The 70,057-nt window shown below is 35.1% G+C and overlaps 3 protein-coding genes and 1 non-coding gene across 4 annotated transcripts; 3 read left to right on the top strand and 1 right to left on the bottom strand.

Moving 5' to 3' along the window:
- Positions 1-40,609: 40,609 nt before the first annotated feature.
- On the bottom strand, positions 40,610-42,023 carry LOC108331740 (chalcone synthase 17). The gene has a single exon (XM_017566644.2). It carries the CDS (start codon positions 41,891-41,893, stop codon positions 40,724-40,726), a length of 1,170 nt encoding a protein of 389 aa, XP_017422133.2. The 5' UTR covers positions 41,894-42,023; the 3' UTR covers positions 40,610-40,723.
- A 6,676-nt stretch (positions 42,024-48,699) lies between these two features.
- Positions 48,700-48,783, top strand: TRNAL-CAA (transfer RNA leucine (anticodon CAA)). The gene has a single exon. It is a non-coding gene; the product is annotated as a tRNA-Leu (tRNA).
- Positions 48,784-61,730: 12,947 nt separating this feature from the next.
- On the top strand, positions 61,731-62,223 carry LOC108337805 (uncharacterized). Its single transcript, XM_017574408.2, has one exon. It carries the CDS (start codon positions 61,872-61,874, stop codon positions 62,079-62,081), a length of 210 nt encoding a protein of 69 aa, XP_017429897.1. The 5' UTR covers positions 61,731-61,871; the 3' UTR covers positions 62,082-62,223.
- A 3,427-nt stretch (positions 62,224-65,650) lies between these two features.
- On the top strand, positions 65,651-66,127 carry LOC108337797 (uncharacterized). The gene has a single exon (XM_017574397.2). The coding sequence runs from the start codon at positions 65,748-65,750 to the stop codon at positions 65,958-65,960; it is 213 nt and encodes a 70-aa protein (XP_017429886.1). The 5' UTR covers positions 65,651-65,747; the 3' UTR covers positions 65,961-66,127.
- Positions 66,128-70,057: the final 3,930 nt, after the last annotated feature.

Raw genomic sequence — 70,057 nt, 5'->3', positions numbered from 1 at the left:
TTAAAGACTGCAGGAGAGGGGACATCTTGTTGTTGTTCTTTGTTTATATATGTCTATATTTTGATTAGAGGGTTAGAGAGGTGTTTTATATTGTTGACGTGGATGTCACTATAAAAGCCTTGCTGTAAAAACCTTGATCATTATAGTGCATTTGCTTCCTATGGTTGAAGGACACTGGATGTAGGCTTGGCCGAACCAATATAAAAACTCAGTGTTTGATCTTTCTATCCCTACTCTGTTACATTCAATCGACTTTACATTTTACACATTCGACTATATTTCGCTGCACTACAAAGTATTTTTCCTTGCGTTTCAAGAAAGTTTTTAAAGGCATCTACTTTGCGAAAAAGATTTAAAGAAAACCTTGATCATTATAGTGCATTTGCTTCCTATGGTTGAAGGACACTGGATGTAGGCTTGGCCGAACCAGTATAAAAACTCAGTGTTTGATCTTTCTATCCCTACTCTGTTACATTCAATGGACTTTACATTTTACACATTCGACTATATTTCGCTGCACTACAAAGTATTTTTCCTTGCGTTTCAAGAAAGTTTTTAAAGGCATCTACTTTGCGAAAAAGATTTAAAGAAAACATTATTTTTGTGTTTTACCAATTCACCCCCCTCTTGGTATTGAAACTAAGCCATTCTATTTTTAACAGAAATCCATTTTGAACCTAACTTTAGATGTAATGATGATGGAGAGGTGAAAGAAGGATTTTATATGTGCATGAGAATATTGGTACAAGATTTGGAAGAAAGAAGAAAAAATAAATTTGTACATTGTTGAATTTCATTTTGCTAGAGGACTCTTTGGAATGGAAGATTCAAAGGAATGTAGGAAAGCATTAAACCTTGGGGAATGGTGGGAGATGTTTGGGGAAGGAACTTCAGAGTTTAAAAGATTTGTTATTTGAATTCCAAGCTTGACATGTAGTTTTTCAGGATTCTGAGTGTAATTCAAGCCCATTTGAAATGATAATTTAAATTATTTATAATTTATAATTTTCTTTATTAGGTTTATATCTTTACTAAAAATTTGATATTTTATTTAAGGTTCATACAAAGAAAAGGAATTGTTTGCATCAAACAAAAAAAATGAATGATTTAGTTTATGTGATATATAACTTGAAATTAAAAAGTAGACAAATTCGAAAAATTATTCCTATTCCATTTGAATCAGATGATGAATGGATAACTGAAAAGGAGATGATGTTGTTGAGATTGAGCAAGCTGAAGGTGAAAATGTTCACTTAGATGAAGCAACAACAAATCTAGAAACAACAGATCAAACATAACTTTTAAGGACAATGATGATGCATAACTTTGATTAGGAGAAGAGTTGGATGAAGATGATGACGAAGATGATGACGAAGATGATGATTCCATTATTAAAGGATTAGACATAGACACTTGACATTTCAATTTATGTTTTACAATATTTCTATGAACTTATTTATTTGAAGTTATACAGTTATGTGGACTTATTTGAATTCAGATGTTATTCATATATTTCTTTTAAGTAAAGTAAACTTTTACGAGTTTACAAGTCGAGTTTACTAGGTTCTCATGAGTTTACGTAAACTCTCAAGTTTGACAACTTTGCATAGGACTATTTAAAAGCTACATAACGTTAAGATTACATTTGTAATAATTTGTACTGGGGCTTGACAAGAGTTATCTTAGTGATTTTTAAATGACAAAATGTTGTGTTTAAGTTGTTTAAGAAAGTTTTAAGAAGATCTTTGTTGGACATTAAGATGTGAATATTCACTTCTTAGGAGTTGAGAAATTGAATTCAAGATAAGAAAAGGAATGAATAAAATAATGAAACAAGGTAACACAAAGGAAAACACAAGTTGAAAAATGAAAGCAAAAAATGAAAGAAGAAAAAGAATAGAAGAATAAGAGAGGTAGCACGAAACTTTGTGTGATCAACCATCCAAATATGAGTGGTGGTGCCGCCACTCTAACTTGGGTTTAAGACGAGACAAGAGGAGTTTGAGAACACTCAAAGAAAAGAACTCTCTTAACTCTCTAAAATGGTTGAAGCATAATAACTTTACTCTAAAATGTTAAACCTTTATAAATAAGTGGTGAAAATACCATCTTAAATAGGCAAAGAAAGGGACTTCCTATATATAAAGATGAAGGACTCTCTAGCAAACAAAAATAATATCTTTCTAGAAGTCTAATCATTGGGAGGGGGTGACACTAAGGGATATTCTCCCAATCATCACCAAATCTTCAAAAAGTGCATTCTCTCTCCTCCAAGTGTTTGTGCTACCCAACCTTGTGGTCCCTACTCCCAAATGTTGTCTCTTCTCTACTTCTAAGAGTGTTTTCTTGGCAAAATTAGAGGTGTAGTTAGTACACTTCTTTAGGCTTGACTCCTTCATAGTCGTTCATTCCTCTAGAAGGTGTCAACCTTAAAAAAGGATGAGTCACTAATAAACCTACAAATACAAAAGGTTAGACACTAAACACAAAGGAAAATGCTAAACAAATTCAAAGAAATGGGTGACCAATATGTTTATATTTTAGTCATGCTCCTAGTAATCCTTCTAGGAAGAGCCTCTCTAGTCTCATAAAGAGTCATGGAATCATCATCCTCCCATCTTGGAGATAATGCAACCAAGCATTTGCAACACATATGAAAATGAAAAAGTTCATCAACAATAAAAGTAGGACTGATGTTATAGCTTGAAGGTAAATCTAACTTATAGGCATTGTTATTAATCATCCTCACAATTTGAAAGGGGCCATCTCCTCTTGGGTTGAGCTTTGTCTTCCTTTTATTAGAGAACCTCTCTTTCCTCAAGTGAATCCAAACTCAATTTTCTAATTAGAAAATAACCTCCTTCCTTTCCTTACTCACATGTCACATGGTTTGACTAGTCTTCCTCTTAATATTGGCCTTCTTAGCTTTCTTCACCCATCTTGGTAAGTCCTTGCCTCATGGATTGGGAGAGGGAGGAGATCAAGTGGTGTTAAGTGTAACACCCCTTACGGAGTGCCACTAGAAAATAACAAAATCCAAAATTTTACACTAGTTTTTTTTTTTAAATTAACATCGCGGAACTAAACCATCAAAAGTCTAAGCGTCTTACAACATAAGGTTAAAACCTTACAAATATTAAATTCATTATTCAAAGACATAAAATTACTTTAAAACATGATAAGTCCCCCATAGTTATTCCCATAACTCTCGTCGTGCTACTTCATCTCTTCCTCATCTGCAATGCCATCTACTCCCGTACAAGTACGATCATCGTAGGTTGAACCACAACCACAAAAGGAAAGGGTGAGTAACGAAGAACCTAACATAACATATAATTTCAATATCAAAATATCATAACTTAGATTATCCTAGTCACAACCTTACAATACAACATAATATTCAACTCATAACTCAGATCATCACCACTCAGACTATCAAAGCCACAATATTACAATACATCACAGTATTAAACTCACGACTCAATCATTTATACGAGCTTCTGTTGTTTCCCTGAATTTTGTCGTACCAAACCTGTTTCGCAAAACAGGACGATTCGAGCCGTCTTCCATCGCAACTTCAGACCTATCTCCCTGACTCCTTAAGGAATTACGAGTAAAAACTTCGGTTAGGCGCACCCACCGAGCACTATACTCACACGAGCCGAAGTCATTGGGCGAGACATCCAACCCTCTCTAGTCCCCGCGCACGAGGAAAGGGTGACACTCGAACCTCAGTCTCCGCAGAGACTCAACACACTATCGTATCGCAATACGAACACCATCGATTCGACAAAAAATCTAAGGAAATGACAGAACGCTTGCTCTCACAATTTTACCATCACAACCATCACCATCATATATAAAGTCAACTAAATTCATTGACTAACAAATAATTAAATAACTTAATTTAATTATTTATCCTACTACCGCACCCCTTTGAAATTACTAATTTTACACTTCCATAAACTAGAACAACATTTCTAGTGCACCCCCAGTTTTATTAAATTCCCAACACCAAAGAAAACACCTAATTTCAATACACCCCTTTTTACCCTAAACACACTCCCTTATACATCTAACTCTTCAAGTGGGTCCCAAGGCTATTAAATTACATTTTCTCTCACTTTCAAAGTAGGTCCCACATGGAACCACCCATTTCTCACCAAACTCTCTCTTTCTCTCTCCTTCTCCCTTACTTTTACGTAACTTTGCTTTCATTCTCTCTTTATCTTTTGTTTTTCATTTAACTACACCAAGTCCACCTCACCCCCTTCTTTCACCAAACAAAACCGTGGACCCCACTCCCATTCTTCTACTCCTTTTAATCTATTTTATATATTAAAACTACAACTTTACTCCATGCACCAATTTCATTTACGTAGCAACCCTTCCTCTCACACTCCCCTTTTCTCTTCTCCCTCCTTCATTTAACACTCATGGTCCCACACCCCTTACTCACTCTTTTGTTTTATTCCCACTTCTCTTTGCTTTTTACGTAACCCTTCTTCACACACCTAAACACTACAATTTTCATTTCACTATTCTCTGTTCCATGCTCACGGCCTCACCTCTCTTTACTCACTCTTTTATTTTGTTTATTCCCAACCACATTGACTTCCCTTTTCTTCTCACTCTACATAAAATACAATTCACACCTACACTCTTTACGTAATTTGCAAGCACCAAAACCACCCCTTTTCATTTCTATTTCATCCAAAACCACTTAGATCTTCTCGGCTCCTACAAATGTTAGTCCCCCCCACTCTTCACTTACCTCTTTTTCTTCATTTCCATAACATTCCAAGTCAATCTCCAAGACTCTACTCCATTCCTTTCTTTCTCAACTCCCACCTCAAGACTCTCATTACTTCTCCTTGCCTCTGTTGGGTGATTTGTAATGTGCCCATCTTCACCTTCCACTTCCATTCTTCTCTTTTCATTTTCTTCTTCTACCCAAGACATCAAACTTTCATTCTTCTTCACTGTTTTTCATCAACACATGTACCCCAACTCACCAAACATCTCTTTCACTCCTCTCATTCTCATAACTCATTCTTTCCTCTTCCAACAATGGAAGAGAATTGTCAATACCCTCTTACCCACACTCTTGGTTAAAGAGTGTAGATAAGTGCTCCCAACAATATATAATTCTTACAAGGTAATAAGAACCAAGATATACAAAATATACATGATTTTAAAGTGTACCCATGACACTTTTTCATACACAAACAACACCCCAATACATCCAACATGTATACCCATTACAACAACACCACTTTTTCATAAAATATGAACATGTATAATCCATTAACTACCCCATATAGTAGAAAAACGAAAATGAACATGTGAATACCCATTCTCCATGGAACAACACATGAAACTTAAACCCAAAAGAAGAGTACATGCCTCAACATGTTAACTTTAATCCCAACACACAAGAAGGAAAGCATGCAACAACATTATAATGTTACCTTCTACCCATCATACACTATGTTATATCCCAAGTTAAACCCCTTACCTCAATTCCAAGCTAGCTTCCAAAGGTTCTTAGGTTTCTTTCCTCACTAGACAACAAGCTTCCACTCCTCTTGGTCTCCTACAAGTGACGTCCAAAAACTCCAAGGCTAGGGTGGCTCTTCCTTTCTCTCACCAACTTGGTTGCTCTCCAAAATCTCTTTTCCATTCTCCAAGTTTTAACCTCCCCAAGGTCACTTACAAGCTTCCTAAGTCTAGAAAACATGTGCCCAGAAAACATGTGCCCACTCAAGCAAAGTGGAAAAAAAAGGCAATGACTCAAGCACTCATGCAACATTTCACATGAATGAGGGATTAATGGAAATAAAAGTTCACTCTTGGAATCAAATAATGGAAGCATTAACCTAAAGTGCTTCCCTCAACATCAATAAAATAATATAACATTCACCCTTCTCTTTCATCATTTAATGCATGAAAAACAAAGTGAAACAAGGCTTTGGGAGCCACTTCCACGCTCATCTTAACACTTCAATTTCTATCTTTCTTAACTCATAGTGGGACCCACATGTCAAGGTGGAAATTAAAAAGAGCTAGGAGCCTTTTTGGTTTTAGGCGAGCTTGAACTTGAGACCAAGCACACACACCCTCCCATGCACACTCACATCAACCACTAGACCAGGCTCCATCCGCTGATATAATAGCGCAAACAATTATACTTAAATACTCTTTCAATTTTTTTCGAAATTTACTATGAAACCAATATTAATTTAATTTTCTTCCCTTCCTTAAATATTTCTCAACATTGTTTTTCATCACAATTTATTATATAATACCACAAAATAAAATACTTAAGGTAAGAAATCATTTTATTTATACGGGTCTTACATTAAGGGATTAAACCCATCTTCAACCTTCAAAGGAGAATGGAAAATGGTTGAATGTATCATCCTATTGTATGAAAACTCTGAGTGGAAGGATGTCTTTCCACTCCTTAGGATTTTTATCAAGCATGCACCCCATGATTCTATTTACCACCTCGGTTTGACCATTCGTTTGGGGAGGAGGGGGGGGGGGGGTGGGGGCAAGAGTTTCCCAAAGGGTCCTCCAAAAGTGCTTAAGAGCTAATGTCCATATCACTCACAATTGTCCTAGGGAGGCCATGCAATCTAAGAACTTCTTTAAAGAAGATATTTGCATTGAAGAAAGCATCATCCACTTTGTCACATGGTATGAAATATGCCATCTTGGAAAATCTATCCTATACCATAAAGATAGAATCCCTCTTTCTTTGTCCTTAGGAGCCCTAACACAAAATCCATTGAAATGTCTACCCAAGGCAAAATAGTCATGGGAAGTGGAGTGTAGAGTCCATGAGGATTTGCTCTAAACTTGTCCTTCTTACATGTTATGCAATTCTCTAGTACATCACTACATGCTTACTCATGTGAGGCAAAAATAAGTGTTCTTTCAAGACTTCTAAAGTTTTAGAGGCCTTAAAATGTCCAATTAACCCTATGTTATTTGCCTCTCTTATGAATGAGGATCTTTCGGAACCTTGAGGTACACAAAGCTTTTTACCTTTCAAAACATACTCATTGTGTAGGTAAAATTCTTTATGTCCTCCTAGGTGGAACTCACCATGAATGGTTGAGAAGTCAACATCCTTTGGACACAACTCCTTTATATGACTAAAGCACAAAATTTTGGTCTCAAGAAGGGAGAGCAAAGTGTAGCACCCACTGGGGGCATTACCCACATCTTACTCTTCCTTTGTTGTGTTTGATCACGTAAGGGAATTGTTCTATGAATTCTGTCTACCTAGTATGTGATAACGGTTGAAAATACTGTTATATATGATGTGATTTTGATACTAAATGCACCCTTTTCTACATAGAAACTTGCTTGAAATCATGTTTTTATGTTAAGTTGTGTGAATAAGAGAGTTAGGGTTGAACTTGATGATTTTATGACTAAATTCCCTTGTTTTGGCAAGAAATGAGATCATACGGAAGTAGAGCTGAAGTGCCAAGGAGATGGAGCTCAGAAAGATCTGAAAAAGCACCAGAAAGTAGGAATGCCCGAAGCTTGAGCGGCCTTTTTGGAGCCCTCAGTGCCAAAGCCTATCGCACACCGCCTCGGTGCCCTTTCTAGGGCGCTGAGCGCCACTTTTGCTGAAGAACCACACCTGCTTGCCCTCCGAGTGAAGCTGAGCGCCAGTTTTAGCATCGCAGCACGCCCGGGCGCCCTAAGTGGGGCGTTGAGCGCCAGCGAGATGGGCTTGGGCTTTGTTTCTATTGTGATTCCGCTCTATTTAAAGGACCCAAACACCGTAGGTTTGGTTTCTTTGATAGAGGAGGCGCAATAACACATTCATAACATGATGTATGAATTGCATGAGTGTTGGGAGGTTCCTTACAATTCAGGTTCTGGTATAATTATTCCCAAGAGCATTATTTCTCAGGAATGGGGGTATGAGTCTTGGTCGTCTTAAGCTCCTGATCTTCATAATTAATTATTAGGAATGCTAGGAATCGTATGAACTAGTAATTAAGGATAGGCTTTCTTCACCGAGCAATCGAGTTTTAAGTAATTTAGTGAGTGACGTTGACTTTAATGAAAGAAGAAGAATTCTTATATACATGAGAGTAAACTCGGTGAAATCTAACCCCAACAACATATTCATCTCATAACACAAATCTCATCCGTTCATCGCTGTGCTACTCTTCAATTGATGAAAACTGCATTCATATTTAATTTTCTGTATTGGCATTCTAAACCAATGATTTCGTTCCTTTTAAGTCTTAATTAATCGAGTTATCACACGACTGTTTAGTGTCGAGAGTCTCTTGGGACACGATACTTGGTCTTACCATTTTATATTACTTGTACGATCCGGTACACTTTCTGGTTACTCAATAGTATGTCTCTTACTTAGATTTGCTTAGAAGTTCTCTTTGTCGCCTAAGAAGTTAGCAAAAATCTCAGTTTCCCCTAATGTGTATAGGAAACCAACCAAGGTGTCAATCCATGAAAATGAACATGTTAAGATAAGATCTTCTAGAGACTAGACCGTCTAGAAACTTAGGTTTTGAAGTTTAACAAAAAAATTAAACGAAATATCACTTTAAATGAAATAATGTTTTAAAGAAAAGTGTTTAATAGAAAAATATTTTGGAAAATATTTTCTAGAAGAAAACAAGCTTACAATAACGTTTTTTAGATTATATTGTCTGACAAACAAAGATTTATAAACAATGTCTAATAAAAAAAAACATATTTTCTGATAAAGAAATGAATTATAAAATAACGCGTTCAAACTCATATCGTCTAAACAAACAACGTTTTATAAACAACGTCTTACGAAAAAAAAGTATCTATCTCAATGATAACACTAAAGCTTAAAATATGTTTTATTCAAACAATTTTATTCAAGCAAGTGCCTTACAAGGGTGTGGATTCATCCTCCTTGGACGATTTTCAAAGGGAGAGGCTCTCATTCACTCCCCTTGGATGGTCTTTAAGGGAAATTGCTCTCATTCATCCCCCTTGGGCAAAAGAAGCTTCAAGAACCTTTGGTAGTTCAATGAACCTCCCTTAGATGCTCTTTAAGGGAAAGACTCTCATTCCCTCCCTTAGAGCTCTACCTCTTGTAAATTCATCTTGGAAATAAATGTTAGTGAAACTTTGCTAAATTGCAATCTCACTTAAGCTCGACCTCATCTGATGAGACCTTCAACATAAAGAACCTGGAGTTAAAGTTCTTGAAAGATTAGGTATACAAGATAAATAAAGAGTCATATTAATAACTATGCAGGGATACCCAGCCGACCTTGGCACCATGCTTTAGCTAGTAGAAATACTTGAAGAGATAAGGAGTAGGAGTAAGACCAAGTTGGTTACATAAAATATAGAAGGCTTTTTACGAATGCCCAACTATTTGGATGAAGGTGACTAAGAGCTATAAAGACCAGAAAAAAGAGACAACTTTTGAAGTTAGTTAGGGGGAAAGAAATATCAATCCCCTTACAAAACTCATAGACAAAGACATCTCCCTAAGAGAGAAGGCTAAGGAAGTGAGCTTGTTAGGGAAGAAATTGAAGGGAGCCATGACCTTGATAACCCTCCCCATAGTGCCGAACTAGGAAGCATAGGTTGTGACTTCATCCAAAATCCAAGTATACCTAAGATCTCTTATGGAGGAAATCCTTCATACCTCATGGAACTAGCTCAGGTTGTGCAACCTTCTTCCCCTTCGTCATCTTCTTCTTTTTCCTCTTTGAAGCAATGATGACTACATTAGGGGAAGTGACCATAAGAGAATCAACGACAAGAGACTTTGGTGAAGAAGTCCCACTGTCAAAAAGTGGTTTATAAAACTTAACATCATAACCCTCACCATTGGGGTAATCTCTTTGTCTAATTGAGAGCAACAATGATCAAAACTACAAGAAAAAGGATAAGACATGCCAAAGGGTGGGAGATGAAGCACAAAACATAGAACTTGATCAAAGATGATGAGCAACAAAACTCGAGCAGAGAGGATGGTAGGCTCAAAAGGCAGAAGCTAAGTAAGGAGAAGCAACAATGTATAAGGAAGTCGAAACACTAAAGCGACTTAACCAAACATCATTTCCCTATAAAAAACAAACGTAACCTTTGGCGCTCCTTACTCTTTGAAGCTCAACCCTGGGGATGATTACTAATGAGTCATTATTTTCTACTATTCACTTAGCTTTTCACAGTGAATTATATTAGAGAATTGTATTTAATTCTCAATTATTGTTTCATTTTCACTATTTGGGCTAAATTTAAAGACAAATTCTTATTTTAATTAATTTAAATTATTTGGGCTTAATTATTTCAATCATTATGTGCAGGATAATCACTGTTTGAAAGGTAGAGAAAGAGAGTTTGCACCTCTTGCACAGAACCGAACGACCAGACAAGTCTTGACCGAACGGTTTGTGATAACGGTTCAAAATACCGTTATCTGTGATGTGATTTTGATAATAAATGCACCCTGTTCTACTTAGAAACTGCTTGAAATCATGTTTTTCTGTTAAGTTGTGTGAATAAGAGAGTTAAAGGTTGAACTTGATGATTTTATGACTAAATTCCCTTGTTTTGGCAGGAAATGAGATAATATGGAAGTAGAGCTGAAGTGCCAAGGAGATGGAACTCAGAAATATCTAAGAAAGCACCAGAAAGTAGGAACGCTCGAAGCCTGAGCGCCCTTTTTGGAGCCCTCAACGCCAAAGCCTATCGCACACCGCCTGGGCGCCCTTTTTGGGGCGTTGAGTGCCACTTTTCCTAAAGAACCACGCCTGCTTACCCTCCGAGTGAAGCTGAGTGCCAATTTTAGTATCGCAACACGCCCGAGCACCCTAAGTGGGGCGTTGAGCGCCAGCGAGATGGGCCTGGGCTTAGTTTCTTTTTTGATTCCACTCTATTTGAAGGACAAAAACGCCCTAGGTTTTGTATCTTTGGCAGAGGAGGCGCATCAACACACTCTTCCACTCTCTGAAGGTGGATTTGGATGCGGGCCCTCCATCTTTAACTTTGAGGGTTTTTCTATCTCATTCTTCTCCATTGTACATCTAGTTTCACCATGACAATGGTGAACTAACTTATATTTGTTGTTGGGGGATGATGTAACCTTATGAACTCTCATGTATTTGAATTGATTCTTAATAATATATGCTTCTTTCATTAACTGTTAGGATAATTCTTCTGTGACCAATGTTTGCTTTGTTTAACTCATTCATAGCGTGATGTATGAATTGCATGAGTGTCGGGAGGTTCCTTACTATTCAGGTTCTTGTAGAATTATTCCCAAGAGCAGTATTTCTCAGGGATGAGAGTATGAGTCTTGGTCGTCTTAAGCTCCTGATCTTCAGAATTAATTATTAGGAATGCTAGGAGTCGTATGAACTAGTAATTAAGGATAGACTTTCTTCACCAAGGGATCGGGTTTTAAGTAATTTAGTGAGTGGCATTGACTTTAATGAAAGAAGAAGAATTCTTATATACATGAGAGTAAACTCGGTAAAATCTAACCCCAATAACATATTCATCTCATAACTTAAACATCATCCGTTCATCGTTGTGCTACTCTTCAATTGATCAAAATTGCAATTTAATTTTCTGTATTTGCATTCTAAATCAATGATTTTGTTCCTTTTAAGTCTTAATTAATCGAGTTATCACACGACTGTTTATTGCCGAGAGTCTCTTGGGACACGATACTTGGTCTTACCATTTTATATTACTTGTACGATCCGGTACACTTGCCGGTGACTCAAAAGTCTGACAAAGTGCTTGACCGAAAGAAAGTCTTGATCGAACGCCTTAACTGAACGATCAGCTAAAGCCTACATCGAATGGCCAAACATCACAAAACTGAACGGTTTGTGGACGCAAATAACAAATTGTCGAGCTGCTATGTATCGAACAGTTTGTAGTGTTATACTGAATGGTCACAGAGTGAACCTGCAGAGTAGTACTGAACCCTGAATGACCAAACAGTCTAAGTCCTTAATGACCGAATGGCCTGATGCAGTGATCAGATGCACAGTGTTGGGTCAAACTTTAGGACTTTGGGCCCAATATTAGGTCATTTTGTAGGACAAGACCATTAGAGGGGCTGAATTGTAATTTGGGGTCTATAAACCCAAAATCATATTTCACTTTCTTCTTCTCCGCCACTTTTACGTTTTAGTTCTAGAGCTTCTTCTTTTCCCCCTTTGGGGGAGATTTTAGGTTTGCTTTCCTTTACTTTTCATGTATTGAACTCATTCTCTTTGCAATTTCGTAGTTAAATCTATTTTTGCACTCTTACCTCCTAAGTTTAAAGATCTAGGAAGCTTCACTATTCCATGTACTATACGGAAGTTAGCTGTTGGAAGGGCTTTGATTGATTTGGGAGCTAACATCAACTTAATGTTGCTCTCTATGTTTAAAAAGATTGAAGGTTTGGAACTCAAGCCTACTCGGATGACTCTCCAATTAGCGGATAGATCTCTTAAATACCCTTATGGGGTGGTTGAAGATGTGCTTTTTAAAGTGGACAAATTCTTATTTCTGGTGGATTTCATCATCATGGAAATGGAAGAGGATATTGATGTGTCTCTCATTCTTGGAAGACCTTTTATGAAGACGGCTCAAGTCTTAATTGATGTGGAGAATGGCAAACTCAAGATGAGAGTAAAAGATGAAGAAGTGAATTTTGACGTGTTTGAAGCAATGTCTCATCCAAAAGATCATAAAGCGTGTTTTCATCTTGATGCACTAGATAAAGTATGTATGATTCAGGAGAAGATGGTACGTTGTTCTTCTCTTTTGGAGAAAACGCTCATGGATGCATGTGAAGATTTGAATGAGAAAAAAGAAGAATTGATTAATGAGTGCTTGATTGACTTGGATGCATTGAAATAAATCCCTTTTCATGAGGCGAAAATTGAAGAGATCAATACCAAGGAAAAAGTCAAGGAAAATAAACCGAGATTCAAGATGTTACCTCCACATTTAAAGTATGTTTTCTTATACGAAGGTTGGAATAAACCGGTCATCATCAGTGATTCTTTATCCTCCAAAGAATAAGTAAAGTTGGTGGAAGTATCAAAAGCCAACAAAGGAGCTATTGGATGGTCAATTTCGGATCTCAAAGGCATAAGCCCAACTTATTGCATGCACAAAATATTCATGGAAGATAATTATAAACTAGTTGTGATGGACAAGCACCCGAGAAGATGATGATAGAAGCTGTGCGAACACGATTCAGAGTCCTCGAGGCTTCCTCTAGAGATGAACGCAGCGGAAAATGACAAAAACTCGAAGAAGAACAAGAACAGAAGGTTAAACTCGATAGAAACCCTAGAAATGGAAGGAAACCCAATATGAACCGATTAATCGGTTCAAAATGAAGATTGAATGGTGGAAAAGGTTTGGAACGGATCAAGAGTGATTTTAATCGGCTAAAATAAGAGAAAATGATGACAGATGAAGAAACCCTAGCAGAGAAAATGATATTCGGTGGAAAATGGTGGAAATGAGTGGAAACCCTAGAAGAAGATGAGGAAGTGTGGTGAACGAAGAGAAGATACCTTCGAAGACGTGTATGGAGTGCGGATCTGTGGTTGGAGACAATGGAGCTCTCGAGAGCGAGAATGAGACGCTCTGAGATATGGATGGATGCGCGAGAGAAAGAAATGAGAGGCGCGGTCTGAAGACGTGGCTGAGGCGTTGGAGCGGTGATGTAAGGAGGAGCTGACGCGTGCACGAGGGTGGCAGTGTAGAGTCAGCGTGGAGAATGAGTGAGAAGCACAATGGTTAACGTGGAAAAATGAGAGAACGCAAAAGGTGCTTGGAAGGTGGCTAGAGGGAGTCTTTGGACTCTCTAGCATATGACTTTCAAGAGAGAATTATTTCTGAAAGTCAGAAAATCAAATTCTCATTAATCTCAAAAGTGCAATTACAATAGAGAAGCTGGGTATTTATAGTAACCCATGCTCCTTACAAGCTAACTATGAAAGGTAAAAATACAAAAGAAGGACTACGTCGGGCAGGATTACATCATACCCTCCCTCTTAAAAAAAAAGATTTGTTCTCAAATCTGGCATCGCCTTATGAAGAAGCTCCACACAATCTTGGGAGCAAAGCCATGAAGTGGCCTTATTCCTTTAGATATAGTTTTCTTCCTCCTGGATCAAACAGGAATCTGCAATAAACATCAAATATATTTTCAATTAATATCAATCCAAGAAGGAATTTTTCTATAAAAACAAGGAAATAAGGACTTCTAATATTTTGTTTTATCACATTTGGAATTTCTAGAAGTCCAAATTCACTTTTGTCTTGAGTTATTTCTTTCCTAAGAGATAAGAATAATTCAAGATTTGAATTGTCATATTTTGAAAAAGTTTGCATAGAATATGAGATGACAATTTGTTTGAAAGAGAAGTTAAAAATTGAAAAATAAACAATTACTGGAAAAGAAGTAAAGATTTGGAAACCTTCCCTTTTAGGTTCCATGGTCTTTGAAAGAATAGGATTTGTCATCAGTAACAATTTCTCCTTTTCTTTCTTCTCTCTTTCTTGCCTCTCTCTCTTTTCTTTTTTTCTCTCTTTTTCTTTTCTTTCTTCTTTTCTCTTCTTCTTCTCTCTTCTTCTCTTCTTAATTCCTCTCTTCTTCTCTCTTTTCTTTTCTCGTTTTCTTCTCTCTCTCTTCTCTTCTTCTTTCCTTTCTTCCTCTTCTTTTCTCTCAATCTCTCTTTCTCTTTTCTTATCCTTGATCTCTTTAAGTCTTGCCCCAAATTCTAATTCTCTACGAAGAAACCCATGATCATTTAAACTCTTAAGAAATAATTTTCCATCATCAATGCAATCCCTAATTAGTTCTAGGTTTCTTTTAATGCTTGAAGACACAAACTTTCTTCTCATGCAATCTTTTAAATCATGCCAATCACGTATAGAGGACTTTCTACCTTTCCTAACATGATATTGTCTTTCATCCCACCACTCACTTGCATGCTCTTCTAACTTAGAGAGATATATGCTAAGGACATAATATTCACTATCTCCATAAAACTAAGGATTTATTTTATCAATTTCTTTTTCCCAAGCTAGGTATGTTAATGCACCTATGTCTTTACCAAAGGATGGAAGATTCCTAGCTTGTTTAAACATTTCTTCAACATTATCTAACCTAGAAGACCTATATGAACTTAACAAGACATCTTTGTTTTTAAAAGTTTTCTTTGTGTGAAAGGTATACAAGATTCACACTTAGACAAGTCCCAGGTAAGAGAGGTGAGTCATGAAGACTTCTTAAGTACCAAGTCTTACCTTGCCAGAAATGTCTTAGGTTAGTACTAGTTACCCTTTAAACAAAAATCACCTTTAAAATCAAAGAACACAACTCACAAACAATCACAAACAATTAAGCACAATTAAAAGACTAGACTCTCGGACTCTAATGTGATAAGGCTTAGAATTTAATCCCTTTTAGCCTAAGTCACCCCTAAACGTGAAACACAACGCAAATCAATATTAAAGTCTACTCCTATGGTGAGGCTTGTTGCTTTGTCTAACAAGACACACTCACCTGTCTAGCTATGCTAAAATTAAAGCAAGTAAAATTGCCAAGAGTTTGAAAGAGCACCAAGGACTCTTCCAAATAACTTGGACTTTATAAAAGGCCTTTTATAAAACAAAGCTAAAGCTAACAGTGGGCTAACACAAACCCATTACAAATCAGATTAACAAATCAAATACAAAGAAAAAAAAATCAAAGTTATGCTACGGTCTGCTACGGGCTTGGTCCACTTCATTCAGCTTTGTTGCTCAACTTTGTTGTTGCTGGAATCAATTCTCTTGAATCTCCTTGCCAGTCTCATCCTACAATCAATTGCACAAAATTTCTGTCACTTATAAACCCTTAGCTAAGCAGATTGCACAAAAAGATATAGGGCAGTAAGAACTTCCCTTTCTCTTGGCTGCACAAGCTTTCCAAACTTTCTAGTGAAATTCTGCTGCTGCTCAATTAAACTCGTACACAAATTGAATTCCAATGAAAGCAACTCTGCACAGATAATTCAATCCAATTCAGTAGAGCAACCATCAATGCTATCAATTTCCAACTAAGACAGAAACAGTTAAGCAATCCAGAGGTAAGAAAGTTAAAGAACTCCCCTAATTAAATGGTTGGTCTAGCTTGCTCTAAACTCTATTGAGATTCTGCTGCTGCTTAAAATTCTTGACTCCAAATATTTATCAACTCTACACACAACAACACACCTATTCTACACTTTCTCCCTGCACTGATTCAGTTCAAATCTGCACACAGAAATTACACCAATTCCAGCAAAATACACATAAACATGGATATTAAACCAGATGCAAATGGGTGTAATTCAAGGCTGAAACCAAACTGATTAAACAATCATTCCAAATTAATCAAAACCTGATCAAGCCAATGGACAAAAAGTGATATGATGTAATGCAGAAAATTCAGCTAAGATTACACAATGAATTTAAACAGAATGGAAATTTGCACAAATAAATCTCAGCTGTTTAAGCTCTCAAATCATCACATTGAAATTCTGATATGCACTCATAGGCCAATGTACTCAATCTTCATCAAATTCAAGACCCAACTTCCAACCGGTTGCAACTATTTAAATGCATAAGTAAACAGTTAAAACATAGTTATGTAAAAATTGATTCTCTCATACAAAGTGCCAAGGAAATTAGGCTAAATTAGCCTTACAAAACTCACAACACTCAGGCTTCTCTTTTGAAATTTAAAGCACATAAATGAAAAGGTTTGGAAGGGAGATTCTCCCTTGGAAGTTCAAACTGGAGAATCTTTCAGACCACCACCACCTAAGATGCTACCAAGCACACAAACCTTCTTTCAGATTCCAGAAACCAGAGTGTAACAGCTTCTCAAACAAGAATGGCTAGGCTAAGGCAAAGTGATGGACAATACAGGATAGCCACAACTAATGTAAGCACCAGATAATGAAACTGACAGCACAACAGAGAAACTGACTCAAGACAACTCTAGATCAGATGAATAAAGCAATTAAAAGCTTCAAATTAAGATCAGCAGAATAGATTACACATGTGATAGACAAAACCAGAGTTATCAACCAAGACAAGCAAGAAACAAAGCTTTTGATCACAGTAAGCACAACAAATAGAACCTAAGGAATAGAACTAGAACATATTTTAAAAACAATAAAAATCACTTCAAGTTGAATCATACATGACCAAACAGATTTGCAATTGAAATAGAATAATGCATTGCCAATTGCTCTAAAATGTTCACTCCAATCAATTATATGATGAACCAGAAAAAGGAGCGAAACATTAAGAGTAAAGTTGTGTTGTGAATTGCACTTGCCACTTTGGCTCTTTATGTGGTTCAATCAATACTTCTTTTCTAATTGCTTTTTCTTTTTCAAATCACAAGAACTCGTGCTTTTATACTTTCACTTTCTTTTGCTACAATTCACAACATATAATTTGAGTCTATTCCAATTTAACTTCACAAGATATGAGTCATGAACAATTGATTCAACACAAAGAAAATTACAGAAACTTTGATTTTTATAACAACACCAAATTCAAAACGCAAATGACTTAAGAATATGAATAAACTAGAAGCTTAGTAATGAGCTAATACCAAGCAGAACAAACACACATACTCAAAACATTAACACAAACTTCAAAGAAAAATCAGTTCGGTGTAGCTGGCCAAATGAAAGACCGATGCTGCTGTAAGCATCTTGCACCCATGCTCAATGCAACATTTCATAGCTTAATTGGTGTGCATTTGCTATTCACAAGCAGATTCAACTTTCAGCTCATAGAATTTCAAAATTGCAATACAATTACATGTAATGGTCAGCATCAAAAAACTCAAGACAGCTTCAGATAAATGAAATGACATTAAAACTGCTGTTGAAGTCTGTCATCAAGCTCATTCAATTGAATGTCACTACTTATGATGATGGACAGATCTTACTCAAAGCAAAAACTCAATTGAATCACAGTTAAACTCAGATTTAATTGACAATTAAAACAAAGCAACATGACATAGACAAAATAGAAATGGATTTAGAAATTTAAAAGACTCAAATAAGAAGATTCACCGAATTAAAATGAAATAAGACTCAAGGCACAGGAAACGTAACTTTGAAACCGAAACAGATATGAAGAGATTCAAAACACGAAACACAAACAAGATTCGCAACAACTTATATCAGAAAAAACTAAATCAAGACATTAAAGGGAAAATGATGAACAACACGTAAATGAAGAAAATGCAACAGAGACGCGAAACAGAAACGCGAAACAGAAACTCAGAATCAAGACAAAATCAAATGAAACAAAACTCAAAACAGAAACGATGAACGAAACAAAAATAAAAACAATGACAGAGCGCCCGAGAAGATGACGATAGAAGCTGTGCGAACACGATTCGGAGTCCTCGAGGCTTCCTCTAGAGATGAACGCAGCGGAAAATGACAAAAACTCGAAGAAGAACAAGAACAGAGGGTTAAACTCGATAGAAACCCTAGAAATGGAAGGAAACCCAATATGAACCGATTAATCGGTTCAAAATGAAGATTGAACGGTGGAAAAGGTTTGGAACGGATCAAGAGTGATTTTAATCGGCTAAAATCAGATAAAATGATGACAGATGATGAAACCCTAGCAGAGAAAATGATATTCGGTGGAAAATGGTGGAAATGAGTGGAAGCCCTAGAAGAAGATGAGGAAGTGTGGTGAACAAAGAGAAGATACCTTCGAAGACGTGTATGGAGTGCGGATCTGTGGTTGGAGACAATGGAGCTCTCGAGAGCGAGAATGAGACGCTCTTAGATGTGGATGGATGCGCGAGAGAAAGAAATGAGAGGCGTGGTCTGAAGACGTGGCTGAGGCGTTGGAGCGGTGATGTAAGGAGGAGCTGACGCGTGCACGAGGGTGGCAGTGTAGAGTCAGCGTGGAGGATGAGTGAGAAGCACAATGGTTAACGTGGAAAAATGAGAGAACGCAAAAGGTGCTTGGAAGGTGGCTAGAGGGAGTCTTTGGACTCTCTAGCATATGACTTTCAAGAGAGAATTATTTCTGAAAGTCAGAAAATCAAATTCTCATTAATCTCAAAAGTGCAATTACAATAGAGAAGCTGGGTATTTATAGTAACCCATGCTCCTTACAAGCTAACTATGAAAGGTAAAAATACAAAAGAAGGACTACGTCGGGCAGGATTACACCAAGTTGCGCCCAACCATAAAGAAGACTGAATCCTGTGATGAAAGAGGAGGTTAGAAAAGAATTCTAAAGCTTCTAGAGGCTGATATTATATACCCTATTTCTGATAGTGCTTGGGTAAGCCCAGTACAGGTGGTACCAAAGAAAGGTGGGATGAAAATTATATACAATGAAAAGAATGAGCTCATACCTACTAGGACAATTACTGGGTGGAGGATGTGCATTGACTATAGAAAGTTGAATAAGGCTACAAGGAAGGATCACTTTCCTCTTCCTTTCACGGATCAAATGTTGGAGAGATTGGCTGGACAAGCTTTTTATTGCTTTCTGGATGGTTACTCAGGATACAATCAAATTGTGGTAGATCCAAAAGACCAGGAGAAGACATGATGGAAACCCATTTAGGGATTTTCATTCAAAGGAGAATCAACTCAAGTTAAGGCTAAGAAAGGGAAGTTGAAGAAGAAATTTTAAAGGCTTTCTTGAGTTTCTTTCTCTAAGTCTTATAAGGATTCTCTTCTAATATGTGTATATGTTGTTTTATAGGGTCCAATAAGGCTAGGAGATCATTGATTAACCAGCCAAGAACACCTTTGATCAAAGGAAACAAAAGAACAAAAAGAAGGCAAAATTCTGGATGGCTTCCGGATTGGAAACCAGCTTTCCAAATTGAAAATAGGCAGTAGAATGGCTTCCGGAACAGGTTTTGGCCCAACCAAGACCCTCTAAAGCCCAGCCGCGCGAGAGGCATGTTTCCCATGGGTCTTTCGTGCCTGTTTTGAAGCATGGAACGCATGCATCAACCAGCTAGCTTTTTTGGCTCGAAATGTATTTGATTTTTGGAGGGAAACTTGGTCAGATTAAGGGCTCCTCTTCACCTATAAATAAGAGGGCCAATACCTTGTAAAAATCACTTTTGGATGTAATGAAATGCTGCAGAATTGTTTGCTCAGCCTCTTCTATCCCTTAGTCACCTTTGAATTTCGAACTCAGATACTCTCCTCTAGCTTCCTTCCTTAGTAGGAAGGCCTTCTGAGCTTGGAGGCATCATACACACACCACACCTTCATCCAAACTTTCAGCAAACACCTTTCTAGTCATCTATTTCACTGCACCAAATCTCATTCCGTTGTGCATCTATTTCGGAGCTTCTTCTTGCGTGCTTAATGCTAGGAAAGGGTTCTATCAAGTGGTATCATGAGCTTAGGTCATCCACGCACAAGGAGCTAAGCTATTTCCTCTATTTTCTATTTCATTTATGCATTTTGTTTCAGATTTCTAGCTTTTGTTTTGAATTAATTTTCAGTCTGTTTTGCTATTTCCAGTCACTATTGTTGTGTTTCTATTGTCTAATCATGTTTATCTTTCATTTTAAATGGTGAATCTTCTTTGCTTGAGTCATTTTCAGCCTTATGTTTCAATTTCAAGTTTGTCATAAGTCATGTGCACATTCTGATGCAGTTTTAATTCTGTTTGTTCCAGTATTAATTTGTTCTGTTGTGTTTTTCGGTTTACTTAAGCTTAGAGTGATGGAAAAGCTTTAAATCAACTAAATAAGGCAATGAGAACATGTTCTAGCCTTGGTGATAGAAGCAAAAGCACTAGAAACTAATTCTAGTTTCAAATATGCTCAAGAAATTCAAATTTGGTTTTGAAATTTCAAATTTGTTTCAGTTGGTTTTTCTTTGATTCTGAAGCTTGGTGAACCATTGTTTAGTGTTGTTGAATGTGTCTTAAGGTGTGGCAAACCAGAATAAGTAATGAAATGCAATATGCATAGCTTGGTTGCTCAAAATTCTTAGCAATTCACTGTTTCAGTTTTGAATTCTGGCTTTTCACCGTGCTCAATTTATTTGAATGGTGTAATTTGAGTTTGGTCATGCTAAGCATCTCAATTCTAGCTTAGTTCAGTAGAGTTACATCTTCTTGAGTCATTTTAATTTTTGTCCAACCTTTTGATTCTTTGAAAATTGATTTTGGGTGGTATAATGGTGTAATTTGCTGCATAAATTGACTATAGCAAGGGTGATTTTCGAATCTTGTTATTTCTATGCTTTTGGAAAGCTTGAACAAGTTTAAATTGATGTTTGAAACTTGCTAGCACTGTTCATTTGGTCCTATTTTAGCCTATATGCAGATTAGCCTTTTAAACCATCACTTTTTGAGTTAAAATGGAAGTGGGATGATGATTTTGAGTTGCCAACAGTTTATAAGTTATTTCAGAGTTTGAACACACTAAAAATCATTAATTAAACTTTCTTGAATTGTTAGGTTTGAGTTTAAGACACTTCCATACAGTTTTGGGTATTAAACCACCAAAATCAGTCCACTTTTCTGGTGCAGAATTCCAATTTCAGCCAACATCCTAAAACAGTTCAGAAATAGAGTTTGTGAGGTTTGCACCTAAAGCTAAATAGTCTTGGCCGAGAGGAAAATTTTGGCACTGAAAAATCCATTTTCTCAAATTAAATTGTGCTATCAATTTGGCTTATACAGTTTCTAATTTGAGAAACATTTTAAATGATCAAAATGATTTTGAAACTTGTTGATTGAACTAGTTTTTGACAATTAAAGGTGCAGATTTCAGTTTATCAAAGTGTTCAAAACAGATCTCTTCACACTTTGTTTAAACCAAATTGTTCCTTTTCTTGTGCTAGCTAGTTTATTTTTGTCTGGAGTATATGCTGGCTGTGATTTAACATAACAATGCAGGTCTGTGAATCTTAAAGGAAGATATTCAGTTGTTCAAACAACATAAAATGCAGAACATAATCAGCCTTATGCTGGTGTTCAGTGCTTGGACAATTGATCAACGTTTGTGCAGACGTCATAAGACCTTTGGCTAGGAAACCTGCAGATCATCAAGCCTATATCTGTTTGCATCTCAAGGGTTGAATACAAGTTGTTCCAGTGCATAAACTATATTCTACAATATCCAGTTCAGATCTACAAGGGGTGAATATTGATCAGATGGTGAACTTGCTGTTTGTACAAAAATGTGTTTCAAAACTGCTACAACAGAGGTTTCTTTGAACTGAAAGCCGCAGTGCATCAAGTTAAAACTCTTGGCAGACCTTCCAAGCAATTATGGACAGAACCAAGTCTCCAACACAACAACCTTCATCTTGGACACGTGGCAGACTTCCAATCAGTTATTCATAGTAGGTCCAAGGAGCTGTAAGACCAAAGGAGCAGATTTTAAGCAATGCAACCAAGGGAGCAGCTGAACCAATTTCCAAAAACGGTATGATGGAAGCATCTCCATGATGCGTAGAAGGATGCTTCAAGACGTAGAGAATGGCAGCAGATGGAAGATTACAGTGGATGTCCGAATGCACTCAAGGTGTTTGTGAAATTGTCTCGTGGTGTTTGGATGAATGTTTTGGTAGATTTCTAACTCAATAGGCTTTCCAAAAGGGAAAGGACCTAGAGGAGGTGCAAGATAACAAAGCACAGAGGTGAACTTGAGAGTAACAGCTGAAAATTGGCAGGATTTCTTTACTTCAATTCAAGTTACATTTACAAGTGATGAAGCTCTCTATTTATAGAAGAAGGAGAGCTTCTAAAACGTATTGTGCAAGTTATTATAAAGGTTCACGTGCTGTAAAACAGATGGAAGAAGCTTGGGAAGCAAGCTATAGCTGTCAACTCAGCAAAGCAATTGAAGAATATGGAGTTGCTGAACGTAGTGCAGAGGCCGCTGGGCACCAACCGTCCATTTGTGCTTCTTTGGTTTTCTTACGTGGCAGCCTTCTTGAGTTGCATAGACATGGTTCCTCCCTTTTATTAATATTCTACAAAAAACAATGTAAAAGTATTTAGCAAAGAGAACATTCTAAGACTTTAGAAAAGATTAAGTCCTTTATTCAACTTCCCTTTCTTGGTCTTAGAGTAAAGTTGATACTTCTTTGGATGGTAAGTCCCTAAATGGGTTGCCATCACGATGCATATATGGAGCAGCAGAGTAGTTTAGCTTGATTCTTTTTGAGTTTTGAACTTGTAATATGTTTCCATTTTTAGTTTTCATTTGTTTTCTTGTAAAAGGCCATTAAGACCAAGTGTGTTTGGAAGAGTCCTTGGTGCTCTCTCCAATCTTGGCAATTTTCTTTGCTTGCTTTGATAGTAGACGTGAGTGTGTCTTGTTAGCCAAAGCTACAAGCCTCACCTAGGATTTCCTTTGTTTTATCTTCACGCTTTAGGCTTTTGTTCTATTAGAAGTCCGAAATTAGAACTCTAGGTGTTTTATCTTTCAGTTTGATTGTTTGAGTCCATTTTTAAATTCAATAGTGAATCTTACTTTGAAAATGGTCAAGTAAGTAACCTTAGACATTTTGGCTGGGTAAGACTTGGTATTTAAGCGTCCTTTGGCTCACCTCTCTTACTTGGGAATTATCTCTAGGTAAAATCTTAAACCTTTTCAAACTAAGAATCCACTTTTGAAATTAAAAAGATGTCTGAGGAAATCATGATCACCAAAAGAGAAATAGAAATGAGTGAGCTTAGGAACTTGTTTGCCCAATACATGAAAAATCAAAATGAAGGTGAACAAAAAGAAAGAAGGAAGGATGAAAGGTACAACCAAGCTAGGAAAGATATTCCATTTTTTGGTAAAGACATTAGTGCTTTAACATACTTAGCTTGGGAAAGAAAAATTGATAAAATACATCACTTTCTTGCTAGAGATAGTGAATCCTTTGCTCTTAACATGTATCTTTCTAGATTAAAAGAACATGGAAGTGAGTGGTGGAATCATAGGCAATATAGTGTCAAGAAAGGTAGAAAATCTTCCATTCATGATTGGTATGAACTAAGAGCTTGCATGAGAAGAAATTTTGTTCCTCCTTTAGCCAAGAGAGACCTAGAATTAATGGGACACCTCATTCAAGAGAGAAAAACATTTATGAAAAGTCTAGATGGTTTGTCTAGTAGGGAAATTGAATTTAAAGAAAAACTTGAGAAACTCTTGGATAAGAGAAGAAAAAGAGAGACTAGAAGGAGAGAAGAGGAATTAAGAGAAAAGATAGAAGAAGAAAAAAGAAAGAGAGAAGAAGAGAAGAGAGCAAAAGATGAGAGAAGAAAAGAAGAAGAGAGAAAAGAAGAAGAAGAGAGAAGACAAAAACAAAAGACAGAAAAGGAGCAATTGCTACTGATGGCAAATTCTACTCCTACAATTCAAAGGGAACCAAAAAGGGAAGGTTTCCAATTCTTTAATTCTTCTTCAATTATCTTTAAGTCTTTGAATGATAACTTCTCTTTTAAATTAATTGCCATACCAATTTTCATTATACTACCCTCTTCAAAATATGACAATTTAAATCTTGAGTTATTGTTACCCTTAAGGATACAAGAAACTCAAGATAAAAGAGAAGTGACTAGTGAATTAGGACTTTCAAATTTTCTTAAAACTATAAATCAAAATATAGAAAGTCCCTATTCTAAAGTTACTCCTATAAAAGAATTCTTTCTTGTATTGATACTCATTGGAGATATATTTGATGCTTATTGTAGGTATATTTTTGATCTAGGAGGAAAGCAATCAACCAAAGTTGTACTTCTTTATATCTTCCCAATTTGAGGACAAATCGTTTTTCAAGAGGGAGGGTATGATGGAAACCCATTTAGGGATCTTCATTCAAAGGAGTATCAACTCAAGCTAAGGCTAAGAAAGGGAAGTTGAAGAAGAACTTGTAAAGGCTTTCCTGAGTTTCTTTCTCTAAGTCTTATAAGGATTCTCTTCTAATATGTTTCTATGGTGTTTTGTAGGGTCCAATAAGGCTAGGAGATCATTGATTAACCAGCCAAGAACACCTTTGATCAAAGGAAACAAAAGAAAAAAAAGAAGGCAAAATTCTGGATGACTTCCGGATTGGAAACTAGCTTTCCGAATTGAAAATAGGCAGTAGAATGGCTTCTGGAGCACGTTTTGGCTCAGCCAAAACCCTCTGAAGCCCAATCGCGCGAGAGACATGTTTCCCATGGGTCTTTGCTGACCTATTTTGAAGCATGGCACGCATGCACCAATCAACTAGCTTTTTTGGCTCGAAATGTATTGTATTTTTGGGGGGAAACTTGGTCAGATTAAGGGCTCCTCTTCACCTATAAATAAGAGGGCCAATACCTTGTAAAAATCACTTTTGGATGTAATGAAATGCTGCAGAATTGTTTGCTTAGCCTCTTCTATCCCTTAGTCACCTCTGAATTTCGAATTCAGATACTCTCCTCTAGCTTCCTTCCTTAGTAGGAAGGCCTTCTGAGCTTGGAGGCATCATACACACACCACACCAGTAATTGTAGCTCCAGATTGGAATCAAAACTTTGAGTTGATGTGTGATGCTAGTGATTATGCTATAGGTGTTGTGCTTGGCCAGCGAAGGGAGAAGGTTTTTCACACTATTTATTTTACGAGCAAAGTTTTGAATGAAGCCTAGTTGAATTATGCCACTACAGAAAAGGAATTTCTTGCTATAGTTGATAACGGTTGAAAAACCGTTATTTTTATACTTAATTTTGATAATCAATCAACCTTTTTTGACTTAGAAACTTGCTTTAACTCATGTTTTTGCTTTAGTTTTGTGAATAAGAGAGTTGAAGGTGAATTTAATCGTTTTGTGCTAGATTCCCTTGATTTTGTAGGCTAATTGAATGATTTGAAAGAAGAGTTAAAGTACCGACTGGTTGGAATGCAGAAAAGTCAACCAGAAACCAGAAAAGTCAACCAGTCAACCAGAAAAGTCAATCAGTTAACCAGAAAAGTCAACTAGTCAACCAGAATGCAGAAAAGTCAACCAGAGTGCAGAAAAATATTGCGCTGAGTTGCGCTGAGCGGTAATTACCACTGAGCGCCACTTTTCAAGTGCCGAAATCACCGCTGAGCGGCAAAAACAACAACTGAGGGGCAAAACTGAAGTGCCATACTTGCCGCTGAGCGACACTTTTATGGGCTTGGGCCTAATTTTCTGTATTTTTTAGAATAATATATAAGGTTTAGGACGTCCTAGGGTTTGTATCTTTGGCTGGGATGAAGCAGAAACACACTTTTCACCCCTTGGGGGTAGAATTGGAGATGGTGACGGCTCTCCTCTTCTGTTTCTCGGGTTTTTCTATCTCTTCCATTCTTTCATTCCATTGTTCATCTAGTTCTTCCGTGACGATGGAGAACTAAACTTTTATTTTGTTGTTGGGGAATCAATTTAAATCCTTAGAAACTCTCTTGTATGGAATTTGTTCTTCAAGATCATTTTTATGATACATGTTTTCTTTCATTAATAGTTAGGGTTTTTCCTCTTTGCTTAAAGCATGCATGGTTTAACTCATTCGATGTCATGATTATTGATTTTGTCGATATGGACACATACGGGAAAATCTAGATCTGGGGAATCTCTCCCAACAGTATATTACAAACCTAGACATAGGAGTATGATAGTTGGTTGCCTTTAAGCTTCTGTTCACTATAATGCATGATTAATTGCTAGGGAGACAAGACATTGTCAACTAGTGATTATGATTAGGCTTTCTTCACCGAGACATCGGGTTTAAAGTAATTTAGAAAGTGGCATTAACATTAATGAAAAGAATGATGAATTCTTAAATACAAGAGAGTGGATAGGATGAAATTGATAAACCCTAATAACATATTCATCTATATATTTCAATTCACGTGTTTTGTTTCTTCTTGCCCATTGATCATCACATGCATACATATTTACTTTTCAGTCTTTTGCATTTGAAACTTACAACAATTTGTTCACAAGTCTTAATTAATCAATAAACCACATAATTGTCTAGGTCGTTAGTCCTTTGGGAGAACGATACTTGGTCTTACCAGGTTTATTACTTGATACGATTCGGTTACACTTGCCGAGGGTTAACAAGTTTTTGACTCCGTTTTCGGGGATTGAAAATTTGTTCATCAATAGTATATGCCTTGGAGAAATTTAGACCTTATCTTATTGGGTCTAAGGTGATCATATACACGGATCATGCAGCTATAAAGTACTTGCTAACCAAGCCAGACTCTAAACCACACTTAATTAGATGGGTACTTTTATTGCAAGAGTTTGATGTGGAAATTCGTGAAAAGAAGGGCAGTGAGAATGTGATTGTTGATCATCTATCCAGTTAGTAAATGGTGAAGTCACAAGTAAGGAGAAAGAAATTTGGGAGTCCTTCTCAGATGCACCACTCTTGTATATTCAACAGAGGCCATGGTTTGCTGATATGGCTAATTTTAAAGTAACAAGAGTAATCCTAAAAGATTTTAATTGGCAACAGAAGAAAAAGTTTTTGCATGATGCAAAACAGTTTATTTGGGAGGATCCATTTTTATTTAAGATCGGAGCAGACGATCTTTTGAGGCGTTGTGTTAATAATGAAGAAGCAAAAGGAATTCTTTGGCATTGTCATGATTCACCTTATGGGGGCATTTTAATGGGGAGAGAAAAACTGCAAAGGTTCTCCAGTCAGGATTTTATTAGCCTACTTTGTTTAAAGATGCTCACAATCATGCTAGAAATTGTGATAAATGTCAGAGAACTGGGAGCATCTCAAGAAGACATGAAATGCCATTACAGGTCATTCTGGAGGTTGAAGTCTTTGATTGTTGGGGGATAGATTTTGTTGGACCTTTTCCACCGTCTTTTAATAATGAATATTTTTTGGTGGCGGTTGATTATGTGAGTAAGTGGGTGGAAGCAGTTGCTCCTTTTCTTTCTCTAGATTCCTGGAGGACTATGTAAATCTGTTTATTTTCTTCTGAGTCTTTTGTTTCTGTGTGTTGAGGTTGTGTTACTTCCCCGATGTCCTTTGAACCATTCCTTGATCTGCGTCTTGATTTTGCCCAGGAGTGCAAAAGACTAAGTGTGGTTTATTTTGATGAGTCAATATTTTCTTGACTTCACTTAGCTTATTGTACTAGATTTCATTAGGGAACTGTGCTTGAATGTCCATTATTTCCCCATTTTTGCTAATTGTGCTTAATTTGACCAGAAACTCTTATTTTAATTAATTTGAATTATCTAAGGGTAATTATTTTCATTATTAATTACAGGGAAATATTTGGAATATTATTTTGGGACATCAAGGGTGCTGCCACGTCATTATCCACATGCCACATCAACATTTTAGATTTAATTAGACTATAATTCCGTTTTTTAGAGCTTTTTGGACTTATTTGCACATTTTGGGCCATTTTTGTCAATTCAGGAGAGGCCCAAAAGTGGGGGCTGATTTGGCAGCCTAGGCTTTAGTGCCCAGCAGCCCCCTACACTCAAGTTAGCTCCTTCATTTGGTATTTTCGTGTTCTACATTTCTAGACAGAGAAGAGAGCTGCAATTTAGGTTTTTATTTCGTTTTTATGTATTGAACTCATTGTCTTGGCAATTTCATAGCTGAATTTGTTTCTGCACTTAAGTTTCTTCTTCATTTTCATTTTATCTTCTTGTTTGGTGCTACAATTCCGTTTTTGTCTCTTGCATTTTCATTCTCTATTGTTGATTCCGTTTTCAGTTTGCATTTTTGGCTGCTGTTACGTTTCCTACTTGCATTTCATTTTCGTTTCCACTCCATTTTTGTTTTATGTTGAGCATTCATTTTCCTTTTCGCATTTTGTTTTGCTAGCTTGAAGAGCGTTTTTGGTGTGTTTATGTGTTGCATTTTGGTGTTGTAATTCGTTTTCCAGTTCTGATATTTGCGTTTTTAATGTTAAGTCGCAGTTCTAATTCGTTCATAATGGTAGCTTAATCGGTTTGGGTTGGTTATTAGTGATTTTGCAACGTTTTCCATGAGATTTTTGTTCTAATACTATTATTCTGCTACTGCCACTTTGTATCGCATTTAATTTGTTATGCACTTGCAGTTAGGACACGCTTAGTGGTGTAATTTGGGTTGATTATCGCTTAGTTAATCTGTTCGGTGTAGGGGCTGATAAAATTGGTGCATTTTGTTTGCTTAATTCGTCTTAGGAAACTCAAGTGATCTTCGCTTAGTTGATTGATTGGTGTTTCAATAGGGTGAGGGTAGCGTTAATTGATTGTTAATTAAGGATTAGAAGTGTTGTATTTGAGCTAATGACCAACTTGTCTTTGCATTATGTTGAATTTCGTGTTGTGGTTTGTCAATTCTAGTCATAAAACTGTCCATAACCAACCCCCCACCACGCGTTTGATCTAATTCCTGAACCATAGTTTGGTCCTTGAGTTACTCACCCTTTCACCTAGGGGTCAATCTCCTAATATTGCACTTTTTGTTGAACATTAAATTTGATTCGGGTACGACCTCGATCACGGAGGCCTACAAGGTCGAGCAAAGGTACAACACCAAAGTACGCCCCCGAAGCTTTCAGGAGGAAGATCTGGTATGGAGAAAGGCCAGAGAAGCACGACGAACGACCTCTCATGGCAAGCTGGCAGCCAAGTGGGAAGGACCCTTCAACATTACAAAGGCCCTTGGAAACGGGGCATATCGCCTTAGTTATCCAAATGGACGATCGATCCCAAATACTTGGAATGCCTCTCAAAATTTTATTTCAGTTGAATGGTTACATGTTGTATTCTTCTTCTCAATGACTAATACAATACCCAGGGTGATGGAAGAGTGGCTCCGAGAAGTGACTAAAGGCGCGATGCGGACTCCTCGAAGCTCCCTCCGACGAGTAAAGACGCAGCGGAATGATGAGGAACACGAGATCGAGGAATGACTCGAATGACATCTAAGGAAAACTGAGAACGAACACAACAAAACCCTAGACCGAGGTTTAATCGGTGGAAAACCTTATAAACATGAAGGAAACAGTAGAACGGTGAGGAATCACTAAGCTGACCGATTAATCGGTGGAAATGGTGTTTTAAACGGTGGAAAGGGGTTTAATCGGTGGAAATCAAAGAACAAATGATAAAAAGGGTTTCAATCGGCTAAATGGAGGGAAATGGTTTGAGAAGGAAGAAACCCTAATGTGTGGTTGAAGATTGAAAAGAAGAACAAAGATGTGGTTCTGTGACTAAGAAGAAGTGAGAAAATAGGAGAGGATGAAACTTACAGAGAAGATGAAAATCGGAAGATGTGGCTTGCGAGATGGAGAAACGAGAGAAAGCATGTGGATGTGCGTGTCTGATGCGCGAGAGAAAGGAGGACGCGTGGCTGAAGAAGGAAATGAAAAACGCTGACGTATGCGAGGTGGCAGCGAAGGAGAGGCGTGGAGGAATGAGTAGCACCGTGAAGTTTGGAGAAATGGAAGAACGAGAGTGTGCTTGGAAGGTGGCTAGAGGAAGTCTTTGGACTCTCTAGCCTGACTTTCAAGAGAGAATTGTTTCTATTTCAGAAAACTTAATTCTCATTAATCTCAAAAGTACCAATACAATAGAGAAGCTGGGTATTTATAGTAACCTATGCTCCTTAAGAGCTAAACTATAAAAGGTAAAAATACAAAAAGAGGACTATGTCAAGTACGATTCCATCATACCCTCCCTCTTAAAAAAAGATTTGTCCTCAAATCTGGCAATCGCCTTATGAAGAAGCTCCACACAATCTTTGGGAGCATGGCCATCTTGGAGTGGCCTTATTCTTTTAGATCTAGTTTTCTTCCTCCTAGATCAAACACGAATCTGCAATACACATCAAATATATCTTCGGTTAATATCAATCCAAGAAAGAATTTTTCTTTAAAAACAAGAGAATAAGAACTTCTAATACTTTGATTAGTAATCTTTGAAAATTTTAGAAGTCCAAATTCAATTTTATCTTGAGTTAATTGTTTTCTTAAAGATAACAATAACTCAAGATTTGAATTGTCATATTTTGAAAATGTTTTCATGACAATTGGTTTGAAAGAGAAGTCAAAAATTGAAAAGTAATCGATTATTGAAAAAGAAGTAAAGATTTGGAAACCTTCCCTTTTAGGTTCCACAGTCTTTGAAAGAATAGGATTTGTCATCAATAACAATTTCTCCTTTTCTTTCTTCTCTCTTTCTTGCCTTTCTCTCTTTTCTTCTTTTCGCTCTTCTTCTCTTCTTAATTCCTCTCTTCTTCTCTCTTCTCTTTTCTCTATTTTTTCTCTCTCTCTCTTCTCTTCTTCTTTCCTTTCTTCCTTTTCTTTTCTCTCAATCTCTCTTTCTCTTTTCTTATCCTTGATCTCCTTAAGTCTTGCCCCAAATTCTAATTCTCTACGAAGAAACCCATGATCATTTAAACTCTCAAGAAATAATTTTCCATCATCAATGCAATCCCTAATGAGTTCTAGGTTTCTTTTAATGCTTGAAGGCAGAAACTTTCTTCTCATGCAAGCTTTTAAATCATGCCAATCACGAATGGAGGACTTTCTACCTTTCCTAACATGATATTGTCTTTCATCCCACCACTCACTTGCATGCTCTTCTAACTTAGAGAGATATATACTAAGAACATAATATTCACTCTCTTCACAAAACCAAGGATTTATTTTATCAATTTCTTTTTCCCAAGCTAGGTATGTTAATGCACTTATGTCTTTACCAAAGGATGGAAGATTCCTAGCTTGTTTAAACATTTCATCAACTTTATCTAACCTAGAAGACCTATATGAATAACAAGACATCTTTGTTTCTAAAAGTTGTTTCTAGTGTAAAGGTATACAAGATTCACACTTAGACAAATCCCAGGTAAGAGAGGTGAGTCATAAAGACTGCTTAAGTACCAAGTCTTGCCTTGCCAGAAATGTCTTAGGTTACTACTAGATAACCTTTAAACTAAAATCACCTTTAAAATCAAAAGACACAACTCACAAACAAACAAAACTAGATTCCTAATTTTCGGACTCTATTGTGACAAGGCTTAGAGTTTAATCTCTTTTAGCCTAAGTCACTCCTAACCGTGAACACAAAAATCAAACAAACACAACACTTAAGAATCCAGCGGACTCTAATGACCCCTACGAAATACACAACTCAAGTCAATATTAAAGTCTACTCCTATGGTGAAGCTTGTAGCTTTGGCTAACAAGACACATTCACCTGTCTAGCTATGTTAAAGAAAATCAAAGCAATCAAGAAAAATTGCCAAGAGTTTGAAAGAGCACCAAGGACTCTTCCAAAGAACTTGGACTTTATAAAAGGCCCTTTTACAAAACAAAAGCTAAGGCTAACAGTAGGCTAACACAAGCCTATTACAAACAAATTGAAGGAAAACAATTACAAAAAAAAAACAAGCTATGCTACTAGTCTTGTTCTTGAATATTCTGGGTACGGTTCACTGCTGCAGGGCTTCACTTAATCAAAATGTGGCCTTCAACTACCTATCTCAGCCTAATCCAGAAATTAACTTGTCCAATCCTGCAACACAAATGAATCAAGGCTGCTGTCACTTACACCCTTAGTAAAACTAGTTTGCACAAAAATATAGGGCAGTAAGAACTTCCCTTTCTCTTGGCTGCACAAACTTTCTAGTGAGATTCTGCAGCTGCTCAATTAAACTCTTGGACAATTTGAATTCCAATGAAAACAACTCTGCACAGACAATTCACACCAATTCAGCAGATCATGTAATTCAACAATGAACAATTTAAATCCAAAAGAGTTTAAACAGTCAGAAGCAATTAAACTAGATAACTCCCTTTAGTTCAAAGCTTCCAAATTAAATGCTTAGGTTGCTGTTTTCTCAGTAATTTCCTGCTCAAGCTAAACTCTCAAACAAATCAGTTCTGCACATACCAAAATCAAACCAGATTCTATTAGACACATGCAAATGGTCATTATACCAGATTCAAAGAAATGTAAAATCTAAGCTGAAACCAAACTGATTAAACAACCACCCAGTCTAATCAAAATCAGATTAATCCAATGCAATGCAGAACAATTCCAATTCAGAATTCAGATTGGCTAATCCTAGTGTACAAAAACTGTCATACCAGATTCAACATTATAGCAAGAATAGTTCACCCAAAACAAAAGCAATTTAAGGTGAAAGAAACTCCCTTCAGTTCAACACTCCCACGTGAATTGTTTTTGCTTCTGGTTACTTAAGCTAAACTCTGTTGAAGTTCTACAACTGTATTAGTGAAGGTTCTGGTCTGCACTCCCAAAGCCCATTCAGTTCAAGTTTCATGAGACTCCTTGTTCAACTTCTTCACTGTTGCAGCTTTTTGTAATTCACTCTTGACACAAAACCACCTATAAATGGCAATCAAAACAAAAACTGCACAAATCTAATTGGTAAGCACAATTCAGATTCAGAACTGAAGTAAGAACACACTCTCAACAAGGATATTTGGCTTTAGATGCAGCCACACAAAGCTCACAAAAATCAGGTCTCTTTGGAAGCTTAAAACACTCAACAAAAATGGAAAGGTTTGGAAGGGAGATTCTCCCTTGGCAGTTCAAGGCTGGAGAGTCTTTCAGACCACCACCACCTAAGATGCTACCAAGCACACAAACCTTCTTTCAAATTCCAGAAACCAGAGTGTAACAAGCTTCTCAATCAAGAATGGCTAGGCTAAGGTCAAAATCAGAAACCAGAACAGAACAGGACAGGACAGCCACAAGACAATGACAACACAACAGATAATGAAACTGACTCAAGATCAACTCTACATCAGATTATGAAAACAAACAAAGCTCAAATTAGAACAGCATATCAGAGTTTACACGTGCAAGACAAAACCAAGACATTCAACAATGACAAGCAAGAAACAAAGCTATTGATCAAAGTGAGCACTCAAACTGAACCTAATAATAGCTCTAGAAAAGATTTTAAAAGCAAATAAAAACCAAACAAGAAGCTGCTGAAATGTTTAAGAAAAATCCAGTTTCTAACAACAATTTCTAATTTTGGTATTTCAAAAAATTACACACTAGACTGCACTGACCTAATTGGTTTTTAAAACTGTTCAATGACTATTTTTATTGATTGTTCTCAATTTTATTTTTTTTATGGTCAAACCTGTTGCTACAGTCCAGATACAAGATTCCAAAAATCAGATTTTAGCACACAAAAATTATGCAGCAACTTGTGAAGGAAAATGGTCAAAACTTGGTGGTCTCAAGAGTGTAAATATGTATGGCAGCTAGAACTCATAATACTTTTGCATCAACAAGTTTAGAGCATGAATTAAAACTAGTTTAAACAATTTAAAGATGCAGAAACAAAGTCTTTCAAAAATTGCAATTGTTCAGCTACCAACTCACTCAAAATAAGCAACTCAACCAACCAAAATTTGACTCAAATGTTGAAACAACATGTGAACAAGTCACAGGACTCAAAAACAGCAAACAAAAGTTGAAAAAAAAATTACTATGAAATGAATGGAAGATGTTCAGCCATGATCTAAATGCCAAACAGATTTAAAAACAGAAAAGGACTCAAGCAAAGAATTGTGCAGATCAGTCAACTGCAGAATTGGTGCAACGAGAGTCTTCCAATGATGCTACCAAGCTTTTTGCAGAAGCATTTCATTGCTTATATGGTAAGCATCAAGGACTAGCTCTTCTTAGACATTAAATCACAGATTCAAATCACCACTTGCTTGCAAATGAACACAACAAAATTTAAACTACTGCTCAACAATCTGAAATTGAAATTGGTGTCACCATTCATGCACTTGAGCTCTCATTGAATTTTTCATAGCTCAATGTAATGTGCAGATAGTGCTCACACATTCAGTTTACACAGATGCAGTGATAAACTAGTTTAAACCAGATTTGAAAACAGTAGAAGCAAATTCACATGACAGAACAATACAGGAAAAGATGCTTAAACAAAAATGACTCAAACAAGACAATTGGACCGAATAAAATGAAATAATACTCAATATAATGACTCAAAGCACAGATTAGACTCAACACAAAATTGAAACCTAAACGAATATGAAGAGATTGAATCAAAGCAAGACAGTGAAAGAAAAACGATGAACAACGCAGAAAATAACGAAACAAAACGCAAAGAATCAAAACCAAACCGAGAAAAACAAGATGAATCACCAAGACATTATCGAAACAACGCAAGAACAGTAGAATCGAAACAGAGACGCGAAACACTTAACTCAGAATTAAACCGAACAACTCAGAATAGAGACGAACCGAGATACTTACCTTCGAAGCGTGTTCGACCTTGCTCTGAATACCACTTAATGGAAGAGTGGCTCCGAGAAGTGATTAAAGGCGCGATGCGGACTCCTCGAAGCTCCCTCCGACGAGTAAAGACGCAACGGAATGATGAGAAACACGAGATCGAGGAATGACTCAAATGACATCTAAGGAAAACTGAGAACGAACACAACAAAACCCTAGACCGAGGTTTAATCGGTGGAAAACCTTATAAACATGAAGGAAACCGTAGAACGGTGAGGAATCACTAAACTGACCGATTAATCGGTGGAAATGGTGTTTTAAACGGTGGAAAGGTGTTTAATCGGTGGAAATCAAAGAACAAATGATAAAAAGGGTTTCAATCGGCTAAATGGAGGGAAATGGTTTGAGAAGGAAGAAACCCTAATGTGTGGTTGAAGATTGAAAAGAAGAACAAAGATGTGGTTCTGTGACTAAGAAGAAGTGAGAAAATAGGAGAGGATGAAACTTACAGAGAAGATGAAAATCAGAAGATGTGGCTTGCGAGATGGAGAAACGAGAGAAAGCATGTGGATGTGCGTGTCTGATGCGCGAGAGAAAGGAGGACGCGTGGCTGAAGAAGGAAATGAAAAACACTGACGTATGCGAGGTGGCAGCGAAGGAGAGGCGTGGAGGAATGAGTAGCACCGTGAAGTTTGGAGAAATGGAAGAACGAGAGTGTGCTTGGAAGGTGGCTAGAGGGAGTGTTTGGACTCTCTAGCCTGACTTTCAAGAGAGAATTGTTTCTATTTCAGAAAACTTAATTCTCATTAATCTCAAACATTTTCTCGTCGCTGGCGCCCACGCCATCGTCACCCGTCACCGCTTCATCGGTCGGTACCTCATCATCGATCGGCTCTTCTACAACTGGTTTGTTCATCCACAGTGGGCGATGCCTCAAGTTGTATTAACTCGTCATCAACAACTTCTTTCTCTATGTCAAAACTTGCGGCGTACAGGTCGGTAACTCCTAACAAGAGGGAAGCTTGGCATAAAGCTTTGTTGAAACCTTCCTCATGTTCGAACACGACTGAGGAGTTCAACGCGGCAATTTTCTCGTCTGCACGGTCGACTCGGCCCAACAAGGACTTGTTTTCTATGGCTTGCTTGGTGGCCGCCACCTTCAACTGTCCGTACTCCTCTGCAAGACGGTCATTCCGGGCATGTGCGTCTCAAAGCCGCTCGACTGTCTCGTCTAGTTGACGCCTTGCCTCGTCCAGATTAAGTTGAAGATCAGCCTGCGTCTTCTTGCACCCTTCATGGGCGGTCTTCAACGCCTCAACCTAAGCTCGAAGGTCGGTAGAAATCTTCTTCTCAGCCTCCAGTTCTTCACGCACATGCTCAACGCCGCGTTGATTAGCAACATACCGCATGTACCATGCCAGCATGGATGCTCGGGTTGACAGCTCCAACATAGCATTGGCTACCTCGCCCTCGGAAAGCGGCTCTACAGCCACCCGTTGGAAATAATTCATGTGAAACTTAGTTCTATCACTCACATTGAATTATGTGCTGAATAGCCCACCCGACAGAGGTTGGGTGACGCTCCCCTCCTTGCGGCTCTTTTTAGAAGCAAACTTATCCCCTTCCTGGTGAGCCTTCCTATTCCTTTCCAAGGGAATGGCTGAGGTAGTAGCCGCCTCAGACGATTGCTCAAGAAAAACATTGAGAGTGGGTTGAGACTGATTGGCCTCAACGACCCCACCGCAGCCGCGCCAGAAGACGAAGGGCGACTCCTCGTAGCAAAAGTCACCTTGCTTGGAGGGGGTGGCTTAGGGGTCCTGCTGGATGAAGGGGCGTCGCCCACCTCCTTTCTTGAAAACATGAATGTGGATTTTCGGGGAGCAGGGATGGACATAATTCCTTAAACGAAGACATAAATTTAGCTAAGTTAAAACCAAAGCAATAAACAGAATGATTAACGAAAAAATACCATACCAAACGTCATTTGATCAAAGTCCACATGGCGGGGCAAAGTATTAATGATCTGAACGACTTCTAGGTCTTCGAGGTTCAAGACACCCATCGGTCGGGCATTTATTGTGCGAGGATCCCTTGTCCAATAAAAGGGGAATAATGAACGTTCGGCCTCGTCATGAAACTCTGAGCAGTCGGACTCTCTTATTATGACCTTCAAGCATTGGTCCTTGAAATTCTTAAAGGAATTAGAAAACGGCTTAAAAAGGCACCTATCTTTGACAGAGGTCAAGGAAACCCATTCTCGCTTGGCGATAGGGCGGACGTGGAAATAATGAAGCAAAACTAGGATCGTAGGAGTTATCCCTAGGGCGGAGCACATAGCCACGAACGCTTGAACCAAGACCTAGCCGTTCGGAAGAAGCTGGGAGGGAGCAACGTTGAGCTCACGAAGGACGGCCGACTGAAACGCCGTAAAAGGTACCTGAACGAAAAGTTGATTGAACAGATAGGTGTACACGAAGAAGAAATCATCCACACTAGACTTTTTTCCGTGATACACCCATTTGTTCGCTCGACTCACACCTAACCTTATCAATTCGGCATCCTCCTCATCTCTAACGATGAATGATCGATCAACCTGCCATTTAAATTGCGCTTTAGTCTCATACTCGGGTGTATAAAGCCCTACGTCGTGAGATGCCCAACCATACCCACGAACGACCGGTAAACCACCGGTCGGAACCTCCTCATCGTCGTCAGTATCAACGCCTCCCCTTAGTAGGTTAAGGGCTACCCCATTTATAACCCTCTCATCATTGTACACAAGGGACTGAGGTTCTGAACTCTCCTCCCGGCTACCACCGGAGACTGCAGCTCCTGCACCCCCCACTAGCTCGGACCTCTTCAGGTAGGAGGACGATACAGAGCTTGGAGAAGAAGACCAATCCATGCCGCCACCACCGCCCCTGCCCGTCGACTCTGACGAAGAATAAACGTGCACGAAAGCCATTACTAATTACCTTGGAAAAAGAATGAAGCCCTTGAATGGACGGTTAAGAAATCAGTATAAAAGAAAAGCGTGAAAATGACAACACCCAACCCCCTATTTATAGAAATTTTTTTGAAAATTGTCACGTCATCACAATCGTTAACATGTGTCACGCCCAATGGCCTAGATCAAGCGATGTTACCACTACCCGAGAAGGAAAACACGCGAGCAAGCGACACGTGTTTTCCCGCCCAAACAAGGGTTCAAGACTGTGCCGACCGGACCTCAAAAACCACCCCGAAACAGGGCAAACCCATTCAAAACCCTGCATCAACTACGGTTCTTAAGGCTTGGGGGGCCTGTGTACCGTATGGGTCGGAAGACCGTACGGTTGTCTCACATTAATTGGACGGATGACTCTGGAAATTAGGAAATTGTTTATCTATAGGACGTCGCTTAACCAAGCGACAAAGCCAGCCAGAAGAAAGTAAAGACGTACGGTCATAGTCAGAAGACAGATTTGGCTACAAGGATTAAGGTTAATAATAATTAGGGATATTGGGCTTAGATTCGGCCGCGATTAAGGCTTTGCTAATCTCAAGCCCATACCGAAAATTATAAATACAGGGTCAAAGGTAAGAGGTATGGGTTCGCATTTATTACACATTTATTACTGCACTCAGATTACCGTACGGGCAATCATTGACTTTCACTAGTGCAAAAACAGCATATAACGTCATGCGTTCAACGTCTAACCACTCAATAGCCAACGTTAAAAGTGACCGGTGGCAATTTTGTAAATAAATGCAATTATTAAACGTCGTTTAGAATTATAATTTGACGTAAAAGATATAAAACGTCGAATGTTTCAGCGTTAGACGTTGAAAGGTTAATGAATTCAATAAAAATTTGAGGGGGAGATTGAAAATTCATTCAATTTATCTTAGCACGGGACCCTCTTCTCTGCTTAAACTTTTCTCGAACGAAGTTTGACGACCATCACTTGTAATCTTTCTTTCATTTGATACAAATGCATGTTAATTAACTACTTTTGTTATGATTTTCGTTTTATTTTCACCGATTATTTTCGTGTTATTGTCCTTCATAAGCGCATTCTGTTTTCTCTCTCACTGGTGGCAACACTTTATTCCGATGAACCCACCTTTTGAAGGTTAGTTTTCGTTTTCATTTTGAAGAACTTATTTGTTGAACTTGTTTGTTGTTGTTTTTTTTGTTGAACTTTTTTGTTGTTGTTGTTTGGTTGAACTTGTTTGTTGTTTCATTGAACTTATTTGTTGTTTGTTATTGTTATTTGTTGTTGATTCTATATTACCGTTCATAGTTCTGTTTTTTAGGTATCGTAGAGTTGTAAAAAAGGATTACAATTAATTAAAAAAAATTGATTAACGTCATATATTAACAAAATTCGACGTTAAATTAACGTCGTATATTGACAAAATTCGACGTTAAATTACCGTCGTTATTGACAAAATTCAACGTTAAATTAATGTCGATTTTTTTAAATTCAACGTTAAATTAACGTCGAATTTTTTAAACTCGGCGTCAATTTAATGTCTCCCAAATTGACATCGTTCTCGAATTCGACGTGAAAAGCCAAAAATATTTGACGTTGTACGCTGTTTCTATACTAGTGTTTGGCATCGGAGAACCTTTGGCAGGTACACCATCTGAACGACGAACAAGAGATTGGAGATTGGAGCAACGACCGAACGGAGACTGAAGAACATTGTGTAGGATTTAGGTGACTCGATCCTATAACCGGATCAACATACATTGATTAAGAAATGTAAGAAGATATGAAGTTATGAATGTGATCAGTTACTTCATTGGAAACATATTTTTGTATAAGGATTGATATACTTTACCATTATGTAATGTAAAAGTCCAATTAGAACGTGAAAGAAAAGAAACTTTATATAATGCATGACAAGGTTATATTCTTACCGAAATAAGAAACAAGAGCTTGTAACCTAAGTGGACACATTCTTTAAATGTGTAGTAGTTACCTGTATTCTTATATATTTTGTACCATTTCGGTTTAGAGTATAAAGATATCATTTTAATAGATTTATCATTTTAAGTTTGAGATGTAATAATTAAAACAAAAATTAATGAAATATGTTTTGATATGTTTGAAGGAGTATTTTTGAGTTTATATCTAAAAGTTAAAATGAATCAGTAAAAGATTACATTGTTGGATTGAACTAGTTCAATTTTTATTTAAAATAATCAATTATTAATATATTATTCTGGTGAATGTATTAGTTGGTAGGTTGTTTTTATTCCAGATAATGTACTATAATCGTAAATAATAAATTATTCAAGAAGAAGCAATATATGTTTGAAAATGGTTTCTAGGTTCTAGTATAAACGAGTGTTACATGTATACTTTTAATGCAAATTACAACCTCCAACAAGATTGAAAATTGGTACATAAAAATAATAAAAATAAAACAATGGACTTGACAAGATGTTATATTATGACACTGTGGAGAACAACCGTCTCAATAGTAAGTCCAGGTCCAAAACCAAACAAGACACCCCATTCAAGTCCTTCACCTGTGGTTTTGAGTCCATTTTCAGCTGATTTCCTCCTCATCTCATCCAAGATGAAAAGAACACATGCACTTGACATGTTCCCATACTCACTAAGCACATCTCTAGTGGCCTTCATCTTTTCAGCTTTCAGACCCAACTTTTGCTCAACTTGGTCCAAAATTGCTGGTCCACCAGGGTGTGCAATCCAGAAAATGGAGTTGTAATCAGAGATGTTCAATGGGTTGAAGGCTTCAGAAAGTGCCTTTCCAATGTTCTTTGAGACAATCCCAGGAACATCCTTAAGGAGGTGAAATGTCAGTCCAACTTCACGAAGGTGGCCATCAATGGCACCATCACTGTCTGGAGCAATGGTCTGTGCAGTCCAAACCAGCTCAAACAATGGCTTCTCAATTTGTGGAATGGGGTCAGAACCAACAATCACTGCAGCTGCTCCATCTCCAAACAGTGCCTGTCCCACAAGACTGTCTAGGTGGGTGTCACTAGGGCCACGAAACGTGACTGCAGTGATCTCAGAACACACGACAAGCACACGTGCACCCTTGTTATTCTCAGCCAAATCCTTGGCCAATCGAAGAACCGTGCCTCCTGCAAAGCACCCCTGTTGGTACATCATGTACCTCTTCACAGAGGGGCGAAGTCCCAAGAGTTTGGTTAGTTGGTAATCAGCACCAGGCATGTCGACGCCACTGGTGGTGCAAAAGATCAAGTGTGTAATCTTGGACTTTGGCTGCCCCCACTCCTTTATGGCTTTCACTGCAGCGTCTTTCCCTAGCTTTGGTACCTCTACCACCACTATGTCTTGCCTAGCATCCAAAGAAGGTGCCATGTAAGCACACATGTTAGGATTCTCCTTCAAGATGTCCTCGGTGAGATGCATATATCTCTTCTTGATCATGGACTTGTCGCACATGCGCTGGAATTTCTCTTTGAGGTCGGTCATGTGCTCACTGTTTGTGATTCTGAAGTAGTAATCGGGGTAAGTTCTCTGGTCAACACAATTTGGTGGAGTGGCAGTTCCAATGGCAAGGATGGTTGCTGGACCTTCAGCTCTTTGAGCCTGACGGATCTCGGATACGCTAACCATCTCACTTTTCTTCAATACAACTTAATGAATAGGGGATGTTAACGAGGGAATTTAGAACCAAATCAAGCACTACTTGGTTGCTGAAGTTGTGTGTTTGAAGATGTTGGAGGAGTTCGCATTTTATATGCATGCAGGGGTGGCTTAGAAGTAGGGTAGTTGGAAGCATATTCATCAGTTTGGTACGTAGCATGTTTTGGAACACCATCTCTGACCCCATATTTAACTCATTGCTTCGTTCATTCACTGCTACGTTTTATGCTCCTCCACCCTTTTAGATTATTCTGTCACTGTTACGTTTTTCCAACTTTTTGTATGTTTCTGACTTTTGAGTCAACCTTGGTACCTTACCAAGAAAAGTCTACCACTTATGGTGGTATGGTAGGTAGGCTTTTTAAATTACATCAACGGCCACAACCAAATTAAATTTAAATCTACGCGTAGAATTTCGCCATGTCATTGGATATGACTATCCACTTTTTTGATCGCACACCACTCTCTTCGTTTAGTTTATTGTATGTGTTTGGTGACATCGTAGGTCATGGTCAACCATCATATGATGAATAATAATAAAAAATTCACTTTACTCATCTTTTGTTTATAATATAAGTCTTAGATAACATTTCTGCACATGGATATTGATCTTTCTAAGAGTACCACCGAAACATCTATTGTGCTGACGTGTATCAATATTATTTTATGTATATACAATTTTATTAATGAGACATTAATATTAAATGGATCACCTCTTACTAATTTATTAACTCGCATTTTAGATGCATCTATAAAGTTAAGCTATATAAATATATATTAGTAAAAGATGTTCATATCTTAGCTATTTCAAAAAAGTTACATAAGTAAAATTATAGAATAAAATCATATAAGGTCAATCTCAATTCTCTAACTTTTGTCTTAGCAAATCTTTTCCGCGTATATGATTTGTCCACTTTTATTTTGTAATTGGTTATACACAATTTACAAATTCCGAGTTCATAAATGGTTTTCTTGAATATTGAAACCTAGGGTTAGGTTGTAAATGCATCTCATTTGAAATTTTATACAAAATGTTATAAATAAAACAAATTTGCAGATTCACTTATAATTATGGTTGTTGTTCTAGTTTTAATTTTTTATATTTATAATAATTTTTTAGAAATCAATATTGTATAATATTTTAAGTAAACTAATGGATGAAAGATTTAAATGTATGAGAAAACAAACACTAAAATATGCATAACGAAACTATATTCATATCTTTTTAAAAATGTTACATAAGAATATCCATGACGAAATTTATCTAGATTAATCTATAACCGCATGTGGGACTTACACCATTATATTATAGTGTGCCAAGTAAATATTAAAATAAAACTATATATAAAAAGTACAAGAAGGATAAAAAAAATTATAAATTATACTGAATATATATTATGAACCAAATACATCCATTTAAATCAGCCTTATCTATATAATTATTCTCAAAGCTCTATTGGATTTGAAACATGAAATATAAAATAATTACAAATATTTTTCAAAAAAAATTTATTGAACATGTCTCGCCAAAAACGATTACCTAATTTATTCAAGCATTTTGTTTTATCTAAACATGGACCTAATTTCCATAAGTGAGATGAGTTTATTATACAAGTAATTGTACAACCAACTATATGAAATAATAATTGTACGACCAATTTTGTGAATAAATTTTAGTTGAAAGAATTATATGCAGAGTTAACATAAAAAATGGTTGTAAAATAAAGGCTTAATAGCCTATTTTGTCCCTAGTTTTGATGAATAATGTCAATTTAGTTTTTCGTTTTAAAAGTGTTTGAAAGTAGTCTTTAATTGTTAAATTTTGTGTCAAAATCGTCCATTCTGTTAAATAGAACCAAACGGAGTTAAGACATTGATGATCTGGCACTCAATAGAGTGGTAACGTGTCAATTTAAATTTATATGTGTGGTGACGTGTTAGTTAGACGTTGACGTGTAGGGTTTTTTAATTAGGAAAAAATTGATTTAGGGCATGACATCAGAATGAGTTCACGAACGTCGGTATCGCCTCCCTCGTATCGTCCCAATCAATCTCCACCATCGATCTCACCATCAACACCCCCACCCGAATAAGCGGCGGCCCCACCGCCCACACCGAAATCGATACCAGCAGCGGCATAAAGAAGAACGTCAGGAAGAAATATGTCGCCACCGTCAGCGCCGTAATTCCCGTCCTCCCGCCCTCCTGAATCCCTGTGACGAATCGATGAACACCATCCTCTCGTCCTCCCGTCCTCCCGCCCTCCTGAAACCCACTAGGCCAACCCAAAGTGTGGGGCTTTCCTTTCTGTCACGCAGGCAGAGGATATCGCCCAAGGTTGTTCCACCAGGTAGCAACATAAAGAAGGGGCAGATGAAAGAAAAGGGTAAAGTTTTCAATAGATTTGGGCACCAAATCACTGGAAAAAAAAATCAGACATTGAGGAAATGAGAATACCTCCCTATGAGTAATCTTATCCACATCAATTTTCCCTCTTGCAGATACTTTTTTCTGGGCCACAACACAATTGATAGAGCCAACAACATCTGCTGAGAACCCAATGCCAGGGCCACACCAAACATCTTGAAAATCCACACACCCACCCAAGATTGGAACCCTCTAGAATCCCATCATGGATAGTTTTGTTCTTGCCGCCGCTGGTGGTTCTATTGTGCTTTTTCTTTCTTGTTTTCTTCCCTTCCCAATCGATGGTTGAATTGGTTGCTGCAGAAAGTTGGTTTTTTTCTTGCTTTGGGCAGTGACATTGATGGTGGGGTGTCATTATTGGAGGAGGGAGTATTGTTGGAGAAAGTAGAGAGGAACAAGGAGGATATGGTGGACTTGCCGCTAGTTGATTGGATTATAGAAGAGATTTGAGGGTTTAGATCTGTTTCTGGAATGGGATGGTGGTGTTGATGGTTGAATTGGTTTCTGGTTCTTTTCCACGTCAAACGTCTAACTACGTAATACACCACACATGTAACTTTAGTTTGACACGTTATCACTGCACTATGCCAGATCATCAATACCTTAACTCTGTTTGGTTCTATCTAATGGAATGGACGATTTTGACACAAAATTTAATAACTGAAGATCACTTTCAAACACTTTTAGAACGAGGGACTAAATCGACATTCCTCATCAAAACTGGAGACAAAATAAGCTATTAAGCCTAAAATAAACTACCGTTAATGAAAATAAGGATGTGAAAATAATGTTATTTTAAAAGACTGTATGGACACCTACAAAGATATACTGAGTATAGAGTTTAAAATGTTCAAGTAAACCTAATAGAATAGGAATTGGTAATATGGTTATCTTGGATTAATGTACACAGTGTTAAGTGGATAAAAATAACGATAATGATATTTTGACAACACAAAATGACATGTAGATGATATTAAAATATTGTAAAAAAATGTGTATCTAAAAATAAATTGGAAGTCTTAGACTTTATTCTTAATCGTGGTCTTAACTATATTTTTAGACCAAAATAGTAGCGGTAACGCATATTTTACATTCGTGGAGTGTACAACCTATTCACACTATACATATTAACGTAAAATTATTATGACTCCGAAGGTGTGATGACAACGTTCAAGAACACTGAGTAATTAAAGAAGGATTATACTAAGTAAAAATAAAAATTTTATTTTTTAAGCATTGCTTTTCACCAAAACATGTACATAATTTCCATAAGTGAAGATAAGTTTATTATACAAGTAATTATAGAACCCAACATATAAAATAATAATATAACAACTTCCATCGAGTTTTCAAAACTTTTGATATGTTTTAATTTTTATGGTTTAGATTATAAGTAAAGAAAAAGGGTATATTCTTTCAATAATAAGTTATTGTAAGTAGGGCTAGACATAAGTAAGTAAACTATATTAAACTATACTAAATTATAGTTAACTATAGTTTTAATAAACTAAAAACAACTGAACTATTTAGATTATATATAAACTTTATTGTTTAACAGTTCTTATACCAATTAACTAATAACCAAATCCTTTCAAGATTATTTCAGTTTTATAAAACTCCTTACTTTTCTGTTTAAATTTTCCACACAGCTTTTTCGGAAAATATTTTATTTTAGTTTTTAAATATTGTTCTTTTGTTTTTATCTTTAAGATAAATTAAATATTTTTAGACTTTATACTAATCATATAAAATATTATTTCTATCATATATTGCATAATATAATTTTTACATGTTATCTATTAAAACAATTCATATTTAGCTAAAATCATTTATCAGAAATTAATGTAATTTCAAGAATAGATTATTGGAAGTTTGTTTTATTTAAAAAGTTTACTCTTAATCCTCCGAAAAATACTTTAGATTTATTTCAAACCTTATTATATAAATAAAATTAAATAACTTTATAATATTTTCTATAAACAAATAATTAAAATTAACATATAATTCTAATAAATTTTATTTATTTTTGTTTTTCCTTTATGTTTTTATTCTTTTCCCTAATTTTCTTTCTTCAAAACTTACGTCTAACTCCCAGAGAAAAAAATATATTTAGTTTAATGATAAATTATTCTTACAAAATATAAAATATATTTAACCTTTTAAATTATATTTGTCTCCTAATTTTTCATTTTCTTTTATATCATAAATTATAAAGACAAATTAGATATATATTTAGTTTAACCATAAAACTAATTTTTAAATAATTTGAAATATATATATATATATATATATATATATATATATGGGGTTTGCTAACGCGCGTACACTTTTTTTCAGAAGATGGTGAAATTGAAGAGATCTTGAATGAACCGCCAATATGTCAATGACTCAACTTTTTACAAAGGCAAATTGTTTAACCGCCAATATTTCTGATTTTTTTCAGTTGGGGTTACCCTAGGATGACAGAGAAAATGTTGGAGTGAGAGAGATGAGAGAGAAAGAGTTGAGAGGCATGAAGGAGGTGAACAAGGGTTTGAGAGTTTTTTTTTTAGTTTGAGAATGAAAATTATTAATATCCTTAACGTTAAAACTTAGAGTTCATGTTATATAAGGGTATTTTTGTCTACTAAAACCCGGTACACATTGCTAAAATGTACCAACTGAAAAACAGGTGTACACGCGTTATCAAACCCATATATATATATATATATATATATATATATATATATATATATATATATATATATATATATATATATATATTTATGTTTAACTATGATACCATATAATACAAGATATACAAAATATTTATGGTCAAGAATTTTTCATGTCAATTTTTATTTTTTAATAAAATAAAAATAATAATTATGAGATTAAATAATAAATAATGGATAATGATTAAATAATCAATATTGAACAACTTATGTTTATGTTAAAAACCTAAATCGAAGATGAGATGAAAATTAGATGATTAGGTAAGTAATATTCAAAATTATAATTATGAGATTAAATAAAATATGTATAATAAAATGTTATATCTCTTTATACATTTGTAATACAATTTTTAACTTATACATAATAGATAATAATTGAAGGTAGTTATTGAATAAAAGAAAATGTCAACAGTAACAACAGAAAAAATACACTTGTTGACATAGTCTTTATTAATAATTAGTGTTCAAAGTTCAGTTTATAAAATTAACTGAACTACAAATACAAAAATTCAGAAATGCAAAAGTTCAATTTTTCTAAACTGAACTAAAAAAATGGTATAATTTAGTTTTTAATACAAATAATTTAATTTTTATAGTATAAAAGATTATAGATAAACTAAAGTTCAGTTCAATTACATTAATTATGCTCAACCGAACGTAAGTGAGGAGGGTTTATGTAAGTTGTTGGGAAACTTTTACTATGAAGCATATATAATATTGAAGCAAAAGAACTTAAAGCAGGAAATCAATTGTTAGATTGTTAGAAATACTATGGTTAGAGACAACAACAACAGAGTTACACAAACTCTAACCTCAATTACTTGAGTTCTGAAGGATAAGTTGGGAGTCAAAAGCTTTACAAGGTACAACTATATCTGCTGTTCCAAATGGAAGATAAACAGCATTCATAATTTTAGTTATAAGTTGTTATTCTTTTTGTGATACTCTAGTATTGTTTCAGTGTTTTGTAACATGTATATGGATTTAGAATATCCAAATGTTCTTCATTTATTTAATTCCTTTTTGGTGATAAAAAAATTCTAATAGAACGACATTTCTTATAAAAAGTTAAAGATAATAAGTTAGATGGCCAAGTGGTGTTAGTGCCATTTTCTATCGTATATGAGTATTTATTGTATTTTTGTTTAGTAGAAATTTTATCTATATCAATTGTTTGAAGAAAATTTTTTAAAGTGGGTTAAAAGTTTGAAAATACATTAATTCACTTTCACTCTTGATACTGTATCCGTCTAACGTACATCATTATTAGAAAAAAAAAACTTTTAATATTCATTATTTTTTGTATTCTACATTGGTTACAATACCACTGTAATCCCAAAAGCCTATGTAATATACAAATATTACAATGACTATAAATATTGATGATGTTAATCCTTAATCAAAGCAAATAGAAACATTGGAAATATATATTATGTCTGTTTTGTCAATATCTTATGTAATATGTCCATCGGTGTATCCGTGTTAATATAAATCTACACAACTTTAAACTCCACTCCTGTACTGAATACGGAAAAACCATATTTCCCATTTCAAATATTAAATTTGTTCGATCTCGATATGGTATATACCTGTATATTGAAATAGAATACAAATTTTTTAAAAAGAAAATGTGAGGTCAGGATGGCCGAGTGGTCTAAGGCGTCAGACTCAAGTTCTGATCTTCGTGAGAAGGCGTGGGTTCAAATCCCACTTCTGACAAATAACATTATTTTTAGTCATGAATATTGTAGAAGGATTGGTATATTAAGTTTTCATTTCACATTGCTTTACAATCAAGCAATGTTTTTAAAACCTCCCACAAACCACAAATATTTACTTTTCAAGTTTTTATTACTTTACTTGATGTAATATATATATATATATATATATATATATATATATATATATATATATATATATATTGTATTATACCTAGTAAAGACCGAATGGTCATCCACTCAGCATCGTTCGGTCATCATTATGTCCAACTACGACAAACGATTTTTATCAATGATGGGTCAAAATTGAACCAGCGTTTAAAGCTATTAGGTTAATAGTCTAGCAGAAGATAAAAATAATCAAGAATATCTTATTGAAGATCTGATTAAAGATATTGATAAGCGGTTTATAAGCAACCGGTCAAATTTTTAGGTAAGTCTGTTTATATTTTATTAGGCTTGTATCAATTCAGGGTCCATGAGAAAACTTATAAATACAAGATGAGGGCCACCAGTCAGGTATGTTCCATTCACGTTCTACTCACGCTCAACTCATACTCCACTACATCCTACTAACATTCGATTAGAACTCAAACATACAATTGTGATACATAATTTCCAAAACCGCTCCTAACTTGAACGTCGGAACGCCTTTTGCAGGTACCTCCCCCTCCGATCCAAGAAGATCACCGAGCGGCCAAGAGTACAACCGATCAGAGTTGTTGGTAACTGAGCGGTCATATTAGAAGCAAGCAGATTGAAGACAACCGAATGGTCTCGATTGAAGGCAACCGAGCAGTCCAAATTGAAGGAAAGCGCGTCAGGAAGGTACGTTTCTCGGTCCCAAAAAATCTATACTGAAACATTTTGGCGCCGACCGTAAGGAACCAGACAAGGAAACAGTCATACCCCAGCATATTGATCCGGATAGAAGAAACCATTCGGCCTCACAGGCATTCTGCCTTTCGGCCTCACAAGCATTCGACCTTTCGGCTCTACAGGTATTCGGCCATTCGGCCTCACAGGTTCTCGGCCTTTCGGCCTCATAGGTATTCAGTCGTTCGACCCCATATATATTCGGTCAATCGGCCTTACAGGGCAGAAGACAAAATCAGGCACACATCTCATTTGGTCAATCTGGAGTTAACCGTTCAGGCCATTCACAAAACCCAGGGAACATTCCAAAACAAACTTCTACGTTTAAAACCGAACGGCAAAGACAGTCCCCCAAGGACTATAAATCAAAGACAGTCCCCCATGGACTATAAATCAAAGACAGTCCCCCATGGACTATAAATCAAAGACAGTCCCCCATGTACTATAAATCAAAGACAATCCCCCATGGACTATAAACCGAGCAGTAAAGACAGTCCCTCATGGACTATAAATCAAAGACAGTCCCCCATGGACTATAAACTGAGCAATAAAAACAGTCTCCAATGGATTATAAATCAAAGACAATCCCCTATGGACTATAAACCGAGCAGTAAAGACAATCCCTCATGGACTATAAATCAAAGACAGTCCCCCATGGACTATAAACCGAGCAATAAAGACAGTCTCCCATGGATTATAAATCAAAGACAGTCCCCCATGGACTATAAATCAAAGACAGTCCCCTATGGACTATAAATCAAAGACAGTCCCCCATGGACAATAAATCAAAGATAGTCTCCCATGGACTATAAATCAAAGACAATCCCCCATGGACTATAAACCGAGTAGTAAAGACAGTCCCCCATGGACTATAAATCAAAGACAGTCCCCCATGGACTATAAACCGAGCAATAAAGACAGTCCCCCATGGACTATAAACCGAGCAGTAAAGACAGTTCCTCATGGACTATAAACCAAGCGATGGGGAAGGTTCCGCATGAACTCTCACTCTCGTCCTAAACCGAGCGGTAGGGAACGTTCTCTGTGAACGCTCACTCTCGTCCACAAAACCTAGGAAACGCTCTTCGAGAACCCCTGATCCTAAACCGAGCGGTGGGGAACGTTCTCCGTAAACGCTCACTCTCGTGCACAAAACCCAGGGAACGCTCTCCGAGAACCCTTGGTCCTAAACCGAGCGGTGGGGAAGGTTCTGCATGAATGCTCACTCTCGTCCTAAACCGAGCAGTGAGTTTCTCCTTGAACTCACTCTCGTCCTAAACTGAAACAGTCACAAGTGTTCGGTCGTTTAGTCTAACAAGATTCTCAGCCATTTAGTGCCACAACCACATGACCATACAACCTTACGACCTTTCGGCCATTCGGTCTCAGGTATTTGGCCATTCGGCTCCTTATGCTCAGCAATTTACGACCTCGGTTAAACAAAACTGTTCGGTCATCTATAAGCAACGACTAAAAGCAGCCTCCCTCAAACTCATAAGTCCTATAGTTAATCATGGCTAAAGTCGAACGCTTAACTCGGACTTGGGGGGCATATGTATTATACCTAGTAGAGACCGAACAGTCATCCACTCAGCTCCGTTCGGTCACCACTATGGCCAACCACGGCAAACAGCTTTTATCAATGATAAGCCAAAATTGGGCCAGCGTCTAAAGCTATTGGGTTAATAGTCCAGCAGAAGATAAAATAATCAAGAATATTTGATTGAAGATCTGATTAAAGATATTGATAAGCGGTTTATGAGCAACCGACCAGATTTTTAGGTAAGTCTGTTTATATTTTATTGGGCTTGTATCAGTTCAGGGTGCATGAGACAACTTATAAATACAAGATCAAGGCCACCAGCCAGGTATGTTCCATTCACGTTCTACTCACACTCAACTCACACTCCATTACATCCTACTAACGTTCGATCAGAACTCAAACATACAATTGTGATACACAATTCAAAAAATCGCTCCTAACTTGAGCGACAGAGCGTCTTTTGCAGGTACATTCCCCTCCGGTCCAAGGAGATCACCGAGCGGCCAGGTGTACAACTGATCAGAGTTGTTGATAACCTAGTGGTCATATTGGAAGCAAGCAGATTGAAAACAATCGAACGATCCCGATTGAAGGCAACCGAGCAGTCCAAATTGAAGAAAAGCGCGTCAAGAAAGTATGTTTCTTGGTCCCACAAAATCCATACTGAAACATATATATATATTGTTTAACAGCTAGTGTTTCTGTTTTTTTTTTTTCAATTAGGGCTACCATAGGAAGAAAGAGAAAATGTTGGAGTGAGAGAGATGAAAGAGAAAGGATTGAGAGGAATGAGGAAGGTAAGTAAGGGTTTGGGGTTTCTTATTTTCTTTTTCTTAGTTTTGAGAATGAAATTTATTCAAATACCCTTGACCTTAAAGCTTAGAATCCATAATATATGAGGGTATTTTTTTCTACTAAAACCCGATACACATTGCTAAAATGTACCAAGTGAAAAATAGACATACAGAAGTTAGCAAACCATATATATATATATATATATATATATATATATATATATATATATATATACATATATATATATATATAATCCATATGACTTATAGAGCGGTATTTCGGACAATGCATTAAGTTTTTCATTTTATTTTTATTGGTATAAACAAACTATGCTAAATTCTCCATTTTTTATATTTCAATACCGTTAAATATTTTTCTAAGCACAATATTATTCTCTTAAAATTTTTTAATATGTTATAATTATATTATTATTCTAATTCAGAACAATAAATTTGAACCATTTAGTATCCATTACATATATGTGGATACAAATTTTTATGTCATCCCTAACTACCAACCTTTACTACTATATTTAGAGACCGAGTATCATGGATTGGTAATATCTCATTTTTCATTGATTTCGATTTATGAATAAGACACGATTCATCCCCCTTTTGCTGTTGAGAAACAAAGTCCATCAATTCTAACAATTGGCACCAGAGTTGGTTTTCAAAAGCTATTTGAAAAAAAAAATCGATTAACCTTTTTGTATAATCGATTACTCGATCCTAAAATGGCCTATGTTTCTCCAATACTGAGGAAGAGTGAATCTGTGTTAGACTGTGTGCATGTTATTTGTAATGATAAATGTATTTCTGTCACTAATGGTTTTTATGAGTCATTTGAAGCAAGATTATTCCAGAAAAAAAAGGGGCTATCAACAGTCTGGAATCTAGAGTTGAAAGAGTGGATTTGTAGGCATAGAGATTCACTAGATTCCTAAACATGAAGAAGGCTGATGAGCATCTAAATGATGATAAAAAGAAGATCACGGAAGAGAATCTACCAAGGACTGATCTCATTATGATGGCCAAGTCAGAAATAACAAAAGCATGTCTGGAACAAGAAGCAAAAGAATTTATGTGGTATCTGGATAGCGGATGTTCAAGACACATGTTAGGAGATCCAGCCAAATTCACAAGCCTCACTCACAGGACTACTGATCATGTCACTTACGGTGATAACAACAAGGGTATTATCATTAGTATTGGTAAAATTCAAACACCCTCCGAATATGAAATTGAGAATGTATTACTAGTTAAAGGTTTAAAACATAATATGCTTAGTATTAGTCAATTGTGTGACAAAGGTCTAAAGATAACGTTTGAACCAAACTATTGTCTAATAAGTAATGGGTCAACTGATGAACTGTTATTGATTAGAAAAAGATACAACAACATCTGCATGATTGACTTCAGAAAAACATCATTTAAGTCTATTGTATGCTTAATGTCTAAAGAGGATGACGCTTGGATTTGGCATAAAATATTAGCTCATATTAATATGGGTTAGTTAAATAAACTTGTGTCTAAAAATCTAGTTATTGGTCTTCCAAACATACGTTATATCTCTGATAGACTATGTGACGCTTGTCAAAAAGGGAAGCAAACAAGGGCGTCCTTTAAAAACAAAAGAGAGATGTCTACTACTAGACCTCTTGAATTGTTACATATGGACTTGTTTGGCCCTTCAAGATTCAGAAGTCCTGGAGGAAATCTGTATGGCTTGGTGATTGTTGATGATTACTCTCGTTATACTTTGACCTTCTTTATTTCTGCCAAAAGTGAAACTTTTAGGGTGTTCAAGAAGTTCGATGCCATGATTCAAAACGAAAAGGAACTCAAAATCAAGTTCATAAGGAGTTATCATGGCAAGGAATTTCAGAATGAGGTTTTTGATGACTATGGTGCAAAAATGAGGATTTCTCACAAATTTTCTGAACCAAGAACCCCTCAGCAGAAAGGAATTGTTGAAAGGAAGAACAGAGCATTGGAAGAGCTGGCAAAAACTATGCTCAACGAGAGAGACTTGCCAAAGTATTTCTGAGCGAATGTTGTAAGCATAGTATGTTATGTACTCCCTACGAGCTGTTCAAGGGAAGGAAGCCAAATATCACACACTTGAGGATCTTTGGTTGTAAGTTTTGTCCTTAACAATGACAAAGAAAGCTTAGGTAAATTCGATTCTAAAGTCGATGAGGCTATCTTTATTGGTTATTCACTTTCTAGTAAAGCATACAGAGTGTATAACAAAAGAACTATGTGTGTTGAGGAATCTGTACATGTTGCATTTGATGAATACATTGATACTACTGTTAATCAAATGCATTCCAGAAAGTGTGTAGATGCAAGTGATTTTGAAAGAGAGGAAGAGGAAAACGAAGAAATTCAGGAAGAGGAAACTTTAGAGAATAATGTTAATCCTCCCATAATAAAATCGATTAAGGAGTGGAAAACACTAAGAAATGTATCAACAAGCAACATCATTGGGGACATCACGAGGGGAGTTTCCACTAGACGTCAGCTTAATCAATTTTGTATGAGTGTTGCATATGTTTCAAAGATTGAACCTAAGAATATTGAAGTTGCACTTGTTGATGAAAACTAGATGATGGCTATGCAAGAATAATTAAATCAGTTTAAGAGGAACAACGTGTGGGAACTGGTTCCAAGCGTAAGAACTCATCAGGTTATTGGCACAAAGTGGGTGTTCTGAAACAAAATGGATGATTCAGGTGAAAGCATAAAAAATAAGACCAGATTGGTTATAAAGGGTTATAGTCAAGAAGTATTCATTGAATAGCCACCAGATTTTTAAGATTATGAGTATCTAGATAAAGTGTTCAAACTGAAAAAGGCTTTGTATGAATTGAAACAAGCACCAAGGTCATGGTATGAATGTCTAAGTGAATTTTTAATCAAGAAAGAATTCACAAGGGGTAAATTTGATTCAACCCTTTTTTATCAAAAACTCTGGAAATGATAGATTGTTTGTACAAATTTATGTTGATATTATATTTAGTTCAACCAATTCTCTATTATGCAAAGAATTTTCTAAGACAATGCAGGATGAGTTTGAGATGTCCATGATGGGAGAACTCACCTATTTTCTAAGACTTCAAGTGAAATAAGATGATAGTGGCATCTTTATTCATCAATCCAAATATTGCACAGACCTATTGAAAAAGTACAAAATTCTAGAATGCAAGGAAGCTTGCCACCCCAATGGCCACGAATTGTTATCTTGATCTAGATGAAAAAGGTAATCATGTAGACCAAAAGCTTTATAGAGGTATGATCGAATCTTTGTTATAATTAACTGCTAGTAGGCCTGACATCATGCATAGTGTTTGTCTCTTTGCTGGATTTCAATCACAACCAAAGGAATCACATCTAACTGCTGTAAAAAGAATTTTAAAATACCTAAAGGGAACCAAAAATCTTGGATTGTGGTACCTTAGTGGTTCAAACATTTTCCTAGAAGGATATAGTGATTCAGACTTTGGTGGTTGCAAATTAGACAGAAAAAGCACTAATGGCACTTGTCATCTATTAGGCTGCTCTCTAGTTTCCTGACATTCACAGAAATAGGCTTGTGTGGCATTATCCACCACGGAAGCCGAGTACATAGCAGCTGGAAGTTGTTGTGCGCAGTCTCTTTGGACAAGACCCAACTAGAAAACTATGGTATATCTCTATCTCTAAAGTGTGATAATACTAGTGCTATAAATTTAACTAAGAATCATGTTCTTCATTCTAAAACAAAGCATATTGAAATAAGGCACCACTTCATAAGAGATCACATCCTTAAGGGTGAGATTAAAATTGAATATGTGAATACCTTGCATCAATGGGCTAACATTTTAACAAAACCTTTGAATAAGGAAAGATTTTATACAATAAGAAATGAACTAGGAATTATGGATCACAATAGTGTCAAATAGCATTAATCAATTAAATTTGTTGTATGATTACAAATTGAACATTTCAATGTTATATCATTTCATTGAATAATCATACTTAATCTATGATAATGGTTATTGCACAATATTATTGCATAAGGACTAATGCTTGATCAAGATGAGATGAAAAACTTATGTAGGAGTGTTGATTAATGACTGAGCTTAAATGAGAACTTCACATTACACTAGAGAACGAAATCGATTAAAGGAGAGTTATAATCGATTGAAATTCGTCAACTGGTTTAAAGTTTCTAAACTTCTAATTCTTTTACTTTAAACCTTGACTTATGATTTGTTGTGTGTTTATTCATCATAAATCTCATTGTGTATAATCTGTTGTGAATTTGGTATGAGTTTATGGATGATTAAACTAGATTGTTAGTTTCAACTTGTATCTAATTTACTCTGATACTATATCTGTAATATCTTCTGGTACATTGTTTGAACATATTTGGATGATACATACTCTGTCATATCTCTATCATGCAACTTTGATACTGAAATGTGATATGCATACTGATAGGGGGAGTGTTGTATTTTGTAATATGCTAGTTACCATTTTAAAAGGGGGAGAAAATATTAAAATCATGTGAATATTGTTGACAAGGGGAGCATCATTATTTTTCTGATAACATGCTTGATGCATCTCTATATAATTCAATATCTCTGTTTCAAATACGTTTTGATATATATCATTTTTTGCTAATGCCCAAAGGGTGAGAAATAATTGAACATTGATTGAGATAATTGAATATGGTTGAAACTGTGAAACATTTTTTTATTATGTATTGTACATCATGGTTGATTTATTAATCATGGTTGTGCATCATCACAAAAGGGGGAGATTGTTGATATGGGAATGTTAAACTGATATTTGGTCGCACAAAATCGGAACAAACTAGATTTCCCCACTAATGAAGTATAGGGACAACCTAAGTATCAATGATCGGACTCGGTACAATTAAGTTTAAAGTGTTTAGTTAATTCTTTCATTTATTTACTAACTATTAACTAATTACTAATGCAAGAAATTAAACAAAGAAATTAAAAAGAAAAGAGTAAAGAAATCAAATCTGTATAAAAGAAAAATCAAGAAATAAAATGCAAAGAAATAAAACCTACACTAAAGTACTAAAAAGATTAAACTTAACTATGCATACAAATCAAAATAGTAACTAACTAACCTATAAATGGTATGAATTAATGAGGCAAGGATACTAGAAGTAAAAGTGGATAGGGAAACTAAAGATGCATGAAATAAATTCAGTGAAAATGAATGATATATACACATAACAGAGCCAAATGAATGGAGAATTGCACTAAAACTAGATACAACAAATCAATGCATAATGCAAAATTAAATGCTAAAAGATAAAAGACATATAAGCCTGGAAATTGGAATCAAATCACGAACACATGACAGTAACAATTCAAAAGCTATACAATGCATCAAACCTAAAGTGAAACAGCAAAATGATAGTATCAAAATTAGAACCACAAATGTAAATATAATGTAGAATCCTAAACTTGCAGAGAAATTAAATCAACATCAAAGATTAAAGCTAACCTAATTCAGATAACATCAGAAAGCAAATGATAAAAGAATTTAGAATTAAAACAAAGTAAAATCAGTACCTAAATTCTAACTAATCAAAAGCAAAATAACAAACTTAAAAGCAGAATTGAATTCATAGGTGAATGTACATTGGAGTAAATAAAAGAGTGCTCAAAGTTCTCAGAAAGACATCATGTGAAGTTGAATCCTAATACAGGGTATTCTAGGTCATATTTTAGAACCTAATTTGACTTTTTCCACTAATTTGTCCAACCAATGTTCATTTTCCTATTCAACAATCTAAAATTTACAAACAGAATTTAAATGTGCAAATGATTAAGGATAAAGTTTCAATTACACTCAGAAAGACATTTTGACTAAAGTAAGTCCATCACAGGGTCTTATAGTTCATATTTCAGAACTTACAGTAGTAATTCCTACTCATTCTCAATCAATGCAAACCTAAATCTGATAAAAGAAACACAAATTTGAATCAATTACAGAATGGAGAGTTCTAGAGTCCAGATCAAATTCTCAAAACAATACAATTACAAAAATTAAAAGTAAAGAGCAAAATCGAAACACAAACAACAAAAAAATAGAACTGAACTTTATTAACATGAGAAGGAAAATTACACACTACCGGACTCACCAAACCATTTGCAATTGTCACTCCCGTGAGCTTCAAGGTGAAATCCAGTAGCCAAGAACCCTACTTCCACGAAAGCACAAAAATCCTAATCTAAAGAGCGTATTGCAGAGTATGAAAAGTGTGTAGTGTACATGGTAGAAAACCCCTTTATATAGGGTTGAAGAAAGAAGAAAAAAAACAAAGAGAAAAGAAAAAGGGAAAAAGAAAAACTTGTTTATGACGCTTCGCACTTGTCTTTAATCGAACGTCTCACGTTCACTTTGCTCACGAGCTTGCGTCTGAACCCTTTGATCACTTCGGCATTCTTGTCTGTTCAAGCTCTGATCATCTTCTATTAAGTGGAACTTTAGCATTTGGGAGCTTTCTTCCTCTCACATGAGCAAGCCCTAGCTTTTGGGTGCTTTCTCTCAATTGAATTGCTCTTGGGATAGACCCCCCAAAGTGGGCAGTTGTATATCCTCAAAGCGGTGTCGCATCAATAAGTGAGAGCCCAACTCAACTGCCCAGAATCCAGTGTAGCTGCATATTCCAATGTCCAGCAGCACAGTGCAATTCAGTTGGCCATTTAGGCCCAATTTCATTACCAATCCAGCACAATTGCTTTTCAATTCATCCCAATGGTGGCAGCAGCGTCAGATCAGCCTTCCAACGGCCCAATTCAAATGTGGCAGCAACTTTGTAGCTTACACCAAAGGGCCCAGTGAAATTTCATTTCAGCCCAATTACTAAGGTCCAATCTGAGTGCAGCATCCTATTTTATTTCATATCTGCATAAAAAAAAATCAATACAAAATTAAAGAAAAGAAAAGGAAATCTACCAATTAAAAAGAAAGACTTTTATTAAAGATTTTCTAAAAAAATATAAATGTTCTAGTTATTAACAAAAACTAAAAATTACACCTAAAAACCTATTTTTAACTAAAATTTTACAAAACTAAAGATTTTAAAGAAAAACTTAAATTTATCCTGATTCTAAACAATAAAAAACTAAAATACATTAACCTAGACTTCTAAACACAATTAAAGGTGCAAAATCTGAGAGTTATCAAGGGAGCACTGTGATAGTTGAACCTAATCCCTATTATTTTGGTTTTTGATGATGACAACACATTGATAATAAAAACACATGAATGTTGTCAAGTTACAACATGAAAGAGTTTCTGTGTATGTTATGTTAATACACATGTTGAGTTGAAATTGCATATAATAAGTGATGAATGCATATGTTGAACATACTAGTGATTCTGCATACTATTGTGTTTGTGAAGTGATTATATATGTGTATGCACAATGTATGTTTCTGTGATATGAAAACCACATGCACAAAAGCATATCTGTATGAAAAAATCGATTATAGTGTTGTTGTAATCAATTAAGGTCATCATACAACTTATGTTTTGAACTGTGGCAAAATAACTAGTTTTGAATCGATTACGTTAGTTGGTGAATCGATTAAACTCGTGTGTTTGCATATATAATTTTCAAATGTGTTGTGATGAGTTTTTAGAAAGGAAAGTTTTCAAAATTCTTCTAAGTGTTAAAGCTCATTCGTTTACATGTTCTGTGTATTCAATTAAGTCTGTTATGTTTGAAAACTGATTGGATGCTAGTTATAACTGCTATAACGGTCATATTTTTAAATGTGTTTGACTAATATTTAATTTTAATCGATTACATTAATTGATCATTCAATTAATGAGATGGTTAGTTGTAATACTGTTACAACAGTATTATGTAACCGATTACACTACTAACCTAATCGATTACTTTGCGCCTAATCTGATAGTAACTATAAATTGACGCGTTGTTTGTATTTCTAAAATGATTGATCATTCTAACATTGTCATATATGATTGTTATTGAGTTTAGAAAGTTTATAGATTACTCAAAAAGCTCCAAGAATAAAAAACGTGAGAGTTTGAAGGATCTTGAAGAATTCTTGTGAAGCAGTTTACTGGATTACATTGATTGATCGCTTTAGCACATCTGAAGGTGCATCTTGATTGATCAGGAGGGAAGACTTGCAATCTTGGATTTGTTTTTCCCTGTATGTGAGCATCAAGAAGAATAGTGACGTGCTCTTGAGTTTGAGAGGGGATATCTCAAAGGGTTTGCTGCAACATGGACGAGTTGTTCTGTGTTGGCAGGTGTTGTTGTTTATATATTTGATTGAGAGTTTATGAGGTGTTTACATTTGAGAGTTGCTCTGTAAAGCCTTAGTTGTAATACTCTGATCATTATAGTGAATTACTCTCCAATCTAAGATTGATTGGGAGGGTGACTAGATGTAGGCATTGAGGCCGAACCAGTATAAAAACTGTGTTTGATTTTCTCTCCTTTATCTCTTTACATTTTTCATTATCATTGCATATACACATACTGTTTCATTGCACACAGTTGATTGCTGCACAAGAAAGATTTCAAGAACACTATAATTTGTGAAAAAAATTTAAAACGTGCAAGTTTTTATAAAACACCAATTCACCTCGCCCCTTCCCCTTCCCTTTTGGTGTTGAGAAACAAAGTCCATCGATTCTAACAATAAAAAAGAAAACTTCTAAGTGGATATGGATATCATTTACTATATATGTACAGGAAGAAGCCCGTGTAAGAGAAGTAGTGGTGAAACAGATTGTTTCATGATAATACAACACTTGAGATACAGTGTAACACTTGAGTAAAAGAACTAGAAAGTTGACAAAATATAGAGAAAGAAAGATCCCTCTAAACAAGAACATCTCAGGAAGTAATAACCAAACTTTGTTCGAGTAGCGGAATATCTCATAAGCCACATAGAAGGAGCTCGACAATTAAACGTCGGAAACTACCTAATCACTCCGACAACCATAAAGACTTGGAATAATCTTGATCTCCAAAATGTCAACATTAGCAGAGTAGACTATAGAAGGGCTTAATGGAAAACTAATCACCGAAGTTACCTCATAGAGAAAATAAGTCTGAGGACAAACATCCACTAATAGAAAAAGCAAGCAGTGTATTCTCAATAACTTTGTTTACTTGAGATCTTTTATCTTTTCTTAATTATCTGTTATCTTATTTAGCGTTGATACTATTTCTTATTTAGCTTTGAGTTTTACTTCTTTATATCCAGCATTTTGCCGACTTTAACTATCCATTTTTTTTAGAGAGTTTTACACATTTTAAACATTGAGACAATCTTTTTTGTACTAAAAGAATCCAAAATATGAAGCTTTCTTCATAGTGAACTACAACAGTAATCAGCAGTGTCTGCTGATGTTCATCTTTACACATTGCATGGCAATTTTAGCAAGCTCAGCATAAGGTAGTTGAATGAATGAGATCATTGTAGGACATGTGCGAACTGAATGCATTAGAGCCTCTAATTCCTTCCTTCTGAACCACATAACCGGTGGAAGTTGAATTCCCAATGGTAATTAGCATGCATGCGAAACAAGTTATTCTTAATCCAACTCCAATATCAAAGTATATCCACCACATGCAAGGTCGCAGTGAATCCACAGTAACGTAATAATCCTCCAAAACTCCTACCGCATTTGTTCCCCCACAACCACATCTCATTAACTTCCAACGTTGCATTTATATATACACAATCTCCTTCGATGAAGCCCCCACAACGCTATTCACCATTTTGTGTTCCACTCAAAGCATACACGACACAAACTTGGAAACATTCGCATTTCCAAACAGTACTATAGTTGGAAAACATGTCGGATTGGGGTCCAGTGTTTGTGTCGTTGGTGCTCTTCGTGCTCTTAACTCCGGGTTTGCTGTTTCAGGTGCCTGGGAGGGGAAGGTGCGTGGAGTTTGGGAACTTTCAAACAAGTGGTGCTTCCGTACTCATTCACTCCCTCCTCTACTTTGGCTTCATATGTGTGTTTTTGCTGGCTATTAAGATCCACTTGTACCTCGGCTAGTTCATTTTGCACACCTTAATCACAGCCACTAACTTTTGTTGGGGTATTCGGATAGATCAATGTTTCTGTTCGTTATTTCATTGTTCTTCATGTTTTGTTATTCTTGTCCTTATTGCATGTAATAAAAACGGGGTTTTGTTCTTATTGTTACCAAATTTGGTGGGTTGTTGTGCCTGTATTCAGTTTTCCTCTTAATGACTGTTTAGCACTTTTCAATGGCATAGCTGAGTATCAAACTTGCTAAAAGTGTATGCGTTTGCTTTGACAGAATTTTTTGTTATGATTGGAAACTAAATAGAAACCAAATAAATGAACAAAAGGAGAAGCAAAGTATAACAAAAGATGTTCCTTCTATATCACCATTATGATACAAGGAGGTAAAATTTGTAAAATGATTTTTTGATATGAGAAAAGTTAATTGACAACTTATTTTTAAGGGTAAAATAATCATTAAAAACATGAATTTTTGTTTATGAAAAAAATAAAAATGAAAAGTTAAAGTAGTGTTTAAGTGAAAAATATTTTGGGTGTGAAAATAACATGAGTAAAATTTAGGCAAGAAATAATTATACTATATGCAGGTTAGACTACGACGCGCCATTCTTTGCCACATTATCTAGCAACAGGCGTAAGCCTCGGGAAAAGCATGATGACAAGTCTTTTTCGTTATAAATTATTAAATTTAATTTCAGTGACCGAATCTGATTCACAAATATAAAGTCTAGATTCCTTCATCAAAATCCAATTGAAAACTGTATTTCCTAATAATTCAAAAACTTAGATACAGTTTTTCCTTCTTTTTTTTTTACTTTGTTTAATTTGGTTTTTATTTTATTTGGGTGTTTAATAAAGTCCTAATTTCCATTAATTTTAGTTCATTTGATTTTTTTTTTATAACGTGTTTAAACAGTTAACGGAATATGAATCCTGTATATCATGTCAGATACACATGAAATTCTAATTGTTTTTAGAAGTAATTTAAACATAATCGTTAAGATTATTAATAAGTAAAAACTCTTATAAAAGATTCAAATATCATATGCAAACTAAGATGATTCTTGTGTACAAACAAAACATACAAACTAAAAAACGAAAAAAAAAATCAATTTATTATATTAAAGAAAATGATTGAAAAAAATAAAGAATTTGACACAAAGATCATTCTAGCGTTTTTAAACAAATAAACATAAGATAAAGAAAAAGAAAACTCTAAAAAAAGGATTTTAGATAAATGATATATTTTTAAATAATAAAACTTATTTATAAAAATTTTATTTATATTTTAACATTTTAATATAAAATAATAGAGTATAATTTCAAACACAATATTAATTTTAAAACATAATTTTCTAACTTCTTACTTCTACTACTCTTTATATTATACAAAACTTCATGCAAAAATTTAGAAATGTAACACCAAAAAAGATGTAATTTAGGGTTTGTTTACGTCTAAGTGTTTTACTAACTAAATTTGCGACAAAGGATATGAAATGAAAAAACCATGTTCTTTTATTACTAGAGTGGACAACCCCAACACAATGTTAATAAATTTAATGTCAATGTTAATCTTAATTCCTTGACGGTGGTCCCATTAATTTATATATTTTTTTTTATGAATGACAAAACTGTTAGAATTACATAAAGAAAGCTTGAAGTTACATGAAGAAGCACCTTTTTTAAAAAAGAGGTAATACCACCGGCACAGGTCCGATTGCTATTTCTATTCATCAAAGCATAAATAAGAGTTGGCACCACACGTGTATCTGATTTGTCCAAGCCATTAATTTCAAATATATATAGTTCAAAATATAATTCAACAATAAAAGTTGGATTTGTTTTTCCCAGCAAGGGGAAAAGGAACACCCCTGTTCTCGATAAAGCTTTGGTCATCATTATATCTATAATATAGGAAAATAATGTACTATTAAAATTCTCAAATTAACCCTTCTTAATTCCTTGACGGTTGTCCCATTAATTTGTAAAATGTGATTGATGTAATAAAGTATTTTTTTGGTATATATTTAAAAAGTTAAATTATCAAATGATTTTTTAAAACTAATTTGATATAAAAATGAAGTTTTAAATATAAATTAGAATTAAAAAAGTCAAATAAAAATAAAAAAATTATTACCAAATTTTAATAAATAAAAAATTATATTTCAAATAAATTAATTTAAGAAATATATATTTAAATTAATTACTTTTATTTTGTTTATTATTTTAACTATTTATTATATCATAATTGGAAATGTGAATGTTTTATGTACGTATAATTGATTACCTTCTCAACATAATTGATATATATATATACATAAACATTAACAAAACATTTATGACATAAACAATTATGTGGGTGAATAGGATTAATTATATTGAATTCGATAAAGATACAGATGAAGTTTTAACTGCCTTTTTATGTTGTATGACTTCAAATTTTTTTTAACTTTCTTCGCATCGCATTTTGCTGTGGTTGTTTCCAACAAAATAAGGCTTAGAAATGAGTCTTATAATTTATGTCAATATATATAAGTTCAAGAGGGAATGAATTCCATCATCACTATAATTTGTTCACTTGCACGATGACAAATCTATAATGAATTTATTGGTTAGAAATAATAAAAATAATAATTAAATATATTTTTCATCTTTAAATTATTAACAAAAGAATATATTTTGTTCCTGTTTTCATAACTAATTATGTTTTATACCTATAATTTTAGTGAACCCATTAAATTTGTCTTTAAAAGTTGATATGATCTTATTATTTTTGTTCTAGTCGATAGGTCCGTAAAATGTCCTATAGGTAGTTATTTTCTGTATGAAGAAAATGTAATCTATCCTTAAATTTATCAAATAAAGACTTAAACGTAAGGAACGGAGGTTACATTACTTTTCAATTACTTTTTAATACAAAATAAATGAAATCACTTTTTTATTTCACGCGTACGATATATTTAAATTTACATGTTAAAACAGAAAAAGGCTAGTTAAGTTTATTAAGTTAGGTAATGGAATATGCATATACAAATTTCAACAGATAATGTTCCAATCTAAGTGAATCACCACACATTAGAAATATTATCCATTTTAGAATTTTATTCTTAAAATACATTTAAGATAATAGAAAAAGAAAATATTTAAACTGTTTCAACAAATAATCATGGAGACTATGAAGTGTAATAGAAATATATATAAAATTTTATAATTATTTTTCTTAAAGAAACAAGAAATATATTTTTAGAAATATATTTATTGTGTTTTTGTAAAATATTTTTGTAGAAAGAAATCAAATTGATATTTTTTATCATTTTTAACAATAAAAAAGGCTTTCAAATAACAATAAAGGAATAGGAGAAATGTGAGGTGATTGGAAACGAAGGGAAGAATCTTAAGACGTGAAGAAAACTTGTCCTTAAAGAAAAGCAACGCGAGATTCAAGAATGCGCTAACAAGTTATGCTGTCGATTGCATCAACATGCAAGGCAGATCAGAATGAATGATACCTTTCTTCCTTCCTTGAATAGATCAGAATCATTGTTGAGTTTCCTATTTAACAAGCCTGGGGCTTACAAACGAACTCATCAGGTTCAGTGAGTTGATAGAAAAAGTGAGAGATTGGTGAAGAGGTGATTAACATCTAAAAGAAGTTGCTAGATATTTGTTGTGATGGCAGCAGATTGGGGTCCAGTGGTGATATCAGTGGTGCTGTTTGTGCTGTTAAGTCCAGGGCTACTGTTTCAGCTTCCAGCCAAGGGCAAAGTGGTGGCTTTTGGGAGCATGCAAACTAGTGGTCTATCTATCTTAGTCCACACCATCATCTTCTTTGGACTCATCACCATCTTTCTACTTGCCATTGGCGTGCACATTTACTCTGGATAATCAATCATCTCCTACCAATCTCCCACCATTTCTTTTCTTTTTTTTCTCTATGATTTCTCTTTTCCTTTTTCTCCTTCTTCACTCTGCTTTCAATTGTTTTCTCCTCTCGTAACCCTTAAGATGTCATCAAGGATTCATGGCTTAATTTAATTTCTTCTTTCATTTTATCTTCATCTATCATGCAACAATTTTTTTCACTTAAATATACATGTTATGTAAGTTTTAATTGATAAAAAACATATAGTGTTCTTATGTAATTAGAACCTTTAAATACACTTTGTGCTAACAAAATAAAATGAATATTTTACTATATATATAAACAAACGTTGTCTAAGAATAAAACTGAAATGTAAGTTCTATATAAAACTTATTCATTTGAAAATCAATTTACAATAATTTATAAATCATGATGAACTTTGTATACCTACATTTTATTTAATAAAAAATTGCAATTTTAATTATGATAAATAAATATGTTTGAGTGAATGTTATATTTATTATTTACGGTTCTACTAATGTGATTTTAAGGATTTTCAAATATTTTGTTGTAAATCACATTTCTAGATATGGTTAAATTTCAATTTCATCCAAAATAATTAATTTCAAGTATTTCTTTGTTTTAATTAAAGAAACTGTGACATATAATTGGTATGTGTGAATATTGACATGAAAGATAAATTCCAACTTTAAAGAGATTTACCTTTACTCTTGTTTATTATCATTGTGCAACATAGAGATATATCTAGAAGGAAATTCTGGATTAAAAGGAATCAAGTCCATTCTTAGAATAAATATTCTATAAATAATATTTTTACCAATAATGATAATAGTAAAAATAATATTTATATCAAATCATTGAACTTCAATAATAGTATTCCTTGATCTATGAAAATACTTTGCAAAATCTAATGACAAATGCTGCAAAAAGTCATTTTCCCAATAAGCAGAACAATGCATTGGATATAATAAACTAGTATTTTGATTCGCACGGGGTTCATTTTTAAGACAAGTCTTTTTTGTTTCTTTAAGAACAATTTTAATCGGGCTGTACTTGGCTTTTTGCTAGTCCTCCATTTTTTATTTTTCTCTGTCATGAAATGTAATATTCGCAAGTTTGTCGTGCTGTTCTGGATTACGGCCAAGCTGGTTTTTCTTATCTAGATAATTGTTGGGCTATTCTGGTTCGGTGTGGATCCATGCCGAGTTGTTGTAGTGTGGTTTGGAGGACTGATGGGTTTTTAGTGTCGTGATGTTCGGGCTATTCTTATATGGTGTGGATGATTGTTGGGTTGGTTTGGTTTGGTCCAGATTACTGTCAGGCTTCTTATGTTATGACTGTTGGGATGGTCTGTTGTGGTCTGGATTATTGTCAGTTTGTTTGGTATGATGTAGATAACTGTGGGACTTATTTGGTTGAATTAAAGATCTTTTTGTTAAAAATACAAAAGCTTTCTTTACATCATGGCGATAAACAAATGTTGTGAAAAAATGATAGATATATACATCAAAAAGATCTTACATGCAGAGATATGTAAGGTGGTCAACCAAAAACTAGAAAGTTACTGTAAGCTTGTCTCTTGTCGAGGTTCTTAAGGTTGTCTTTTGTCTTTTGGTGAGCTATACAAATGTATTTTCTTTTTTATAACAATAATTAAAACTAAATGAAGAAATTAAAAATTAAGAACTTCCATGTGAATTATTTTTAAGGTTAAGCAATTCAATAGCCATAATCATGAATATGGTAAATCAACAAGTGTTTGCCTAATTAATTGAAGAAATTAATTAATTGCCTATCACAAATTATCAGCAACAAATCAATTTGTTTCATTTGCACCAATAACTATCAACATTGATATTAAAATAAACAATGAGTAAACAAAATTATTTTCCTAAATGAATTACATCTGATGGTAAACTTAGAAACCAAGTCCAGATCAATGATATGCATCCGATCACTGATCAAATATATTGAAGTTACCAAAATATAAGATTTAAAGTGTATTGGAAATCTTATATGAACATTCACAATTATGACAACACTACTTGTAGTAATCATTGCGTAGAATTCCATTGTCATTTGCACTTATATAAGAGATAAAATTTATTATATTTAAAATGGAATTCAAAAAACAATCAAACACAATAGTTCTAAAATAATCTTAAGAATCTAAGATTTATTTGTGTACCTGATAATAAAGATTTTCAAATATTTATTTGTAAACCACACTTTTGGTTGTATTGGTTACATTATTATTTTCATCTACAATTATATTTTCAACCTTTGTTTTGTTTTCACTTTAGAAAGTGCTAAATAGAATTGTCGATGTCTTAACAATGTTCGAGGAAGATAAAATCTAACTTTTGACAAAGTTGATCCTTAACTTTTGTTTATTGTCATTGCAAAGCATAAATTTATAGGAAATTTCTTAATATTTAATTTGTTTGTTGAGATTTTAATTGCAAGAACGTTTTGAAATTCTCAAAGAATCAAGATTTCTACATTTCGAAGAAATTCTCAAAGATTCTTGAAGATTTGAAGTGTTGTCATACTACTTATATGCACATTAAGGTGTATTTATGGAGATCAGTTTCTATTTGCAATCAAGATTGATTGTGTTCCTTATTGCTGCGGTCAGGAAGAGGACTTGTGAAGTTCTTTGACTTAGAGTGGGGTATCTCTAAGGATGATAGAAACTGGGTGATCTTTTTGGGTTGCTATAGTTGATTTGGAGTTAGGAAGGAGAGTACACCGAGAGGAGTGATCTATGTATGTCTTGCTTGTAAGAACTCAATCAATATAGTAGAATCTTTTCAATCTAAGGTTGATTGAAAGAAGACTAGACGTAGACAGGTTGGTCGAACCAGTATAAACAACAACGTGAATCTCTCTATCCTACACTTTTACTTTGTTCTTACTTTTTGCTGATTGCATTCCAAGAAAATTCAAAAGATTTCAAAAATATTTTTATAGAACTTTTTTTTACAAAGAGAAACCAATTCACTCTCCTCTTGGTTGAGATACTTGGCTTACTTAATATTTTTTCTACAAATATTATTTAAAAACTTTGGAGTAAACCATCCACCTTGAATTTATTGGTCTTCATCACATTGGAAAGGATATTTGAACTTAAGTAAGTTTCTTCTTCACTATATATTAAATATAAAATGAAGTCATTTATGTATTCACTCAAAAGAAATTGTTATATAGTGGAGATTTATTTTCCATTAATTTTTGGCGGTTTTTCAAACCCTCATAGTTAGAGTCATAGTTATTAATTTGTAGAGATTTTTAATGACCCCTTGTATCATACTTATATTAAGCGGGATTTTTTGAGGGTTTTAACCTCTTTTATTAATGACTATTATTTTGTAAAAGTTTGAAATTTCTTTTTTATTTTCAACTATTTTACTGTCATGATTACCCCCATTTTTTTTCATTTTTACCCAATTCAATTTAACAATTATAATATAAAGGTTTTAAGCTGCCTAGTTTGTATTATTTAGTTTATAAATTTACTATTTTGTTTTGCTTGCGTTACATGACAAGGTTACCATTGAGATAATTATATTTTTGTTAACAATATTTATTTGTAACAAGATTTAAATACTGTAGGAAATAAAGAAACATCACAAACTTCTTTTACTAAAGTGTTCAAATATATATCATTAAAACATTCCATTATCAAAAACACCATAGTACATAAAAGTAAGTTAAATTGAAACATAATTATAACTTAATCTATAATTATTCAAAATACATAGACTAAATATAGTTTTATCCTAAAAAATATTATAAAATCTCTAAATGTTGTTAACGAGATGATCCTATTGTATTCAAAGGAGACTCGAGCTCATTTGCATCACCATCTTTTTGAAATCATAAAACAAAAATATTAAAGTTAAATAATCAATAACATGAGTGTAATTTTGAAGTGTATGGAAGAACTCATACACTTTCTATGACACTTAAGAGTAGAAAGGACAACCTATAATTAGAGTATATCAAACGTATTAGTAACACCTAAAGCTTGAGTTATAGTATTTTCGATACTTGATGTGTTGATCTATATAGATTCTGGAAATGCTTAACCTTGGCT

Source organism: Vigna angularis, chromosome 1 (assembly GCF_016808095.1).
Source record: "Vigna angularis cultivar LongXiaoDou No.4 chromosome 1, ASM1680809v1, whole genome shotgun sequence".
Taxonomy (NCBI): Eukaryota; Viridiplantae; Streptophyta; class Magnoliopsida; order Fabales; family Fabaceae; genus Vigna; species Vigna angularis.
The sequence above is the reverse complement of the archived record's forward strand: the minus strand, read 5'-3'. Positions and strand labels throughout refer to the sequence as shown.

Coding starts and splice junctions, on each gene's coding strand:
- LOC108337797 (XM_017574397.2), top strand. CDS start 65,748: ATGGCAGCAGATTGGGGTCCAGTGGTGATATCAGTGGTGCTGTTTGTG.
- LOC108331740 (XM_017566644.2), bottom strand. CDS start 41,893: ATGGTTAGCGTATCCGAGATCCGTCAGGCTCAAAGAGCTGAAGGTCCA.
- LOC108337805 (XM_017574408.2), top strand. CDS start 61,872: ATGTCGGATTGGGGTCCAGTGTTTGTGTCGTTGGTGCTCTTCGTGCTC.